At 34.7% G+C, this 71,789-nt stretch overlaps 7 protein-coding genes across 9 annotated transcripts; 4 read left to right on the top strand and 3 right to left on the bottom strand.

Moving 5' to 3' along the window:
- The first annotated feature begins 12,560 nt into the window (after positions 1–12,560).
- LOC145131246 (protein FAR1-RELATED SEQUENCE 5-like) lies at positions 12,561–13,365 on the top strand. Its single transcript, XM_079065964.1, has 3 exons — positions 12,561–12,736; positions 12,809–13,067; positions 13,285–13,365. Exons 1-3 carry the CDS (start codon positions 12,561–12,563, stop codon positions 13,363–13,365), a joined length of 516 nt encoding a protein of 171 aa, XP_078922090.1.
- Positions 13,366–17,300: 3,935 nt separating this feature from the next.
- Positions 17,301–19,231, top strand: LOC145134815 (uncharacterized). The gene is made up of 4 exons (XM_079069640.1): positions 17,301–17,613; positions 17,840–18,064; positions 18,553–18,717; positions 18,889–19,231. The coding sequence occupies exons 1-4, from the start codon at positions 17,419–17,421 to the stop codon at positions 19,177–19,179; spliced, it is 876 nt and encodes a 291-aa protein (XP_078925766.1). The 5' UTR covers positions 17,301–17,418; the 3' UTR covers positions 19,180–19,231.
- Positions 19,232–19,671: 440 nt separating this feature from the next.
- LOC145134669 (uncharacterized) lies at positions 19,672–21,610 on the top strand. The gene is made up of 4 exons (XM_079069517.1): positions 19,672–19,992; positions 20,219–20,443; positions 20,932–21,096; positions 21,268–21,610. The coding sequence occupies exons 1-4, from the start codon at positions 19,798–19,800 to the stop codon at positions 21,556–21,558; spliced, it is 876 nt and encodes a 291-aa protein (XP_078925643.1). The 5' UTR covers positions 19,672–19,797; the 3' UTR covers positions 21,559–21,610.
- Positions 21,611–23,381: 1,771 nt separating this feature from the next.
- LOC145132962 (uncharacterized) lies at positions 23,382–26,295 on the bottom strand. 3 transcript variants are annotated; one of them, XM_079067918.1, is made up of 9 exons: positions 25,955–26,295; positions 25,126–25,760; positions 24,941–25,026; positions 24,672–24,840; positions 24,505–24,593; positions 24,229–24,393; positions 24,060–24,137; positions 23,850–23,953; positions 23,382–23,684 (listed from the first exon to the last, which is right to left on the bottom strand). In XM_079067918.1, coding segments are annotated over exons 2-9 (1,290 nt in total). In that variant the 5' UTR covers positions 25,724–25,760; positions 25,955–26,295; the 3' UTR covers positions 23,382–23,683. The 3 variants fall into 3 exon arrangements, with proteins under 3 accessions (XP_078924044.1, XP_078924042.1, XP_078924043.1); XM_079067916.1 differs by having other exon boundaries at positions 23,382–23,717; positions 25,955–26,293; XM_079067917.1 differs by having other exon boundaries at positions 23,382–23,717; positions 24,941–25,017; positions 25,955–26,292.
- A 2,452-nt stretch (positions 26,296–28,747) lies between these two features.
- LOC145132876 (uncharacterized) lies at positions 28,748–32,262 on the top strand. The gene is made up of 8 exons (XM_079067826.1): positions 28,748–29,170; positions 30,337–30,484; positions 30,589–30,739; positions 30,838–30,963; positions 31,067–31,147; positions 31,229–31,421; positions 31,499–31,769; positions 31,876–32,262. The coding sequence occupies exons 1-8, from the start codon at positions 28,910–28,912 to the stop codon at positions 32,109–32,111; spliced, it is 1,467 nt and encodes a 488-aa protein (XP_078923952.1). The 5' UTR covers positions 28,748–28,909; the 3' UTR covers positions 32,112–32,262.
- A 2,487-nt stretch (positions 32,263–34,749) lies between these two features.
- Positions 34,750–37,975, bottom strand: LOC145134517 (2,3-bisphosphoglycerate-independent phosphoglycerate mutase-like). The gene is made up of 9 exons (XM_079069352.1): positions 37,747–37,975; positions 37,163–37,290; positions 36,918–37,068; positions 36,599–36,802; positions 36,067–36,491; positions 35,781–35,973; positions 35,555–35,650; positions 35,294–35,449; positions 34,750–35,165 (listed from the first exon to the last, which is right to left on the bottom strand). Exons 1-9 carry the CDS (start codon positions 37,906–37,908, stop codon positions 35,007–35,009), a joined length of 1,674 nt encoding a protein of 557 aa, XP_078925478.1. The 5' UTR covers positions 37,909–37,975; the 3' UTR covers positions 34,750–35,006.
- Positions 37,976–56,290: 18,315 nt separating this feature from the next.
- On the bottom strand, positions 56,291–57,588 carry LOC145133131 (protein LURP-one-related 5-like). The gene is made up of 2 exons (XM_079068064.1): positions 57,083–57,588; positions 56,291–56,998 (listed from the first exon to the last, which is right to left on the bottom strand). Exons 1-2 carry the CDS (start codon positions 57,443–57,445, stop codon positions 56,459–56,461), a joined length of 903 nt encoding a protein of 300 aa, XP_078924190.1. The 5' UTR covers positions 57,446–57,588; the 3' UTR covers positions 56,291–56,458.
- Positions 57,589–71,789: the final 14,201 nt, after the last annotated feature.

Here is a 71,789-nt window from a genome sequence, read left to right as displayed (position 1 = left end):
TTACTAGTCCTCAAATCATTGCTGACCAAGCAAATAGATAAGATCATTAAGGGTCATGTCATAGTCTGTTTCATAGTAGTCCCAAAGGAACTCACTAAGTGACTTAGAAAGTGATTGAACATCCAACCTTCTTAAGACTTTGACACCCAACTCTCCCGGCTTGTCAATATGTGACTTCATCTCCAAGATGCGATCACACATAGACCTTGCTTGCCAATAGGGATTGAGTGACCTTTGAACTTGTGGGTTAGGGAGAATAATTGAGGAGGTGGTGGAAGTGAAGTTCCAAGAGATTTGGGAAGGTCATAGATGTCTGAACTAGACATCTTTTGGGAGATATTCAAGATAGTTGATCTAAAGTCCTTAATACAACACCCAATATGAAATACTAAGGCTAGGACCCAACGCAATACTTTTATAACTTAGAAGAGGGATGCCGTAATCCAAGCTATAAAATATTTGAAGGTAGGCGAATGACGATTCACCAATTTCCACCATGAAAACGAAATAATTTAATTAGGTTTTTACTTGGATTTGAAACTCCTAGATCTTTTGAGATTCATTGAACTGTTCAATGGCATGTTTCAATCTCGAGTGTGCCCTTCAGGTTTTGTGACTGGGATGTCGAGGATCACAAAACAAGGTGTGAATAACCATGCAAATATACTTGGTACCCTTAATAATTTACCCCTTAATCGATGTGTCGGTTAACCACACGCGCTCCACCGATACTATGATAAACATTAAGTTACCCTTTGCCTACCTTGTTAAGTCCAGGTTAGTGTGCCGGTTAACCACACGTGCTCCACTAACAACTTAAGCAAAGTGCAAAGTGTAATTTCATGGGTTAGCACCAAATTCACATTTTCCTAAGTAACTAAGATTGGGAATTTATAAAAATTTTAGTTACTTAGTATTTATCATTAATACTTTTAATGAAGGGAGAATTATAGTCCTTGTCCTACCCGTTCGGCTAACGACCCTCCACCAGTCACGGAAGCGGTGGGTGAGAGTGGACACCCATTAAACTGCCATTTTATAGGCAGTAACCTTATACCCCCCTTATAGACCGGCTTCGTGAATTAGGCCTACTAACGGTAAGACTGACTTGCTCTTATACATATATTTATTATTAACTTATAATACTATAAAGTATAAGGGTTGAATTTTAACTTTTAAAATTCTAAAGGCTAACTTGGAATTAAAGTATTCATGGGGAAAAATTTACAAATTCCAAAACATGAGGGCAAGTTTTGAAACTATTCAAAACTCTTGGATTTTCATAACTTATGAGTTTAATTAAAGTTAAACATTTTATTTAATGAAGAGACTCTTGAACCTCCACAACTTGATGACAAGTTATGGAGTCATAAAACCATTTAATGAGGGCAAGACTCTTCATTTTGTAACCTATGACAATTTTTATGAGGTTTAAGATTCATAAATGTGACTTTTCATATAACTTGAGGACAAGTTACAAAAACACATTTTATGAACTATTTCTAGATCAATTTGGATTGAAAACAACTAACACACAATTTTTTTTCATTAATCTAAATTAACTCATAAAACAAGGTAACACAAAAAAAACTTTTCATGTTCCATAACTTAAGAACAAGTTATGGAATTCTTTAAAACATTAAGACCAAGTTTTGTAACTCCATAAAAAACTTTGAATCAATTTTTTTTAAAACCTTTTCATATCCATAACTTATGGAGGTTTCAAAAAACTCTTTAGATCAAACTTTTAAAACTAATAAAATAATCATATCGTTTAATCTTTTACTAAATTTGACCTAATTCAACTCATATAGAAAATGATTCAAATTTTACAAATAATTAGTTTTTCACAAAAACAAGTAATTATCTTAAAATTTGACAAACGTCATGTTTTTTTTCTTTTTTTTTTTCAACTTTGAAAATAAAACATTTGCATCAATATAACAGAAAACAACTCATGGCTCTGATACCACTGTTGGGCTTTTGGTATACTACAACATCCTATGGTGCACATACAACCCTAAATACCTTGGATCTATGTTTTCTCTATTATACATGCAAATATGAAGTTTCCAAGATATTACCCTATACTAGCATACAAATATCATATACTTGGGTAATAAAATAGATAAAATACATACCTTTTTTATGTAACTTGTCTTCATGAAGCTTGAGTGCCTAGTGCCCCAAGTGTGACACCTCAAATGGTTCACACAACACCATGAACACTTGGAATAACCTTGAGAATAAGGATACTTTGGTTCTCTCTAGTGAAATCGGCCTTGCCCTTTTGTGTACACACACTAGTGCCCATTTCACCAACCAAGGACATCTTTATATAGTGTGGAGATTAGGGTTAAACCCTAATACCCATGACCTTTCATTTCATATGATCCATGGGTTAAACACTCCATGGACTATCCATGAAAGCTTAGCCCAACCTAAATGAACATGGCCCATCACACACATATATCTTAGAGTCCATATTTAATTAGTTCCTTTTGATCACTTAATTAATTATAAATTAATTCTTGATCAATACTAATTAAATAATATGATTATATATTAATATATTAGAACTTATAATATATTAATATAAATCACTAGTATCCTTTTTCCTCATCTTGTCTATCCAATTGTCCCGATGCCATGCAACCCAAATGGACCATGCCGGGTCGGGTCAAGTCTTACCAATTATAGTTATGGACTTAGACATTAATCCAACAGTCGCCACCTCGGTGCGGAAAGCACTCAACCTCTCATCCATAAGCTCCAAAATGCCCTCCTTGATCGTGTCGAAGATCACATGAGTCTGCTCCATAATATTGCGCGTGATCTCAGAGGAGATGAACTCCCTCGTCTGGTCGTCTAGCTGCCTGGCTCCAGAGCCCGAGCCTGATCCCTCACCGGCGTCTGAACTGTCGAGTGGTCTAGTGCGCAATACCACCATTCTGTAAACACATCATAACAAACATCAAAATACTAATCATATCTCGAGGGATCACATATACTACAAGTTCCCTGGATTCATCTTATCCTTCCTTGATTTGAGTATAGATCCTCTGCTTTCAGTAGTACGGGCCCATACTACCTTCCATATCTATCCGTACTTTTCTCAAGAATTGCCTTGACTTCACCAAGTCCCTTCTACTACTACTGCTTCACGCGCTACTCTCATCCTAGGCTTGCCCTAGGTAAATCACCATCCCACTCTCCGCCATCATCTGCATAAGAAGTCCCTGTTATCTCTCCCTGACTAGCTCGCGAATACCATTACATATCACTAAGACTAGATTATTCTTCGAATGAGAGATCCTACCCTACAACGGTTGGACTCAAACAAGAGCTGCGAAATAGAGCTAGACCTAACCTTCTTAAATTATTTAGTCCTTGCAATATGTAACTTAGCATATTCGTTTACTAGTTAGCAAAAGATAACTAAGACTCCTAAAAGCACAAAGCAAGCAGCATTCGAGCATCGAGTAAACATAATCAAGCATATCCTAATCAGTCCATCATATCACTGACTAATATGTACTAGCATGCAGTTCATAAAGCTGATACACATATAACATGCACATAAGGCATCCTTCCTAGATCCTTAGCCCTAATCTAGCATGCAGTTCTCATAAACATATCATAACATAAACTTGTATGGGTAATATGGGAATACTTACTTGAGCTCGACTGATTGCATGAACCACACCCTTTTCTCTTTTCAAAGTTCTTTTTCTCTTTTCAAAATTCTTTTTATAGAATGATTTTCTTTTGAAAATTTTCATACCAAGTCCTCAGTTTGAGTCCAGACACACCCGAGAGTGTGCCCGAATCCCTCAAACCAAGGCTCTGATACCAACTTGAAACATCCCAAAAATACGGTCCAAAAAGGTGGCTCATAAGGTGCATGGGACTCCTATAGCCATAAAGTTGGCACCTTTATGCCATGGAGTCCCCCAAGGACCTAGATCTGCAGTAGATACACCAACTCATACTTGCACTCATGAATGGTTCCAATCATGTACTCCAAAATTCCCTAACCACCCCATAAGAAGATCTAGAAAACAAATAACCAAGGTATAAACTTGATTACCAGAAAGTGAAGGAAATGTGATGTTGCTTCTAGATCTACAACCTTCTCTTGGAATCTTGTAGCTTCTTCTCCTTCTCACAAGCTTCAAATCACACCAAATCACTCAAAAATGGTTCACACACTCACACAAAGCTGAAGCTCACTGATTAGGGATTTCTGGACAATGGGAGACGATGAGGGAGGCCACAAGGGGGTGTTATGTTCTTTAAATAGGGTGCCAAACCCTTAAAATTAGGGTTTCATTCTGGCAGTCCTACTCGTCGAGTCGGGGCTTCCCAACTCGTTGAGTACACTTCAAACCCCGCGTCCCTCTCTATCTCTACTCGACGAGTTTGGGGCTACCAACTCGTCGAGTAGCCTTGTGAAAATGATCAAATAAATATTTAAGTACGTACGAGGGATCTACGCGTTACAAGAAATCCACCTTGGAGCGATGATCAGGTCCCTTTCGCCTCTTAACTTTGGAGGCTTCGTATAACTGAACTCCCGGTACTACATCGTCTCGCTTCTCTAAGATCCTACAATGGTGACGGCTACTATGACTGCAACAGCAGCTATCTGCGTAATGGCGGCGTAGCACCGATCAAACTCATCGATCAGCGCGGTCTTGACCGAACCAAACAACTTCAAAATTGCCTCCTTGAACGCCTCGGCCACTTTGGCGACAAGGATCCCACGAATCTCCTCCTCGCCCAGACCTGCTCTCCTAATGCCACCAGCTTCTGATCCTGAACCTTCAAAAGTTGTCATACTAAAAATATACCAAGGAAACACCAGACATCAAAACACAGTGCTCAACGCACCATGCCACACTCGTATTAGCTCCTTAGTAACCTCGAGATTCCTCCCGAAACTCATACGGATCTTGTGCTTTCAGTAGTACGGGCTCATACTACCTTCCACACATATCTGTAATCGATTCAGAATTCATCCCAGGGTCCTAAGTCACTGCACCAGACCACTCCTAGGTGTGCTAACACCTACTTCTCCTATGAGCCACAACTAACTTCCTAGGTACTCTTCCTAGGATTATTCTCGTTCCCGCACCACCGGTTTCTTTTGTGTATGCTTGTTGTACACAATACGATATCAGATAGATTGTTGAATAATCGAATTTGCCCTAAGTCCACAATCAAACAAGGAACAGGAAGTAAGGCTAAGTCGACCATTCTAAGGCTATTCAATCCCGACCATATACAACTAATCAATATACACATATCAATCACAAAATCAAGTAACATATAGCAATTAATTCCCTATATCATAAGGCAATACCAAACTCAGACACTTCTATCCAACAGTTTCTAAAAGAACCTTATCCTCTAGCATTCTTTTCTAACAATCCATGTATCAGCAAAATCAAAACTCAGTAAACATAACAAGTATAGGTATTTTGGGAACCACTTTCCTGTTCGAGCGATGGCTGACTGTACACACCGCATCTTCCTATAAAAACAAAGTTAAGTCAAGGTCCACATTCCCGATCCCAAGCCAACAATCAAACAAGAACATGACAAGAGACCGAGCATATGTTCCTAACCCAACCTTTTTTTATAAAATCTTATTTTTTTAAAAACGTTTTGTGAAAACTCTCGGATCCTAGTTTGAGACAAGATTCACACAAGTGCTCGTCCAATTCGCTCAAACCAGGGCTCTGATACCAACTTGTAACGTCCCATTTTCACAACCAAAATTTTTCATTTTATTAAAGTAAAGCTTGCCAATTATAAATTCATTATGAAGAAAACCGTTTATTCCAAATACATCTATTGAAAATCAGAGAAATATTAAAGCGCAAAATATCATTGTTGCTGATGAATATGTACAGTCACGCCTTCGCCTTCCCATGATGACTGATGATACCTGAAACAATAAAAAAAACTGGGTAAGCACAAGGCTTAGTGAATTTCCCCCAAAATACCCTATACGATAAACATACAAGCATGCATAACGGCCCACAATCATCGGATTGGAATGCCAAGGCCCAATCAATCCTCGGACTGGAATGCCAACATGCAACGGGTCCAATCAGCCATCGGGCTGGAATACCCAGGGTTTTTTGGCCTACCCGTCAACCCAACCTCTCTTCTCAAGCCAAAACCAAACAAGGAACAGGCAAGAAAGCCTAGATCAAGAGTCATCAGTCTATCCTACATGATGATATATAGTCCATATGGCATCCCTCTACTAAAACCAAAACTAGTGGGACGACATTGGTACCTTTGACCCCACGGGTACAATCAGGCAAAACTCACCTGAAATGAAGAAACCCGAAAACTGAGACACATTTCCCTTTCTGCATTCCGTGCTCCCGTGAATCCACTAATCACCAAAACCAAGTAAAACCTTAATTAAGAGTCCAAAATCCTCAAGTTTAACCTAAAGCAAACTTATTCAAAAGTCAACGGTCAACGAAAGTCAACAAATTCAAAGTCCATGGCAGATGCGTACTCCCTACATACTCCTCATACGCTCATCATACACGACGTGATCTTATTTCTTAATTAAGTACTTTATCACTTAAGACATTTGGTCCAGACCTCAGATCTAAACTCAAAACATCGACTTAAGTCATAAAGTTTCCACCTTTATGACTTTCCATGGCTAGAAAAGGTCTAAAAGCTAAAACCCTAACTTATTAATCCATTAAGACATCATAACTCTTGCATGGAAGGGATAGACAGACCAAGATCAAATTTTTATTGTTCCTAATAGCTTCATAATGGATAAAGTTTCCAACTTTATCCATTAGAATTGTCCCAACAAACAAGATCTATTCTTTAAGTCTCAAAGGGACCAAAAGTGCATCTTTTTCAACTTAATTCATTAAGTCCAAGACTCCAACCTTTAGATCTGAATCAATATGATGTTTAAATGGATAAAGTTTCCAACTTTATCCATAACAAAGTCACAAACTTTCAAGATCTAAACTTTAATGTACTTAAAGTGACCAAAAGCTCATAACACCCAAAACTAGCTAGATCTAACAATTTCATCATCAAGATTCAAGCTTTATACCTCCAGAAGAAAGATCGAGGTGAACAAGATCGGGATCTACAAGCTCCAATGCAACCAACACTTCTCCAATGAACTCCTTCTTCTCTAAGATGCATCAAGAACACTCCAAAGCACTTAAAAACACCTTCGTTTTGCTCATAAGGCTCAAACTAGGGTTAGGGTTTCAAGGGAGGACGTTGAAGGGGTGGAGGCTGAGAATGGAAAGGGTTTGAAGGAGTTAAGGAGCTTAAAAAGGCTCAAAACTCCCAAATTAGGGTTTGGGGTCTGATTGCGTACGCCCAGCGTACCAGGTTGATCCCCCGCGGTCCTCCTTGTCTAGTACGCCCAGCGTACGCAACTTAACCCAAAACCGTCCTCACTTCAAACGGTCGTAACTTCTTCATTCCAACTCCGTTTTCGACATTCTTTATATCCACAGAAATGTATTGAAGAACTCCACAATATTATCTAAATATCTTGGACTAAAAACTTCTTGAATAAAAATCCATATTTCATGCAAGACCCGGCCTATGACTTTTCCTTTTCTATCCTTCGGCCCAAAACCCAATTCAAGGGTTAAATCTCTTAACTAACATTCCTTCCACAAGGACTAAACTTTGCCTCCTTAAGTCCTAAAGCCTTATACAATCGACTTTCGACCCACGGCCCAGAAATGGCAGGACACAAGATGTTACAAATGGGTTTATATTTACAAAGAGAAAAGAGTAATGAGTTTTAGTTAAAAGAGTTTCCAAGAGTTCAAATTGATTTTTAAAAATAAATGATGAAAATATTTTATTAAAAGAGTTAAGAATTGATACATTGTTTAATAAGAGAAATATAAGAGTTTTAAGTGATTTTTCAAAAGAGTAAAGAGTGATGATTTACTTAAACAAAGATTTAAATGATGTTGAAGAGTTTTCAAAAGATTTTGGGGATACATCATAGGTCAAATTAATGTGTAATTTTTTGGCTACAAACGTGATGAAATCCCGATATTACTCACCAGACAGTCACAATGTCTAACCTACTATTTGGACATGTATTTAGGTGCAAATAGTGATTGTGGCTTAGAGAACTTTTGGATGTTTTAAAGGTCGCTATTATATAGTGGTAACTTATCTTATGTGATGATTTTAAATTGATCACTTTTATCTAAAACTTCTTAAAAACTAAACTGTTTTTGAAAACTTTTAAGATATTGGGACCAAATTTTCGCAAAAGATGTTTATTACTTCTAAAAAGTATTTTAAATGATTTTTAAATATAAAATGAAAAGATAGGTGTTTCAAGTTCAACAACCATTTATTCGTTTAATACGTAGTTGTCACCGGTTTCTTTGATTTTCCATTTCCCGCACAATTGTTCAACAATCCATCAAAGTAAATTAGCCATTCTTGGGCAAACATATATTAATGTAAACAATTTAAAGCGTTTTACTTCAGCCCAAAATGGCCCGATCAGGCAAATGTGATAACCATAATGGAGGAAGAAGCGGAGTCGATGGGTGGCGTTGGAGCTGCCTATGGCAGAAGAGGGAGAGTCTATCGACGGTGGAGGAGAGGTTAGTCCTTGTGTTTTACCACGAAATAAACTTGCTTTTCATCGTAAGATGATGAGTGGACACTCTTGAAGTTGCTAGTGAGTCAGAGTGAAAGAGTCAACTGATTGCCCTTTGTGTTTTACTTTTACCCATTTGGGAGGAGGTGAGAGTTGATATCGGTTATGGAAATAGAGTATTGGCCGATGGATGGGGTCTGCAACAATTTAGCATGCTATTCTCCTTTTCATGTAAATAACATAAATGACCCATCAAGTTTTTTAGGAAAGAGCCAAATGACCCATCAAGTTCAATAACAAAATAATATAAAAGACACAAACACATACAAAAAAATTTAAAAAAAAAGTATAATTTAAATCCATAAAAACCATGTTTTAAAACTTTGGACAAAAAATGCATTGATTTTTTAAACTCGGACCAAAAGTTAGTGGCACAAAAAAAGTATATATATATATATATATATATATATATATATATATATATATATATATATATATATATATATATATATATATATATATATATATATAGGAGTAGGATCAAATGAGAACACCAAAAAGGTTGAGAACGCGAGAACAGATCTGAGCTCTTCAAATATCAAGATCTAAGGCTAATATAATTTATAAAAGTCATGAGATGTAATTGTAAATTTCTAAAAGTCATGGGATGAAATTGTAAATTTTTAATAGACTAAAGGGTAATATGGTCATTAAACGTTAACCTATTTTTGTGAAGTTGTTGGAATCTCTCTCTCTCTCTCTCTCTACCCCTCTCTAACTCTCTCACTCACGTATCCTTCTTCCTCTCACTCTCAAAATACAAATTTCAAACCTTTAAACCCTAATTGAGCCGTCACCACCATACACTTCCAAAACCATCATCACAACCTTCATCTATAATCCTTTACTGCATCTTTTATCTCAGAAAGGATCGTTCTCGATTTTTCTTAAATGTGCTACTGTGAAGGTCTCGATGAATGGAGTAGATCAAGAGGCTCAAGGTGCTGAATCGATTTTCATGGCCGGAGTGAGCACCCAAGACAATCACAGATTCGAGCCCTAATTACTGAAACGACAATCGCAGATTCTGATAGAAGATCAAGAACAATCTCAGGTCCTTACTCCTCCGCCGCCTCAGCCACCGTGACAACCCAAGACAATCATGGGTTCTACGGTCGAAATCCAAAGAGATCTCAGGTCAATAGACGATGCCATTAGATCACACGAAGGTATATTTGTCTCGGAATACTCAAAACCTAAACCGATTGCACACACAGTCCACTTGCTTGGAATGGATTCCTCCTTCACAACTTTTTCACTGATTCATGATGTTCAGCTGAGATTTTATTTTGATTTAACCTCTATAGAACGATAATTGTGTTGTAACTATTTCTGATTTTTTTGTTTTCTCCAAAAATCGAATTCTAGAAAAAAGCCCAGATGATTAGGCTTTTTGTTTCGAGTAATATTCTTGAAGAACCGAATGAAGAACTGAATGAAGAGAAGTCTACCACATATCTCATGCTTCTATGAAACAAATGGTGATGAATAGACTTTGGCTATGTCTTTGCTTTCCATATTTCACGCAGGTCCAACAAAAGAGCAAGAACATGTGTATTCAATTGTATTCATAAGATTAGGTGTATATTCATTACAGATTGAAGTGTATTCATTAGTGATTAAATGTGTATTCAAATGTATTCATAAGATTATATGTATATTCATTACTGATGAAGTGTATTCATTAGTGATTAAATATGTATTCAATGTTTTCTATTCATAAGCAATCCATATTTACATGTGTTCATTCATTTGTGTTTTATTCGTTTATGAATATAACTTAATTCATCTATTCATTCAAGATTCTTACCGAATTCATATATGATTACAAATATGTTCTATTCATGTATGATTACCAATATGCGGATAAAATGATTAATGCATCAGTATTTTTGATGTTGGTAAAAATAAACTTAAAATAAAAAAAGTTTTTTTTTTAAATTATGGTAAAAACGTATTTTAAAATCATTTTATGTATTTTGTTAATTAAAAATAGATTATACAAATTCCTAATATTTGGGTAAAAAAATCTATTAATCAGATTAACTCTCATGATTTTAGGAATTAATTAATTATCCATAAATTATCCATAATTAATTATATTGTAAAATTCCTTTTATGTCCTTATAGAATGATTGGTTCACAACTGTTCTCGCGTTCTCAACCTTTTTGGTGTTCTCAATTGATCCTTTCCCTATATATATATATATATATATATATATATATATATATATATATATATATATATATATATATATATATATATATATATATATATATATATATATATAGGGAAAAGTTCAATAGAGAACCAATATGAATCAAAGAACCAAGGAACCCATCTTAACCATCTATTTTGTTTTAATCTTGGCCATTAATCCATAATTAACCAAAAAAAACACGGAGGGGCATTTTGGTAAGTTCAGCGTCTCATTTAACATCGTGTTTGTCTCCGTTAGCGTCTTCTGATTTCAGCGTCTTCTGTTACTGTCCTTCATCTTCTAACAATACACTGATCGATCCAAAATCTCGCTTGTTGTTCGAAATCTCAACCTTTTTCATCCAATTTACTAATACTTTCTTCAGATTTCAGCTAATAATCAGGTATTATCTTTCGTTTATGATTATTAGGTCAATTATGGACTTTGATTTTACCGTGTTTTCTTCCGATGCATTGTTATTGTAATCGTCTGATTGTAAAATTCTCTTGATTTTACCGTTTAATTTTCAAATTGTTATGTTTTATTGTTAATTTGCTAATTTTATGTCGTATGTTGAGTATACTGTTTTTCATACGATCGTTTTTGTAATCATTCGTCTGTAATGCATATTCGACATTTAGATAATCAATTATATCTTGTGCATCTTCTGACATTTAAGTTTTTTCCAAACTTTTAGTGATTTTGAGAATCTTATCTTATCTTGTGCATATATTTAAAAATTTTGTGATTATCTTGTTTATTTGTTTCCTTTTTTGTATAATTATCAATTCTAAATTTCTAATCTGCATATAAACTCCAGGTCATCGACGATTCATTATGAGTCCTGTGAATTCTTGTTCAGATTTGCATTCAACTATTAATGAACAATCACGTAAGTTTTTTTTCTTAATATAAATTTCACATTTTATATATAATGTAATAAAATAGATGTTTTGTTTGGTTTTGCAGTTAATGATCAATCATCTTCAAGTATGAATATTGATCATTCAAATAACAGTAATTCTTGTTATAGTTTTGATTTTGAGCTCTACAATACTGAAACTTTTAAGCTTTTTCCTTATGATAAGTTGATACATAAGAAGCCTTTCAAAGGATTGTTGTTTGATTCGTTGGACATTGGTCTTGACTTTTACAAGACTTATGGTAAAGAATTTGGTTTTGATGTGAATATGTCAAGTCAAAAGAGATACAATGATGGCACAATTCGTATTAGATATTCGACATGTAGTAGATCTGGTTTCACGAAGTCATTCAAGAATGAAAATATTAATGTGAAATTTTCAGATGTTAAGGGAAGGAGAACTTCTTCTAAGAAGAACGGACGCCCTGCTGTTTCAAAGTTCAAGAATCTCCGATGTTCTTTAATGTTCTACATTTATGTGTTTGTTGAAGATCACAACCATGAACTTGTTGCTCAAGATCAGTTGCACTTATTAAGGATTAATAGGACAATGGATTTTCTTGATGAATCCTTTATACATAAGGTTGGTACTTGTAACATTGGTGCTTCAAAAGCTTATAACTTGGTGAGTAGTATGAAGGGTGGCTTTGATTCTAGTGGAGTTACTGCAGTTGACTTTAAAAATTTTCATAGAGATTTGAATTCTAAAATTGGTGTCAAAGATTCCTAAATGGTTGTGGATATATTGACAAACAGAAAATTGTGTTTCTCTAATTTTTCATTTGAGGTCCAAAAAGATGTTGATGATCATCTTACTGGACTTTTTTGGGCTGATGATACTTCGAAAGCTAACTATAAGGAATTTGGAGATGTAGTATCTTTTGATGCTACTTATCAGACAAACAAGTAATTCCTAATCCTTATTTGTTCTTTTTATGGTATTTGTTCTTTTTAATAATACTTATCAAAAAAATTCAGGTATTCTATGGTATTTGTTCTTTTTACTGGTGTTGACTACCACAAGCGTTGTGTTACTTTTGCTGCTGGTTTACTAGCTCGTGAGACAGCAGATGCATATGTGTGGTTGCTTGAAGTGTTTCGTAAAGCATTTGTCAAGCCACCCATGATGATTGTAACAGATCAGGATTCATCAATGAAGAAAGCTGTTAATTTTGTTTTTCCTGAATCGAACCATAGACTATGCATGTGGCACATCACTCAAAAACTTGAGGAAAAGGTATATTCTTTGTTTCTTGATTCCTATATATGTTTATAACCATATAGATCATAAAGCACATTGTGAATTCACAATGTAAATTTGCATATAATGAAAGGAAGAAATCTAAATCATAAATCACATTGTGAATTCATAATGTTAAACAAATGTTATGTTACTATGAATTACATCAAATATTCAACATATGTAATGATTCTTATGTGTTTCTTTTTTTTAGATTCCTATTGATGTTTATAACCATCCGGACTTCCAGAAGACATTTTTTGATATTATATGGAATCTTCAATGTTCTCCATAAGATTTTGAAAGTCTGTGGTCAACAATGTTAGATAAGTTTCATCTAAAAGAAAATGACTGGTTAAGGTCTGTTTTTAAAATAAGGGATTTATGGATTCCGGCTTTTATGAGAGATCTTGAACTTTCTGGTTTGATGCGAACTACTTCAAGATCAGAGAGTCTGAATTATGCTTTCTCACATTTTTTGCATCATAAATCAAATTTGGTGAAGTTCATGATGTCGTTTGATAGTGCAATGGAGAAGCAAAGGCATCATCAATCTTTATTAGATTATCAGTCCACAACTACTACCCCCAAGCTAAGGACTCCTTTGGCTATTAAAAAGCATGCATCGAAAATTTATACACATAATATTTTCTTGGACATTCAGAAAGAGTTATACAAATCTGTGTTTTATTGTGTTCAAGAATCTGTAGTTATTGAAGATGAAAGCGAAGTTTATGTTTTGAGAGATAAGAAGAAAAAAAAGTTGATTGATAAAAATGTGAATGAGGATGAAGATTCTGATGATTTTTATCGAAATAGTCTTCCTTCTCATTTTCCACCTAGAGGAATTCCAAGCAAATCATGAACAAGTTCTGGTGTTATGTCTATCTTCGCATTAGGTAGATAGATTTTCATATCTGATGAATTGAATGAATTCACAACAAAACGTGCCAATTTCCCAGAAATTCCATTGGTTGCAATTCTCAGCAAAGATCCTAATCCCATTTCTCTAACAGTTTTTTTCTGTTCTTTGTTTAAATATTTAACAATATCATAAAACTTCTTTGGGCTCATTCTTGTTCTCAAAGATACTCTGTCATTTGGATTTATAGGCACTTTTTCCTTTTTTTCTTTGACTACTTCAAAAGTCTTTGTTTTTCTTTTTCTTTTTCCTGTTAGTCAATAATTTTCATAAGCTTCTCATAATATAACATATATATTATAAAATAACTAACAATACAAGAAATTCACATGTGAATTTGTTTTGCAAAATATAATATAATACATAAAATAAACATGTGAATTTGTTTATAACTTTGTAAATTAAACATGTGAATAGTAATAAACAAACCTGTTACTTTTTCATCAGATTCTTTCTTTACAAGGCTATCATCAACTTTAATAGGAGTCACAGATTTTTTGTATTCAATCATTTTAAGTCTTGGACTCTGTCTGATTTCTGTTCATGTTTTAACAAAATTAATAAGAATTAATTTTATAATATCAAATTCAATTATAATTTTATAAATACTAACCTTGAGTTGTTTTCTTTTCAGGTGTCTTGAAAACAGATTTGTCTTGAATCATCGACTTTTTCTTTTTTGTTTTTTGTAATCTTGGACAACGTATGATTTCTGCTCATTTAAAAAAAATTAAAGATAACTTATTTTATATATTAAAGTAAATTATAATTTTATAAATACTAACCTTGTGTTGTTTTCTTTTCAAGTGTCTTCAAAACATATTCATCTTGCTTCATCAATTTTTTTGTTTGCTTTTTTTTGAATCTCATCACCTTCTAAACTTTTTTCTTTTTCAACATTTTCATCAATAGTCTTTTCATCTTCATTTTTTCTTAATTTATTAACTATTTCCACCACGGTTCTCCTTGCTGTGTTTTTGGTATATTTTTTTGAACCTTCAACTACACAATGTGAAATTTTTAATATCAATGTCAAAAATATAAGTAGTATTACGAAATACATGTTAAACAATATAAAATTGAACATGTGATGATCAAATTGCAAAAACTTTTTAGAAATTCACATTGTGAATTTATGCATTTAACAGCAAAACAGTTTGAGGTTCACCAAGTGATGTACACATACACATGGTGAATTTTTACAACTATTTTGTTCATAGTGAATACAAACAAAAGTGTTGATCAACTTGCAAAAAAAAAAAATTTTAAGAGATTCACATTGTGAATCTGTGTGAATGTGAGACATACATCCAAGATTCACATTGTGAATTTATGCATTTAACAGCAAAAGAGTTTGAGGTTCACCAAGTGATGTACACATACACATATTGAGAATTTTTACAACTATTTTGTTCATAGTGAATACAAACAAAAGTGTTGATCAACTTGCAAAAAAAAATTAAGAGATTCACATTGTGAATCTATGTGAATGTGAGACATTCATCCAAGATTCACATTGTGAATTTATGCATTTAACAACAAAAGAGTTTGAGGTTCACCAAGTGATGTACACATACACATATTGAGAATTTTTACAACTATTTTGTTAATAGTGAATACAAACAAAAGTGTTGATCAACTTGCAAAAAAAAAAAAATTTAATAAGTGTGTAGTATATGATTAGATAACTAGTTATTTTAATTTGAATGCGAATGTTCTAACCTTTATTTTTATCTTGAATATCTTCAATTTTTTCACTTGTATTTGAAGGTAGAACATCTTTTAGATTTCTTGTCAATTTCATTCTTTTCTTATTATCCTTTTTTTCATTGTTCTTTTCTTCATTTCCTGTTTTTGATTAACAAATTAGTTCAAACATCAATTTCATGGTATGAAAGTTATGATTTATTCATATTTTTCACAACGTGAATCAGGATTACAAATAAATTTAACATAATATTTATTCACATTGTGAATTCAGTTTGAATCAAAACATTATCAATGCAACTCTTTATAAATTTACAATGAGAAACACATTAAGAGATACAATATCAATTAAACATAGATGCATCATAAAATTTCACAAGATGAAAAAATCAAATGTAAATGATAAATCACCTTGTGAATTCACAATTTGAATAAATGATATGTTAAATTGATATATAATCATGATTCACTTTGTGAATTGTCAAATAATGTAATACTCAGAAACATTGAATCCTTTCAAAATAATCAAATGTAAATCACAAAGCACACGGTGAATTCAAAATGTGAAATTAGTTTTTCAGTTTAATGAATAAACTCAGAAACCACTTAGATTCACAAAGTTTTTACGAAATTACGGTTTGTAATTTAGATATTCATGATTTCTGTATCGATTTGAAGAAATTTATATCATTAGGTTTTTGGTAATTTTACAAAATTCTCAAAAATTCATGAAATTAGGGTTTCGATTTACTTAATAAACTCAGATTCGAGTTAGATTCACAAAGTTTTAGGAAATTTCAGTTTGTAATATAGATATTCATGATTTCTGTATCGATTTCAAGAAATTTAAATCATTAGGTTTTCGTTATGTATACAAATTATTAAAAGTTCATCATCCGAGGGTTTCAAATCAGTCTAAAAACGATTTTGTTAATAAAATAGTGTATTCACAGATTCATCGAATACATAATGTAACAGATAGTTTAGATTTGTCGTTTTGAAATTTATCAATCGAAAAAATATAATGTTGAAAATGCATTAAATGAGATAATCGGAAATGAATAGCAGTCAAATATACCTTTTAGATTCATTTTGACGAACTTTTCGGGAAGATTCACTGTGGATATTGGCTGAATCGTCGCCGGCGATTCGTTAGAAATCGATGTTCATCGGTGAAGTAAAAGATCGCTTTCAATGAAAGGGTAAAATCGATTTCACTGATATGTGAAACTGATGAACTAACGTCGTTAATTAACAGTGAAAGTTAATAAGTTTTAGGTTGACGAAAATGCCCCCTTAAGTTACGTGTTTGGTTATAATCAGCTGGACACTATTGTTTTTCATACTTTTACATCTCAAATCCAATGACTGTTAATTTTTTGATCCAACCATCTTAATAGGTTCCTTGGTTCCTCCACTCATAATTGGTTCTCTATTGAACCCCTCCCTATATATATATATATATATATATATATATATATATATATATATATATATATATATATATATATATCGAAACGGTTAACTTGAGATTCGGAGAGTTTGTTAAAAAGACGTACGACATTGATTCCTGAAAAGAAGCATATCCGCTAGTTGTGTAATTGTAGGCTTGCGGTGGCGTTAATGGCGCCCGGCGGTGTTCATTCCGGTTGATTGTGACTAGCTAGCCTGCTTCAAATTTGTTTTCTTGTCGGTTTTCTTGATCAGCCATATATATGCATGGCGTATCGTAGAAGGCATGGAATTTCTAGGTCTTCGACGTTCAAGGAAGAACTCTATCGTCCTCCTGAGGATAAAACCACCTCCTCAGCTCCATCCTCTCCTCTTGCCTCTCAGATACGAACATCTGATGTTCATCGTGACTCTTCTCTCTCCAGTTCAACGTTTAACACGTCTCTTCAACGCGGATCCAAGGTTTTCCATTCTATTTGTATTTTACTCTTCATATATATGCCTACAATGAAAATTATTTTCAGAATTCTTATTTCGTTTTCATTCTCATGCAATTTCAATTGTTTCCATATTATTTCAATAATTTCTTCGGCAACAATAATGTATTAATCAACATTACTCATGCTTCCTAAATTTAGAGAAGGCATAAAAAATACAAGGGATGATTGATTGTTAAATTTGTAATCAGGAGTTAAGTGATCAAAAAGTGCAAGGGGGAACACTCACCATTAATGTGGACAAAAGAAGTCATGATATTCAAGATGCTAGTAAGATGCAGAACAAGATCAAATCTGAAGCAACTGATCATAAAGAACTTGACACCGAAAAACAGTCACAGTCACAGGAGCAGTCGCAGGAGCAGGAGCCTGAAACACCGACCAATCATGAGGATCAACTGAAGGCATCTCGCGACGTAAGGTGGCAAATGTGTAATTAATTGCATGTCTACTATGGTTCAAGTATTGGAAACCATAGCAAATTCATAAGCTTGGAGTTCTCACATTATCATTGCATCATCACATGCATGTTATTCTTACAAGATTTTCTGTGTTTGTTACATGGGGCTCTACCCGACTCAATTGGATAGGACTGGACAAACTTTCTAGGGTTATTTAGGATACTGAGAATGAGAAGGGTATTCACGTCTTTTCTTTTGAACGTTACAATAAATTACAATTTTTGTTCCAATGACATCATTTTTGGTCTCACTCCAGACTTAATAACTACATGTTTTTTGTGGCGTGTTATATCCCACTTAAAGAAGAGTTTGGATCTCTTGCCGTTCAAAAGACATGATTGTCCTCGTAACAATGATTATAGAAAATACAATAGATCTAGAAAGTCCACTCGAGCCCCATGTGACAAATGAAGCCTCAAACAATAATTGGTTATATATGCCAGGTGGCGATTGCAACGGCTGCGAAAGCGAAACTTCTTTTTCGAGAGATTAAAACTGTGAAAGCGGATTTAGCTTTTGCAAAACAAAGAAGTTCTCAACTAGAAGAAGAAAATAAAATTCTTCGAGAGGCTCGTGAAAAAGGAGACCACCCTGCCGATGATGACATGGTACATATTAACTATAAATCTTTAACTTCCCTTTTTTTTTCTATAACCCCGTTTGTCACCTAAAAAAATAGGACTAGAAATCGCTTTGAATTTCTTGTTTGTACAAAAGACGTAAATGCGCTTATAATCTGCAACTTTAAGTTTGAATAACAACTTACTATATATGATCAGATACGACTCCAACTTGAAACACTTTTAGCTGAGAAGGCACGTTTGGCTAATGAGAACTCGGTATATGTTCGCGAGAATAGCTGCTTGAGGGAAGTAATTGAATATCATAAACTAAGTATGCAAGATGTGGTGTATTTGGATGAAGGAATTGAAGAGGTTGCTGAAGTTAATCCTAGAGTTTCCAGGACACTTTCCGCACCCCCGTTTCCTTCATCTCCTCAAAACAAAAATCCCTTTACAACCAAGGAAACTGAATTCCAAGATGGCAGTCGTCGTGCAAATTTGAATTAGGATTTTTTTTCTTTTATATTGATAAAATTTTGAATAGATAAATGATGTTTGTCTGGAGTAAGTTATATATACATAAAATCTATTTCTTTTTTGGAGTAAATGAAATGTTTGAATATCGACCATTTTCCCATGTGTAGATACAAATGATCTCTAAGTAAGTTTATGTATTACACAATTTACAATTAAGAATTCAAAGAAAGAAATATATTTACCAAAAAAAAACATCAAAAGAAAACAATTTGGAAGTATATTAGACAACGAAGCCCTAACACTGCTACTTTTCATGCGATCTTTCATAGCCAACTCCATGCCACGGGGTTTATGCAAAGCAAGCATCACCTTTTATGAGTAGCAGTCAAGTTTTTGTCCCTTTGACCGAATTTCACTATAATGTCCACCAATCAATATATATCGAAACGGTTAACTTGAGATTCGGAGAGTTTGTTAAAAAGACGTACGGCATTGATTCCTGAAAAGAAGCATATCCGCTAGTTGTGTAATTGTAGGCTTGCGGTGGCGTTAATGGCGCCCGGCGGTGTTCATTCCGGTTGATTGTGACTAGCTAGCCTGCTTCAAATTTGTTTTCTTGTCGGTTTTCTTGATCAACCATATATATGCATGGCGTATCGTAGAAGGCATGGAATTTCTAGGTCTTCGACGTTCAAGGAAGAACTCTATCGTCCTCCTGAGGATAAAACCACCTCCTCCGCTCCATCCTCTCCTCTTGCCTCTCAGATACGAACATCTGATGCTCATCGTGACTCTTCTCTCTCCAGTTCAACGTTTAACACGTCTCTTCAACGCGGATCCAAGGTTTTCCATTCTATTTGTGTTTTACTCTTCATATATATGCCTACAATGAAAATTATTTTCAGAATTCTTATTTCGTTTTCATTCTCATGCAATTTCAATTGTTTCCATATTATTTCAATAATTTCTTCGGCAACAATAATGTATTAATCAACATTACTCATGCTTCCTAAATTTAGAGAAGGCATAAAAAATACAAGGGATGATTGATTGTTAAATTTGTAATCAGGAGTTAAATGATCAAAAAGTGCAAGGGGGAACACTCACCATTAATGTGGACAAAAGAAGTCATGATATTCAAGATGCTAGTAAGATGCATAACAAGATCAAATCTGAAGCAACTGATCATAAAGAACTTGACACCGAAAAACAGTCACAATCACAGGAGCAGTCGCAGGAGCAGGAGCCTGAAACACCGACCAATCATGAGGATCAACTGAAGGCATCTCGCGACGTAAGGTGGCAAATGTGTAATTAATTGCATATCTACTATGGTTCAAGTATTGGAAACCATAGCAAATTCATAAGCTTGGAGTTCTCACATTATCATTGCATCATCACATGCATGTTATTCTTACAAGATTTTCTGTGTTTGTTACATGGGGCTCTACCCGACTCAATTGGATAGGACTGGACAAACTTTCTAGGGTTATTTAGGATACTGAGAATGAGAAGGGTATTCACGTCTTTTCTTTTGAACGTTACAATAAATTACAATTTTTGTTCCAATGACATCATTTTTGGTCTCACTCCAGACTTAATAACTACATGTTTTTTGTGGCGTGTTATATCCCACTTAAAGAAGAGTTTGGATCTCTTGCCGTTCAAAAGACATGATTGTCCTCGTAACAATGATTATAGAAAATACAATAGATCTAGAAAGTCCACTCGAGCCCCATGTGACAAATGAAGCCTCAAACAATAATTGGTTATATATGCCAGGTGGCGATTGCAACGGCTGCGAAAGCGAAACTTCTTTTTCGAGAGATTAAAACTGTGAAAGCGGATTTAGCTTTTGCAAAACAAAGAAGTTCTCAACTAGAAGAAGAAAATAAAATTCTTCGAGAGGCTCGTGAAAAAGGAGACCACCCTGCCGATGATGACATGGTACATATTAACTATAAATCTTTAACTTCCCTTTTTTTTTCTATAACCCCGTTTGTCACCTAAAAAAATAGGACTAGAAATCGCTTTGAATTTCTTGTTTGTACAAAAGACGTAAATGCGCTTATAATCTGCAACTTTAAGTTTGAATAACAACTTACTATATATGATCAGATACGACTCCAACTTGAAACACTTTTAGCTGAGAAGGCACGTTTGGCTAATGAGAACTCGGTATATGTTCGCGAGAATAGCTGCTTGAGGGAAGTAATTGAATATCATAAACTAAGTATGCAAGATGTGGTGTATTTGGATGAAGGAATTGAAGAGGTTGCTGAAGTTAATCCTAGAGTTTCCAGGACACTTTCCGCACCCCCGTTTCCTTCATCTCCTCAAAACAAAAATCCCTTTACAACCAAGGAAACTGAATTCCAAGATGGCAGTCGTCGTGCAAATTTGAATTAGGATTTTTTTTCTTTTATATTGATAAAATTTTGAATAGATAAATGATGTTTGTCTGGAGTAAGTTATATATACATAAAATCTATTTCTTTTTTGGAGTAAATGAAATGTTTGAATATCGACCATTTTCCCATGTGTAGATACAAATGATCTCTAAGTAAGTTTATGTATTACACAATTTACAATTAAGAATTCAAAGAAAGAAATATATTTACCAAAAAAAAACATCAAAAGAAAACAATTTGGAAGTATATTAGACAACGAAGCCCTAACACTGCTACTTTTCATGCGATCTTTCATAGCCAACTCCATGCCACGGGGTTTATGCAAAGCAAGCATCACCTTTTATGAGTAGCAGTCAAGTTTTTGTCCCTTTGACCGAATTTCACTATAATGTCCACCAATCACCTAAAAGGCTAAACTTGCAAGTTTAAATAGTTTGACCCCCCCAGGCGTCAATATGGTGTGTAAACAAAGAGTAAAAAGAAAATTATATCTATGTAAGGGTATATATTGATTTGCAAGTCAAATGGTGTATACGATGAAATGATGGACAGATGCTAAGAGTGTCTGTTTAGACAATTGTTGCAAACAAGTGAGCAGGTGATAACATTTCCATATTTATTTACTTCAATTTGAAGCAAAATGTTTCCGGATGTGTATGATTTTTACGAACAATTGAGCAAGTGAACATCTTTACAGCTTGCAAACACTTTGGACCACATAGGAGGTCAACCGCATATCACTAGCAATATTTTGGGTGTGTTAGGGTTTAAACCTCAGACCTCTGAATTTCACTCATCAACCACTAACTAGGTTCTCATCGAGTGGGGAGTTTGACTATATATATGTAAAGATCAAGAAAATTAGTAAACATGTAACATATCAAAGTTCTACAAGGCTTACAAGCTCTATAACTCATACGACTCAACTTAACTTACATTTTATTTTGTTTTGGCATTTAAAAGTAAATTAACAATGTTGCATTGATAACATCTCATTTAGTGTGAAAATTATACAAAATATTCCTAAGACAATATACTACTGGAAATTTCATATTTTAACGAATTAGTTATATGCAATAACATATATCTATCAACATTTTAACCATATAATTTTATTCAAATACATTGCGAGGATATATCCCTAGTTTATCCTAAATTAGACTACTATATTTAACAAATATATATATATATATATATATATATATATATATATATATATATATATATATATATATATATATATATATATATAGGTTACATTTCTACATACTTTCACTTAAGATCATTTCCCTAACATTATATATTAAGTCAAAAAAAGCACTTGTAAAAAGTAAATATTTGAATGAATTAAAAGCTTGTTTATATATATATTTTTTCCGGTTAAAAGACTTCATATTTGGAGAAATGGAAGAATAACATAAATGAGGAAAATTCTGTAAAATGTAAGGAGGACTTAATAGGGAAATCATTATTTCATTGATAATTTGTATTAAGTTGTTTTCTATATATCAAGTCAAAAATAAACATTCGTATATAGCTTACTCAATTAGAAGCATGTTTCTTTATTTTCTATAGACAAATGATTAAAAAATATTTTAGAAAATAAGGCCAAACTTGTGGAAATGTGTTAAGATTTGAACCTTGAACCTTCTATATAAAATTCCATTATTCAACCACCACTATTTTTCTACATGCTTTTCATTACATTCGTACACATGATATAACTGTTTTGACAAGGACCGGACATGTACTGTTGTGTTGTTGATGTTAATGGAACAAGAAGTGCAATTTTTTGTTGAACTAAAAAGACAGGTACAGAAATTTGTTGGTAATACTATACAAACTTTTATACGTGAATGAATAAAGTATGCATAATAACATTTTTGGTAATACTTGTTTTAGGCATCAAGTGAAGGACAGAAGGAGGAGGGAAAGCAATATTACTATTACTATACACTCACTAACTTCAATATAAAACTTTAGTGAAACCAACCAACCAACCTTTTACACCACTACTAAATGCAATGCATTACATACACACTCAACACTCGTCAAAACAACTGAAAATATAAACTTGTAGAACCATCACTAAACGATCTCAACTCCGCAGGTCTCACCAATGCTCTGCACAAAGGACACGTCCTTTCCCTTTCAAACCTGTTTGTTATTGTTACATTTCATACATCATATATATATATATATATATATATATATATATATATATATATAAAACCTGTTTTGTTTTGTCATGTATAAAAGCATAAAAGTTATTGAGAGAGAGGTAGTCACCATTCTGATACGCATTCTTCACAGAAGACATGTTTACAACGAAGCACAACTGGAACATGCATTTTTTCTTGGCAAATAGCACAAACCTCACCAGCTGCATTTACCTGACATATCCATATATATATATATTAGGATCTCAACTTCACTAATTATTATTGTTGGGTCCCATATGAATAAAATAAAATAAAATAAAATAAAGAGGCTGCTTGCCTGTTCAGATGTTGCATAAGGTCCATAGTGAATCTCATTACGATATAAAGCCTTTACAGACGATATTAATGATTGGACCTGTGCAACAAAATCACCATTTATAGTTCCTTCCATTTACCCAAGTATCTGTGATCCAGATAACATTCAATGGGAGATAAAAAGAATGAACCTTTTCAACAATGGAAGTTAGCTTGAATGTGAGATATAATCCAGTCATTAGTGATGAAAATAGGCTTCCATATTCTTTGTTCAAAAAGAACCGATACCACACTGGAGCAGGAAGCAAAGCACGGTATAAAAGCAACAAGTACTCAACCACAGTCAACATTTGACCCTACCACTCACAAAACCTCCAGTCAGAAACACACACACACACACACACACATTTATATAAAATATTTAAAATAAAAATTGTTTTCAGCTTTATTTATGCATTGTATCTGACCTGTTTTCGGCGATTTCTTCCTCTGCTGTTCTTGTAATACATTAACAGAAAACACTTGAGCACCATTGCTGCTTGTCTAGCCAAAGTATCTGAAAACCCAATAGAATTCTTGAGTATTTTCTTATGAAAATTTATGCAATATATAACTTTTGATGAAAAGAACTCACCATTGACAACTATTATGAAAACTGCATGCCAGAAAGGTGGTGTAGTTTCAGGAGGGAGCATTACCAATGGATACAGGACATCATCCTGGCGGCACCACCAGTAAACACCAGCCACATGAAGTGTAAACAAAAGAGAAATGGTTGCTAGAACTGCTATCTTCCTTTCTCCCTGAAAATATATTTGATGAAACTGTTATGGAGCACCTTATGTAACATATTATTGAGGGAAAACAAAAAAGAAACATCAAGAAATAAAGAATGATTTGCACCTTGAGAGCTGTCTGCTTGCGAAGAATATCATTTGATTTGAACATAAAAGCAGCAATCCAGATTGTGACAAGAAAATCTGGAATCCCTTGCAAAGAGCAATTACAGTGAGAAAAAGTAGATCTCCAAACAAAGAGGAAATGGGAGTGATAAACGCATGAAGATAAGAACATTGTGATTGCAATACCTTCAAAGTGTTGCCGAATGAAGACCACCAACAGTAATAAAGAAAATGGAAGAACTTGCTCAACCAATCTGGCAGCCTGCTGTAAATCATATCTCTGGTAAGTAGAATCTCTGCTATTGTTAACACCAATACCATCTGCAGACTCCACATCACCATTCCCACTCACAGCACCACCATGATCACTCCTTGAATCTCCCTGAGTATCCATGGTCGCTGCAGAAACAGCTCTTGAAATTGAGTGAACCAATGATTCACTCTGTGTAGCTGTTCCAACAGTTGAAGATTGATTGATATTTTGTTCTCCACTACCAGCGATCCTGATAGATACTTCACTTGAATCATCCATGGATGGAGAGGAGTCATTCCGAGTGCGTCCACTATTGATCAAACTGCCTGATGAATCGGAATGACTAATACTTTGCGTTTGTAAAATTCCCATATACTCCAAGAATGCACATACAGGTGAGCGAAAAAAATTTGAAGCGGAGAAAGGGTTGTTTCCATTTTGCCTTCGTAGATGGTGATAATGATGATCGCTAGTACTGGTGCTTGCCAAAGAACCTCTGTGCGCGTCTGAATTAACACCAGAAGCCTCCATTCTGTTCGAAAACCTACCCCTAAACCTAATCCTAACACTATTTAAAGGGAGAAAATCACAGAAAATTTCACATATAATCAGTAAAGAACGATTTATAGAGAGATAATTATAACAAACTAAATGAACAAAAATCAAAGATCATATTTGAAATAGCTAGGTAGATGAACACTGAAAGTGATCATAAAATTAAATTAAAGAGAAGGTAAATCTTAGTGTGGTGTAGATTCTTACCTTGGAGACCGAAGCTCCGTTGAAATGGCTCTGAATTATGAGATACGGAGATTCAGTAGGTGAACCCTAACGAATTGCAGTGGAGAAACCAATGAGAACGTTGGAAATTGCATAACGCTATCGGGAATACATGAGCCGTTTGGGCGTTGTACGAACAAATGTATGCCGATCTTCAAAGGACGACGGAGCATTAGAAGAAAATGGCGGAGATAGTGGTGGAGATGGCTGATTGTATCTCTCCGTCTCCAAATTCGATCTTTTAGCAGTGGAGAGAGAGAGAGAGAGAGAGAGAGAGAGATGCGTTTGGTTTAATAGCAAAGTAACGCTAAATCCTTCAACTTTACTAAGAGAATGTCAGTTAAAAAGATATTTAAATTTAAAACTAGTTATTATAGCAGTTCTTTAAATTAAATACTAAACAAAAATTAATATACTAATAAAAGTCAACCTTATCACATTAAATAAAATTTAAAAGTATGAATTGTATACGGTATAAAGATAGTTTGACTATTTACAGGAACTTTTTTTTTATGAATATGGTATCTTTGGAAGTCATGAAAATCGTAATGTATTGACCAATGATTATGATATAATGATAATGTAATCGAAAGATGACGAATATATTGTTTATAATACCAACATATTATAAACCAATGAAACATTATCGTTGGAACATGTTGTAATATATTGTTTGAAAAAAAAAATTGGATACTTATTTGAATAAATAGTGTGTTATCATTTTAAAATATTTATTGATGGCAGAATTTATTCTCTCCTATGTGGTAGTTATGTGTAATAGAAAGATTTCAACGATGGTGGACTCGATTCTTTGCAAAAAATGTCATGTTGAAATAACTAATGTCTTACACATGGAAGTATATGAGGAATAAATTGAAATGTGACCTTGATGTTGGTAGCACCTTTTGTTGCCTAAAGAGAAAGGATTAATGATGATGCATTGCATTTGTTGTCGGATGTGGATACTTATGGGGAACGACACTTTGGGTGCATCATACTGGAAATCGATATGGAAAATACATGCCCAATAATGAGCATGGCCACATAAGTTTGAGGACATGGGCATGTATATGTGAATGTATATGTGAGGGGCAATCACATAGTTGTAGCATATTCAAGACATGAGTATGAAAGTCTAGTATTGTGCATGATTATGTAGAATTGAGTTATGTAGTTGTGATCTAATAGTGGACCATGCAAGTTTTAGTGGCATAAGCAAGGCTTGTCCTAGAATTTACACATTAAATTTAATTGTTAAAGAGCTATAGTTATTACATGAGTATATTTAAGGATGACAGTAATACCCTAGCACGACTGAAAAATAAAAACAAACCCAAAAATGTTGGGTCGGGTACCCAACATTTAACCATCCCCGAACCATTTATATTTTATTAATGTTTATACTTTGTATTGTAATATTATATTTGGTATTGGAGATAGAAAGTTTTCTGTGCAATTACTATTTTATTTAGAATGTATATTGATAATTTTGCTTTTATTATTTATATTGTGATATTGGTTAGTTTATCATAAAATTAGCATATTATAATTATTGTATGGTGATGATTATATTTATGTACCATTTGTTAGATATTTAACTTGTGTATTAGAAATTGAAATTATATATAAAAAAAAAAGTTTAAGTTATTTTTTAGATGAGATTATAATCGGGTTTTAGTTAATAGAAAACTCAATGGGTAAAATGTAACATATCAACATCATAAATACGATACCCAATATCCACACAGACGTTGGGAGACATAAGTGGTTTCCAAAGAGGGGGGGAGGGGGGGGGGGGGGTGTTTGTCAAGGGCCACTACTACACTTCAACCTATTAATGTATTTTTTTTCTATTAAGGTGCAATGTCTTATTATTTTATATTTGGTCAGAATTTTTTTGGTGTCACTACTATCGAAAGTTTCTGCGTCCGCTAGATATACCCACAACCCCGATGTATATTTACTAACTGGGCGAGTTTAGGATGTGGTTTTATAGTTTGGTAGATGATTATAAGACTAGAATCATTAGTAACTGTCTTATATATGTCACACTGGCTATATAGGCATGTGATACATTCTCATCCCTAACTATAATGGGATCATCCAAATCGGTCTCATTGCCATAAAATAATGTCTTATTATTACATAAAGATGTTGGTGGCATAAACGTACCCTTCGAGACACCTATGTTGCCAGTGATTTTTTGGGTTGCAATATGGTAATAAGTAATAACACTTATAATTATAGCAGCAGGAAAAAAATACTTGGAAAATCCAAAAGGATCAACCATGAGACCATATAAGCAATAATCACTTAAATCTCGGGATGCTAAATAACTATATATATACAACTAGCAAGATAGTTAGGTCGTGAAGAAAGAGTTTGAGTTTGGGTCGGACGATATAATCTCAACAATCTTCTAACATTAAGAAACAAAATTGTTTGTCTTAAATACAATATTTTGAAGATGATGCTCTGTTATTAAAAAAAATGAATTATTTTTCTATATATTTTCCGTAGTCATATTTTTTACTATTATTATTTTAGGAACGAGAATCCCTTTCAATACAAAAAAAAAAATCTTAGATAAATGGTAAAAAAAATTGTTTTTTATTTTTTGTTTTTTATTTAAATAGGGGCCTTTATAGAAAGTATTAAGCTAAAAAGGACTAAACATGACAATATGTGAATAGTGTATGGACCTTTAATGTAATAATTGCATTAGATGCAGCCATAAAGCACCGAGGCCCTTCACAAATTTAAAGAGAGAACTTCCCAATTGAACTCCAGTTCAGTGGAGTTATTCCAAAGGATCGAAAGGATCACCCCCATCGTTATCATCAATTAGGTCGCAATCAGCAGCTGCTGCTACTGTTGCTGCTAGAATTGCAATTGAAGACTTGAATTTTTAAATTAGTGAAATTTGAATGAAGGGATATGGAGGGGTTTGGTGGTAGCGGTGGTAGTAGAAATAGGAGAATTACGATGGCTAGCAGCACGGGTAGAGGTGGGAGTAGACCACCACCGCTATGCGGTGGTCGGAGGAGAGTGGTTGCTACAAAGAAGCATGGCTGGAGCAACCCGCTGTCGGTCAACAACAGCGTCAAAAAACTTCAAAGACGCGAGATTTCTTCCAAACCCAATCGTGCCTCTGCAATCACCAAATCTCTCCACCGTTTTCGCAACTTCCGCTTGACGGTAGTCCCCTTCCCATCCTACCCTCTATTCTTCTTCAGTTCTCTTCAATTCAGCTAGTTTCCACTACTATACAGCTAAAATTAAAAAAAAAATTAAAGAGTTAGCTATATAATTTGAGATCAGACACTAATTTTAGGGCTCCCTTGTCACGCGTTTAAATAATAAAATAACTAAAAAGTAGTCAATCTCTTTTCTTCTTTCGTGTTGGATGCGGAAATCCCTAATGGCTATGATCATCTGGACAATATAACTTGTGGGTTGATGCGATGTATGATGATTGTTTGCTATGGAAAATAACACTTGATTATGCTAACGTAATCCTAATTTAGATATTAATACATTATAAACTTTGATTTCGTGTTCTTAATCTATTTGCCTTTTCAGGCGATTTAACATTTGTTTTTCCCATACTTAATGCTGTGCTCCTTCTCTAGTCTATTTATTTGTAAAGGGGATTTTTCTGATTTGGGAACCAAAACATGCGAGACTAATGAATGGTTCAAACCTAAGCATCGTAGATGAACATTTTCTTTATATGATGCTTCTATTTTGTTTCTGTTGCCAAATTGGGGATCTTGATATTTATCTTCCAATCTGAGGGGAGCATTTGAATATAGATCAAGAATTAGGGTTTAGTTTAGTGTGGATGCTTAATTGCTTACTAATTAAGGGTTTAAATGTGCTTTATTCCTTGTTTTTTTTAACCCTCTTCCCTTCTCATTTGTTAATCAATAATCTACGAATGTTTAAAGAAGTTAAATTCCTAATACTATACATTAAAATTCTCAGATATACTCAAAGTTAAAATAACTTTTTATCTTCTTTAAATTTGAACAGTCATATAGCATGATATCTAAAGCTTCATTTTTGCATTTCAACCCAACACATCTATGTGTTGTCCCATTTCTTTTTCATTATTATTTATTTGCTACAAATTATTGACAAGTTTATTAGTGCGCACACATTATATCAAAGTTAAAGAACAAAAATGATGAACATAATTAACACATGCATACATGTGCTTATGAGACAAAAATGAAGAGATTTTCATGTCCACACAAATCATAATTATCACATGCAACACATTTACATTCTTCCTGCTAAATTTCCCCTATATGTTAATAAACATTACATAAATTACTTTACTTTTTTTAATACCATATCAGGAGAGATACGATATCCATGATCCTGTGGGCCAATGTTCATTAGTATTACCATTGTTGATGAAAAGAGCAAAAGTCATTGAAATAGTTGTGGTTCATGATATTGTCTTTGCTCTTGCAAGTTCTGGTGTTTGTGCGGCTTTTAGTAGAGGTAATGCAAAACACAAATTTTTTTAACTCTCTACAGTTTCTTGTTATCTTTCTACTTATGGGTATGCTAGAATAACATTTTCTTGGTTTTTAATCCAAATACAGATACAAACAAGAGGATATGTTTCTTGAACATCTATCCAGATGAAGTCATCCGGAGTTTGTTTTATAATAAAAATAATGATTCATTGATTACAGTTTCGGTATATGCTTCCGATAACTTCAGTTCACTAAAATGCAGATCAATAAGAATAGAGTACATCTTTCTACTCATTTCTTTTATGTACATGTCATTTACTTGAAAAAAGATAGAAAATCTAATTAATTGATATTTGTGTTCCTTTTTTATGCTAGATACATACAAAGAGGGAAACCTGATGAAGGGTTTCCTCTTTTTGAAACCGAATCTTTAAAGTGGCCTGGATTTGTGGAGTTTGATGATGTAAATGAAAAGGTTCTTACCTACTCTGCACAAGATAGGTATCTTTCCTTACCTTAAAGAGGAGGGCATTCACGTCTTTTACACAGACTTGCAATTTTTGTCCCATACATGATAACATATTGTTTTGACTTTTGTCTTTAGTATATACAAGGTATTTGACCTGAAGAACTACACACTCTTATACTCGATAGCCGATAAACATGTGGAAGAAATCAAAATCAGGTAAACTTTTTTTCTTTTTTTTTACTAGTTAGTATAAATATAAAATAATAAATAAACCCTTTGATTCATTTTATGAAACAGCCCTGGAATCATGTTACTAATTTTTAGTCGGGGTCAAAGCCATGTTCCTTTGAAGATACTATCTATAGAAGATGGCACGGTTTTAAAAGACTTCAATCATTTACTTCATCGAAACAAGAAAGTTGATTTTATTGAACAATTCAATGAAAAGCTTCTTGTTAAACAAGACAATGAGAATCTTCAAATTCTTGATGTATGTTAGTTAATATGTTATTCTTCCTTCCATTTCTTCCAATTTTATCTAAAACATAATTTATCTTGGATTGTAAGGTGAGGAATGCAGAGGTGAAAGAGGTTGGAAGCACAGAGTTTATGACTCCATCTGCATTTATATTTCTATATGAGAATCAGCTGTTTCTAACCTTTAGAAATCAAACGGTTTCTGTGTGGAACTTTAGAGGGGAACTTGTTACATCATTTGAAGACCATGTCTTATCACATCCAGACTGTAATACTAACAACATCTATATAACTAGTGATCAAGATCTCATTGTTTCTTTCTGCAAGGCTGCTGATAACCAGCAATTCACTGATCGAAGAGGTGAATTTACTTTTATGCCCTTTTTATTTCCCACAACATGAACCCCTTTGCATTGCTATTTATTGCAAATGTCACAATGTAATGGTTCTTAATGGATTGGTTGCAGCTGGTTCTATTAATATAAGCAACATATGGACTGGAAAATGCATAGCAAAAATAAACTCAAGCAATGCAGTTTCATCAAAGGAAGAAGAGGGAAGCTCAAGTTCAAGGTCAAGGCAAATTGAAGTGAATATGGTTGAAGAGGCACTTGAGGACATAACTGCCCTTTACTTTGATGAAGATCGCAATGAAATCTATACTGGAAATAGTAATGGTTTGGTTCATGTTTGGTCTAACTAATATAAATAATAATAGGTTGTGTTGAGTTGTGTTGTGGAGAATAATTACATATGTTAGTAGTTATGAATATGAATGTTCTAAGTATATATATAGGTTAATTTGTGTGTTTGATATTTGAGATAATAGAGATATATGTGAAGCTTTCGGTTTGTGTTTTGTGGCTAAGAACTAAATATTGGGATTCATGTCAATGTGAGTAATTAGAAAATTATAAAAATTACTAAAAGATCGTATGGAGATTAAACCCAAAACAAAATGAAACAATGGAGATGTGAGATATATCCTAATATTCTTATTACCATTGCTTTGTCATTTGAAACAAAAGCATGAGAATGTATAAGAGCAAGCCTTAGGGTCTCTTCACAATCCCGGTTGAATTATTTGATTATTTTCAATTTTTTTAGTGATTCTGAATCTCAAATTAGAAGTTATAACTCATTCATCTCAATTTGGTAAGGTTTCATAATAAATTAGGGACATTTATAAAAATCAATGTATCTTGATTTTATACTTATAGTTGATGTTAAATATGTTGGATAGCATATATTTTGAGAGAACTCATGAGATCTTACTCTAAAGTTTGAAAATTAATGTCATAAAATGACAATCAATAGTATCCAATTTGATGTTTAAGTCATTTATCTTTTAAATGTATTCAACAGAACAATATAATTTTTAACTCTATAATTCTCTTTCGTATTGGATGTTACAGTGGATATGACACTTCATGTCAGCACCAAGTAGATATTACTATAAGTGAATATGTCATGTTATATTGGATATAACAATGGATGCTATGTGAAATTCATTACCGGTGGTCACAGAGTGGTGTAATGAACATTATTTTTTTTTTTTTAAAAATGTTTATTGGTCTACTAAGTATAATTAAAAGATCAACAACCAAAAGAGCATATTAAGTACTATTGATCAAGATTCTAAATTGTATAGGTCAAACTTCAAGTTTTACAAGCAATGACGATGTCATATCATTTTCAGGACGTGACTTAAGACAAAATTTGTATATAATTTATAGTTTTATTATTACAAATATATGTTTCCTATTATTATTTAGTTATATAGACAAGTTGAATACATATAAAAAAAATCACGTATTTTAGATCAATATAATATATCAAGTTTTCACAAAATTTTATATCAACTAGTGATAAAAGTTAACAATGAAACAATAGTTTCATGTCTAGTTTGGAAAAGAAACCATGCATTAAAAAAACTTCCGCCATAATAAGACGTGTCAAACCTTGACACAATTTGGCATGTGCCAGACCTTAGATTACCGCCATGAAGACTTTTTGGAAGTTATAATCGTAGCTTGCAGCTAAGCCATGTTTGTCTAAAAGCCTACTATGCTATTAATTGTAATTTATTTTTATGGCATTAACCTTATCAATGAATTTGATGAATGGACTTATTCATAAAAGTTTTAAGTTTTAAACAGTGTAATTGTAAAAAAAACCTAACATTTTTTTGTAGTATTATAACCATAACTTTCTCATAGAATTATCACTCTAGCCCACTTAACAAGTTTTATGGGTAACTATGTTATCTTTTTTGCAAAATCAGTCATAAAAATGAGTTTAAAGTCCAAATTTGGCTCCTGTAGTTTACAAAAAATTATACCGTATGGTTTTTTAACTTTATTTTTCGTTTTTTATTTACACCACATGGAATTTGTAAATTCAACATACAATAATAAAGCTTCTCACACTTCTCTTGTGTGAATCGTTCAAAAAATACCAACAAATTACTTATGAGACATACCAAAAAAATCAAGATTCTCAAACACATTTCTCATACCATCATAATAGCAAAACGGTTTGTTGATGAACACACATTGAAAATAAACTTTGATTGCGATGAATATTGCAATCAAGATGATCTTTGGTGGGAGCAAGGGTTTTTTAGGTTCACTATGACGAAAGTGAAAAAGAAAGCGGGACACTCTAATTTAAAGGCAATAGATCTTAATAGAGTAAATGTGGCATTTTCAATTAATGACGTGGCACAATCATTTCTTACATGGCACAACAAAGGAAAGATATCACACACTACATAAGACAATCATGTGCAAGCTGCTTGAGGTACCGCAACCTGGTACCTTGTTAAATAAGGATGTTTTAAACATTACCATTCAGACTTCATTCCCTTTTTGTACAAAAAAACAAGTTTCTTAGGCTGATATGACATTAACCCAAGCTGTAATTTACTCTAAATTAAATGAACCTTGTGAAGATTTACCCATCCTAATTCTCCTAATTTGTCATCTTCAAAGACATCGTCATCTCCTGACGCTCTACGGGATTTACAAGATATTTACAAAATAAGCAGAAAGACGGCGGATTTCATGAAAAATCAAATGTGGAAACTTGTAGAGATTCCAAATGGGCACCGACCAATTGAGGTAAAATAAGTTCATAAAACAAAAATGAAAAGAGAGATGTCAAGAAACACAATGCTCGATTAGTCGGACAAGGAGTAGATAGATGCTTGCTTTATGAAGGATGATTTCAAAAGATGTCCATATGAGCATACTCCACTTCAAAGAAAGTAAAAGTAAATTTCTTTATGTATGTCTTTACGTCGATGATCTTATATTTTACCGAGAATTACATCAGCATGATTGAAAATTCTGTAGAATTTGCGGACTGTTTCACTATTTTCTTGATAACCATTTCCATGAATATAATTTTATCCAACATGATCCAACTCTTGTAACCAAATTAAGTTGGTAGCTTTTTTACTTAAACCCAACTCATTCAATTCTAAAAAAGACAGACATTATTTGAGCATCAAGAGTCGACCTCAACTCACACTAAACTGGCAAAAATGAAGCCAAAACTCATGATAATCTCAAGTGTTGATTAATTAATTAATAAATTAAGCAACTTCAATAAGTGTGGTCTCATAGTCATCAGGAGCCACAAACCCATGCAAATTCATAATCGTTGCCGCCACATTCGCTAGCCCACCATTTGGGACATCCTTACGGAACTTCACACCACTCGCTAACCCTGGTCCTCCTATCGCAACTGGCACCTGCACACAACATAACATGAACAGTCTTGTACTATGTTTGAACTGTAATTATAACTAATGTGAATAGGACAAAACTGCACTTTTTCTTGTCCAACCCAAAAAAGTAAAGATGGGTATTTATTGCTTACTGGTTGAAGAGTGTGTGAGGTTAGGATTTGGACTTTGCCATCCTTGCCAACTATTGGCTCCCCTTTCTTGTCCCGTTTCACCATGTCCTCTGCGTTCCCATGATCTGCAGTCACGACATATATGCCACCCACTTTCTCTACCGCATCAAGTATCGTCTGTCACAATATAAAACCTATATTTATTTATTTCCGTATATCATAATTTAAATTATAAATAAAAATTATAAATGTATTTAAAAATTTACGTGACACTTAACATACCTTAACAGCCTCATCAGCAGCCTTGCAAGCGACAATTGTGGCGTCCACATCACCCGTATGCCCAACCATATCACCATTTGGTATATTCACTCGTACCTAAATTTAACCAAATTATAAATTTTGTCTCATTAACATCAGTTCCAGTACAACCTGTTTTCTTCTGTTCTGTCTTGTCCTGTCATCTGTCATGTGGGGCCGGCCTAAAGGGAGAAAACGATTTATTTACCTGGTCAAACTTTCCACTAAGGATAGCATCACGCGCTTTTTCACCAATCTCAAAAGCCTTCATCTTTGGTTTCTCATTAAATGTAATTCCAGAATCACTTGGAATCTCCACATATTCTTCCTTCTCAGAATTAAAACATCCCGAACGATTTCCATTCCAGAAGAAAGTAACATGGCCAAACTTCACAGTTTCACTATTGTAAGAAAAAAAAAAAAACAAGGATACGTATCAATTCTATTATGCATATTTTTTTTTTAAAAAAAAAGAAAAAAAGAAAAGGAATCACCTGCAGGCGAAAGTGCGGATACCATTGTTGACCAAATATTCACCGGAAGTCCTCTCAATCAATGGAGGTGATACAAGATAATGATTTGGAAGTTTCAACTCTCCATCATACTGAAGCATACCTGCATACCTAATTTTGGGGAAGCGGACTCTATCAAACTTATCAAACTTTTCATATTCAAGAGCTTGAGCAAGCATTGTCATACGATCAGCTCGAAAGTTAACTGTCACAACCGCATCACCATCCACAATGGGGCCCACCGCCTTCCCGCCATCATCAACAATCACAAATGGTGGTAAATACTGGTCATTAGCATTTGGAGCTTCCCTTAGTTTTTTTATCGCCTCAACTGCATTCTTGAACTTGTGTGGAGCTTCACCAAGAACTTGAGCATCCCAACCACGTTTCACAACTTGCCAATCATTCTTCAAAAAGAATGCAAGAAATGTAATGATTTTGATATCAGTATCAGTCTCAGTCCAATACATGTCAAACACAGTATAAAGATTTCAATTCAATGAATCGTTGTTACCTCATAACGATCCATAGTGACATACATGCGTCCACCACCAGAAGCAATTTGTGCATCAATGCCTTTCCCACGCAACTCTGAGAGATCCTTTTCTAGGGTTTCAGCATGGGTGACACTTGTTCCATCTAAAACATCCCTACCATCTGTAAGTACATGGACTCTTATCTTCTTGGCCCCACGCTCACTGGCACCTTTTAGCAACAACTGCAATCCAATAACATACATGAATACATGATAATCTTTGAAAAAAGATCAATCTTATGTGAGACGAAGGTAAATCATGGAATCATGTTACATTGTTTTTCAACCCTATGTATACCTGTAACTGATCAAGGCGAGAGTGGACACCTCCATCACTCATTAATCCAATGAGGTGCAAGGTGTTATTTGCAAAAGATTCCTTAATGTATTTGAAACCTTCATCATCGTATATTTTTCCTGATGCAAGGGCAAGATCAACAAGTTTTGCACTGCAAAACAGATATGAGATGTTATTTGTTATGTTGTATTTACAATTATGTGATTAAACAATACGAGTATTAAAGAAGATGAAAAAATCATCACCCTTGAGCATAGATTCTCCCAGCACCAAGAGCATTATGTCCTACTTCACTGTTTCCCATGTCATCCTCTGTGGGAAGCCCAACAGCAGTACCATGAGCCCTCACCAGTCTCCATTTATCAGGGGCAGTCTATAAAGAAAACACACTTGAGAGTTTAATAAAGGTCTTCAATATAGTAATTATTTATGAAATTTAATAGATTGAGGTTAAATAAGGTTTAACCTTTTGAATCCCAATAGGTTACAGATCAATCGAAGAAGAATTACGACAGATACTTAGATTGAAATTTACAAAAAAAATGTTATAAAACAGCATCAAGAATTCCTAAATTAATGATAGTTGTGTTACACTTTCGAGGTTATACTCGTTAATTCGACTTGATTTGGAACCATTATTTGATTAGGTTGCGATTCCGAAACTAAATCTGAAAATCAATCAATTTTAAATTGGATTGATCGACAATAATTCTAACACGCAGCTAACAAAAGGTTTTCCGGAATCGACTAACGAATACAAAAATCGATATAGATAGATCGTAGATATAGATGTTAGAATGTATGAGAATAATCGAAGGAAAAAAGGTACGTTTTTCAGAGAATCCATGGTAGGTGTTTCGGCGACATGGATGCAGTTGTATTTGCCGGGAGAAGCATCACCCCAACCATCCAAAACCACCACCGCCACCAACTTTCCCTTCGGCAGCTTCGGGTGATCGGCTAACTTCCATGAAACCTCTTTGCTTCCCATCTCCTTTTCACGATCTCTGTCTCTGGTTTCTATGAGAGCTTAAATTCTGGTACTCCCCATCAGATGATCAAACTGGTCTATATATAGTTTCTCCAGAACCTTCGAGTGTGATCTCTAAAGTATCAGAAAGTCCCTAAATTATACCTGGTAGTTAAAAGCAGCCCTTCAGTTCATTTATTTCTCCTGTCATATGTATCCGACCCAAATAAAGTTTGCATGTAGAAGGGGGGTTTTAGTAAACTTGAAAATCGAGGGATAGGAATGAGAAAAGGAAATTAAGAATGGGTGAAAAAAAGGAAATCAAGATGAAGAAACTGTCTCCGCCCGCATCTCGAGGGAAAATAGGAAAGGAAGCCGCATCAACCTCCATGAATGACTAAATTTTAAAAACATAATAATAATAGGTAATAACCACATTTTCAGGTTATATCACAAAATTGTGTGAATCTATAATTCTATATATATATATATATATATATATATATATATATATATATATATATAATTTAAGATAATTTTTGGCCAAGTAGTCGTAAGAAAAAGTCTAGCTCATATCACAAAATTGTGTGAATCTATATATATTATATAATATTATATAATTGTATGGCTTTATTTTTCGATGTGACATTCATCTGTGGGTGTCTTTTCGGTTGATTATGATTACGGTTTAGCTTTGGGTGTTTATAAACACTGGCGAGTCTAGAACGTAAAACCGGCTCATAGTCAACTGTGGGTGTCTTTTCGGTTGACTATGATTGTTATTGTTTGTATTTGTTTATTTTTTATAATTCGTTTGTTTGTATGGTAATGTAAGGAAAATCGTACTTTTGCTAAAAAAGAAACTAATTAGGACATTTGATGGACTCTTGAAGAAAGGGGATGTGTATGTTTTTTGAATTTCTTTGTTGATGATAATATTGCCTGTTTGAATAGGCAAACCACAAACTTAAAATAAATTTCCATAGAACATATCGATGAAGTCCTTGGGAATTGGCTTCCTGCGTACTTTGAGTTCGTTTGTTTTTTTGCAAAGTTTGGATACATTATTTCCAATGATGTTGGGGATGAGTGTGAAATTGGTAAGTTGCTATTGTTATCGAGGACACACGTCCTCTTCTTGTTTGTGTTATATTCCCTGATTCTATTTATACATGGTGTATTGTTTTGTAGATGTTATCGGTGTCGTGATATGGTATATCGATTTGATGCTGACTACGAAGGATGGTCGGTCTACTAAGATGGTGTAGTTTGAATTGAAGGAATTTGGATAATACACAATTAGCTAAACAATTATGTGTACTTATGCTGAGATAAATCATAAGACATAGACTAATTTTAATGGTTGTTTATTGTCCAGACTATAACGTATTCGTTGTACTCTATGGGTCGTACAAGAAAGGAATTTTCATCTAAGTTAACTTTCGAACCCAAGTGGTCTCACTGTAAAACATTAAGAATTCTATTTTTGACGATTTTTACAAAACAGTTGCGCAAACGGAACTTTTTATGTGATCACTAGTATTTCATTACATGATCAAAGGCCTTAAACCCCACAATAAATCTGCAGAAAATTATTTTAGGAACTTGACATATTTATCTCAGAAGACCTAAAATTTCATGAACAAAAACGTTATAGAAGTTTCTACAAAAATTGTTGAACTTCCGGCTACATTTGGAACTCATGCACTAGTTAGTGCTACATTTCTAAACTTGTTGGGGTTGAATACCCCCAATTAGCTCCAAAATATTTTTTAGCCAAATTGTTTTATGTAAGCTCATGGTTTCAAGGGATATTCTTTAAAACCCCAAGTGCTAGAACAAATTCTTTATTTTTCTACAAAAATAAGGATTTAATGGCCAAAAATTCAAAATAAATACTTACAGATGAGATAAAAATCTGAAAAATTATAGAACTGATGTATGTACGAAATAAGGATGCCACCTAAATTTTCATACAATTTGGTCACTGTTTGCTATTTTATTTAAAATTTTCATTGAATTAGAGCATGAATTTACAAAACTAGGTCTTTGTACTCAAACTCACAAACCAGTATTTTTCCCAGCTTTGGGAACATTATTAGAACCTGTACAAATTATATTGGGAATTTTTACAACAGTTTGCTATTTATTTATAATTTTTCATATTATGTAGGCTTAAATTACAAATAAATATCAAATGATCTTCAAAAATTACTATAAAAATTATGAACAACCATACCCTCTGTTAGAACCAGAAAATATATGTTTGTAATTTTTGGAGTTCATCTTCATGCGTTTATGGATTTTTTAACACAAGGCACAGTGAATTCAATATTACCAATAATGAACCAGACAAGCTTTGGCCACTTTACGACACCACTAATATGATAAGTAGTTCTTAGATAATGGATTAGTAAATTGTATCTCACTAGAAACTATTTGTTTCGTAGGGCACTAGTAGAAATCGATCTCTACAATACTGAACCGCAAACTCTCCCTTGTGAGTATTCACAACCCCCTTTTTACTGTTTTCATGTTTTGGGGTGGAAAGCATGCTACTGTTTTATTAGCTATCCATACTATTTTATGAACTTATGGAACTTCGTTTTATGAACTTGCTGAACTTTATTTTGTGAACTTGTTGAGCCTTGTTTTATGAACTTAATGAACTTAGAATGATATTGTTTTATGAACTTGATGAACTTGGAACAATACTTTTTATGAACTTTCTGTTATGAGCTTGTGCTATGAACTTTGGATATGAACTTTGTGATATGAACTTGTTATGAACTTTGTATGTTAAGTCCCCGAGAACCGAACTACAACCTATTAACTCGTATTTCGAGCTGACGGTCTTATGGATAACGCTATTTAGGGTAGACAGCCTCCACTCAGCCAGGATCGTGAGTGCATATTTCCATGAACTGAAATCATGGTAACCATGGACATGATGGCATGGGGCAAGAATGGTCGTTAGGCTTGGTTGTGAACGAAGTGCTTTGGCATTCAACACTCATTTTGAGTTGGAACTTTTGTTGAACAAATCTATATTTTCTTACTGAAATGATGTTGTCACACCCCCAAACCAAGGATGTCGGAAACGTCCGGGGATGGAGGACTTCATGTATAATATCACAACAACGAGTATAATAGTGCTCAAAGTAAATACAATCATCATAAATATAATTGAAAAGGTTACACCATAATATATGTTTACATGTTTCAAAATCAATTACATTATGATGACAAAATGTACTGTTTGACGATTTAACGTCTCATCCTCAAAATGTTGTTGATTTCCTGTTTCACTGATTTCCTGAGAATACAAGTAGTTTTGAAAAAGTGTCAACAATTAAGTTGGTGAGTTCATAAGAGTTTTATTTGAGAAAGAAGCCGTTTTCCTTGTAAAAGCGATAGAGTATGATTCCAGAAATTTCAATATTTTCTTTATGAACGCTCCTATGTTATGCGATAATGTACCCTAGAAAGACCCGTAGATTCCTTCTATAATCACCCAGCGTATATAAGTTATATAAAATTTAAGTTAAATAAACCGTCGAATATAATGGGTCTGCCCTAGGTCCACAACCAAACAAGGAACATGAAGTAAGGCGGGCCCACCAATTCTAAGTCGATTGCGACTAAACTCATATATAACTCTAACATGTACACTTAGCAATTATAGCTAAAGTCTAACAATTCTAGATGAAACGTAGATTTAATAGAAATATGTTTCCAAAGAAAATCCAATATTTTCCTTATAAAAGTCATGTAGTCCTAAATCCCAAGACCAAGAGTATGAGTGTGTTTTATACTTATAACGGGTTTGTAGTTTTAAATAGATAAAACCCCTTTTCAAAGTAGAATTTTCCCTGTAAACTTGAACGATTGTTAACTCCCTATGTGAGTCGCTATAACCATACTATAACGAGAAATAACCTGCAACATCGTTTTTCAGACGTCAAGATCCTATGACTCTTGTCACCCGTAGACCTGCCGGTCCGGCTGTAGCTAGCAGCGAGGTGTGGGGTGTCAATCCCAATATAGATCTATACACAATTATCACGTTCTCCCTACAAGAGACTCTGGTTATAACTTACAGGAATTTTAACCCGTACTCTATGAGTACGATGGAAGAATTGTCTCACAACTTACGTTAACTAGTTTACATATGGTTTGAGTATAAAACCTCTTCCGTGGTGGAAGTGAAATCACCCTTTTATGAAAATAAATTAGTGATATGAAATCCATAAACTATTACTATTATAGTTTATCATGTAGTATATGGAAAACCCATTTGTGTTGAGAGTAAAATCTTTTTCATGTAGTATGCTTTTATCGTAAAATTCATAAACTATACTTATTTTAGTTTATTGTATGTGTTCGAAATGAATGAAAAATCCTTATCAGAAATGACTATTTCTGTTTATGATGATAAACTAACAAGAAATACATTCAACATTTAGAAACTTATTGTTATGCACTTTGCTCAACATACTACAAAGTGTTGTTAATATTGTAAGCTATGTAACTAGTTTTTAACCCTTCTACACTGTTTTAAAAACATCATAGAAAAATCATACGAAGTCGAAAACTAAATCCGTAAACTCTGAGAGTTTAGAAAATGTGTCTAGTTTATTCATAATTTTTTTATTATGATTTTTAGAAGTCTCTAACTTGTGTGGAAATGTTCATATTCACAGACTGGTCCGAATTCGTTTATGAAATGATAGGCAGTTTTGTAAAAATCACCATAAATTGTAGAAAAATCGTATGGAGATGTGCAAGTAGTCATTTTAAAGGTAAGAACCTGAAATATTTGCATATTAACCAGTTTTGAAAGATATTAAGTTTAATATGGTCAAAACAGTCCGTGAATGGAACTAAACTTTCTTGTTGAAAGCTGATGTTTGAGTTTAGTTAAGTTTTTAGTATTTTAACTTGTATTTTCCCCACTAAAACTTGAAGAAAACATGAAAATGTGGGGGTATGAACTCACCTTGAGTGATCTCTTAAGATGGATGATGAAAAGAAGAAATTTCCAAGTCAAGAACACTTGGGAGATACTTGAAGATTCGAAGATCCTAAGCACAAATATGATGATATTTGTATAAGAGATTCATGATTTGAGTGAAAAGAGTGTAGAGTATTCAAATGTAGGATGAATTTACTTACCAAGACTGAAGTGAAAAGCTCAAGAGCAAACTTGAAATCTCGAGTTCTAGAGAGGGAAAGAGAGAGAGAGAGAGAGAGAGAGAGAGAGAGAGAGAGAGAGAGTGTGTGTGTGTGTGTGTATGTGTGTGTGTGTGTGTTTGCTTTTTGGTGAGAGTGAATGAGTAAAGTGGGGAGTGATTTGAGTGTTTCCAGCTTTTGATGAAGCTATGCAGCTGGAGGAGGGGTTAAAGGACAAATAGTAGACTAGGTAGGGAGGAATAGTGACTGAGGGTTGTCCTATGAGGGTATGGGTGTTAACTTGTGTCATACTCTAGATAAAGTCAACACTCTATCACAAAATCTAACTTAATAAATTTTATTCTTGGACAAGGATTTCCCCCCAAAATATGATTAAAATGAATATTTAGAGTCTTATATGTCAAAATATGAGTTTGGGTGAAAATCACACGTAAAAATCATGAAAAACGGGCTTAAAATGAAGTCGGGATCGAAAACCGAGAAGAAAATGGAATGCTGCGAAACTTCTCGGATTTGGGCCGAAGGTTCGGTCGTTGGGGCTTAGAACCGAAGGCTGGTTCGGTTGATGGATTAGAACCGAGAGGAGGGTTCGGTCCGAGCATCGCAGGCGAGAGTGTGCGAGAAGCGAAGGCGAAGGTTTCGGTCTCAACAGTTCAGTCCGAAAAGGGACCTTCGGTTCCATAAGGGAGGTTCGGTCTTTTAAGCCAGTTCTGTCCTTAAGGAGTAGTTTCGGTTCCTAAGAGGTTTCGGCTCCTAAAGAGGGTTTGACTCCTTAAGAGGGTTCGGCTCCTTAAGAGGGTTCGGCTCCTTAAAGCTGTTTTTCGCATAAACTTCCGTTTTCGAGTTGTTTTCGACTAAATTAAGGGTCGGGATGCCCCGGGTGATTATAAAAAGTTGAGAGAGATTTTGACTAAATTAAGGGTCGGGATGCCCTGGGTGATTATAAAAAGTTGAGAGAAATTTGGGAGAGATTTCACATACTTAGAGAGATTTGGGAGAGATTTCACATACTTGGAGAGATTTGGGAGAGATTTCACATACTTGGAGAGATTTGGGAGAGATTTCACATACTTGGAGAGATTTCTCATACTTAGAGAGATTTGGGAGATATTTCACATACTTGGAGAGATTTGGGAGAGATTTCACATACTTGGAGAGATTTTGAAGAGATTTCACATACTTAGAGAGATTTGGGACAGATTTCACATACTTGGAGAGATTTGGGAGAGATTTCACATACTTGGAGAGATTTGGGAGAGATTTCACATACTTGGAGGGATTTGGGAGAGATTTGAGGTAGAGAGAGATAGAGCGAGAGAGATTTGAGAGAGACTTCGTTTGAGACCTTTTTGGATGTTTAGTTTCGCTACGCAAGGTGTGTAAACCCCGTTAAGCCTTGTTACGAATGTTATACGCCCCCGAGGGGTACGGAATAATGTTTTACCAAGTAGTTTGATCACTTATCCTGATTAGGGTTTGAGAATTCTGAACATATGGATTTTTCAAGTGATAAATTCATATTAAAATAACGAGTTGTACAGTAGAAACATAATGTAAACCCTAATATACAAGGTTAATTGAGTTGAACGGTTTGACTTGTTGACTTTATTTAACTTTGACTTGACCAGAAATTGGCGGTTATCACATCATCCCCCCGTTAGAAGAAATTTCGTCCCGAAATTAGCGTTTTGACTGAGACTACGAGAGTTTGGGGAAAAGATGTGGGTACTTTTCGTAGCACATGGAATTGATATGGTAAGGACCAAGCCATCTTACGTTAATTGACGACGTTTGGACATCTTATTGTAACTGGTGTTAGGTTGATTAAAAACTACAAGTGATTGTTTCGGGGTGATGGTGTATTCTACGAATATGCCTTTATGCTCTCCTTCTTATTCTTGCTATTACTACTACGAATAATTTATAATGTAGTTAGCGAGTACTAGTATTACGAGTGCTTCAACAATTTGTGATGAAAGTTGCAATATAAGTCCTACCAGATCTTTTATAATCGCTTGGTGTAAACTAGTCGTATATCATTAAGATTGTAAGGGCAGTCGAATAAGTGACTCCGCCTTAAGCTCACAACCAAACAAGGAACAGGAAGTAAGGTGGAATTATACATTCTAAGTCCATAGAATCTTAATGGTATATGGCCATAATGTTTACACTAGCCATCATAGATTCACTAGTAAAAACCCTGCGTTTTTATATAGATGATAAGACTTATTCGGGTTTTGTCGTGTTCTCTAGATCCATGGTTGATAAACCTTAAATTGACACTAGTTTTAGTAAAAAAAATTAAAATTTAAACGTTGTTGTTAGAAGCATGTACCGATATTTACAGGCGGTTCCGGGGTGGTCTTTCCTGCGGTGATCATAAGCACCCTTCCACCATCACCAACATTCTTTGCTCTTGGGCAGTCTCTTTTAAAGTGTCCCATTTCGCCGCACTCGTAACAGGCTGGGCTTACTCCAGTGCCAGGGACCTGGGTGATGGGTTGTGCCGGTGCCTTATAGAAACGGACAGTGTGCCCCTTCTTGTTGCAATTTTTGCAATGCATCTCCCGGCAAACCCCAGTGTGATGGAAGTTACACTTGTTGCATTTCGGAAGCTTTCCAGCGTATCGATTTATGGGTGCTGGTGTGGCATGGGTTGTGGCAGCATGAACAACAACGATCTGTTGCTTCTTAGGGTAGTCCAGGGCCGGTTGGCCCTTCTTGTTATTCCAAAACTTCCTTTTGTTGTTTTCCCCTCTTGCCTGTTCAAGGGTGGTTGTCACGGTGTCATAGCTGGCACTATGGTCGATGAGTTGTTGTGCCAACTCCTTGGCACTATCAAAGGTAGTTGGTCTTGAGGCCAATACGCTATCTTGAATTTGGGGGGACAATCCCCAGAGGTATCGCTCCAACTTTTTGTCTTCCGGGGTGACCATAGCGGGACAAAGGAGTGCTAGATCACAGAATCGGACGGTATAGGTTGCAAGGTCAGAGCCTATCATCTTGAGGTTCCACAGTTCTTGCTCTAGCTTTTGCACTTCGCCCCTTGGGCAATACTCTTTCAGCATCATTGCCTTCAAGTCCTCCCAGCTTATCGAGTTAGCCACTGTAAGCGTCAATGACTTAACGTGGCCGTTCCACCAAGTAAGGGCCCGGCCGGAGAAAGTGTGAGCTGCGAATTTGACTTTGTTCGCTTCGGGGCACGCACAGATCTCGAAGACAGATTCGGTCTTCTCGAACCATTACATCAATTCGATGACTCCCCCGCTACCATTGAACGAATCGGGTTTACCATTGGTGAAGTCCTTAAAGGATCACTCTCTTGAACGCCCTTGGCTATCTCCTTGAGTGGAGTTATTAGTACCACTCCCTGTCCTACTGGCACCATCAGTGCTGATTTGGGACATAGCAGCTGTCACCGCGGTCGTGACCGCAGCTTGGAACATAACAGGATCATATTGGGGAGGCGGCGGTGGTGGATTCGTTTGCGTTCCGCCAGTGCGTCTAGTAGACCTATGAGGCAGCATCTTTCTATTATAGAATTTCAAAGACAAAATGAGTATAAGTCTTTTAGTAATGGTTATTAGTCGGGCGTCGTAAAACTAGGTTATTAGTTTTTAAGTATAGTATTTCTCGATTTTTCGAATGTGGCAATCAATTCACAGTAGAGGTCTATATAAATAAACTTATGAATTCAGTAGTAATGACTCGAATGTAATCTTGTAATCTTTGTTCCACGCCTGATCCACTCCTAAGATCACTTGGCATATATCAGTTGTGTATAATTAAGGTCCAATAGGCCGTTGAACTTAATGAGTCTGCCCTAGGTCCACAACCAAACAAGGAACAGGACCTGAGGCGGACTCATCATTTCTAAGTTGATCGTCTCTTAATTACACATAATCTTGAGGTATACATTAAGCAATCTTAGAGTCACCATAAGCAAATCGTTTGTAATACCAGGTTATGAAATATGTGGTAAACTCCTAGTGAAACAAAATGCATGCCAATTTCATTGATATAATCTAGTACATTGAGTTCAGAAAAGTTTGACCTTATATTAGGTCTATATTTCGTTAATGTAAGGAAAAACTTTGACGGCGGCACAACCCCTTGAATAGTGTAGTCTCTAAATTTGAAAGGTCGAATTTATGTATATGACGGGGCAGTGTTCAAACGCACGCCAGGAGTTTGAGTCTGTAATGGTAAGTCAGTAGTGTACACACTACTCGTGGCGGGTGATGTTTCGTGGGCCATAGAATGAAGACATGAAAGTCTGCATTGCCCTATCCTCTGTCCTGGCTTCTGTTATTCGATGTCCTGCTTTTACCACGCGTTTTCTCTAACGTTGTTTGACGTTCCCGATACTCCCTAATCTCAGCTCGAGTTGCGGTCACTTCCCTCTGAAGGTTTTGATGTGTTCTTTGACCTGTTCGTGGCCTCCATCCAGGCGAATTGCGGTGATCTTGGTGGTAGCGCCAACCTCCATGATTTCGGCTGACCGTTGCTCGTGTTTGTACGCTCAAGTGAGTGATGCGGCGTATTATGACAAGGAGAGCCCTGTCTACTAATCCTCCTCTATTGAGGTTGTAGAAGCCTCATCCATGTCATAGGGAGGGTGTTAACCTTGTTCCTAACTCCGTATCTATAAATCTACGGCTTGTCGAGGTGTCGGACCATGGAAGCCTCGTCGGGGTCTTTCCCCATTTCTTCTTTTCCTTTGTTTTCCTTCGGTTTCTCTTCCTCTCGCTCCTCTTCTGAATTGTCTTTGGGGTCTTCCTCTATTATTTCTTCAAGATCCTCTTCGAAATTCTCTCTGATCCAACCACCATTTTCCTGGTTAGGAAGAATAGGGTCTCTTGGTAGTTGAGCTCCCGTCACGTTGCTTGTGCGAGAATAGGGGTAGAAAAGATAATTAACAGACGTCTAATCCTATAATTACTTATAGGAGGGAGATCCTCATTAGTCACTTCTATAATCACATTGTGCATACCAGTTATACATAATCTGAGATAGAATAGACCTTCGAATAAATGACTCTACTCTAAGTCCACAACCAAACAAGGAACAGGAAGTAGAGCAATAGTCATAGATTCTGAGTCTATAATATCTTTAATTATGTATAACCTTAGCGTATGCACTCAGTCATTATAGACCTACTAATATGGGTCTTTAGTTTTCACATAAGTTGGTTATAGTATCACCAAATACTCCTATAGTATTTTAATGTTTGTCTTATGTTTTCAATATTTCTTTGTAGATAGAGTTGGTAAGTTTTTAGACTTGTTGCAACACCACAACCACTCCCGCGGATATGCTAATCACTTCTGGGATAGACATAGTTGATCAGGCTATGTCATTCCCAGACCTGACTATACATCCCCAAGATTACTTGTGACGTTCAACAATCGCCACTTTTGTTTTGTTCTACTATGATGCTAACCTTAGTATGTATGCATGCATGTATACTTTTAACAAGAAACTATTTATTTCTAAAAGTATAGTCATTTGAAAATGTTTAATCAGAGACTTTAGTCCCAATGCATTTATAGTTTGTATATCTTATGTGGTTCGATATACTTAGTTCACTATAAACAATGCTCTGATACCAATCTGTCACACCCCCAAACCAAGGATGGCGGAAACGTCCGGGGGTGGAGGACTTCATGTATAGTATCACAACAACGAGTATAATAGTGCTCAAAGTAAATACAACCATCATAAATATAATTGAAAAGGTTACACCATAGTATATGTTTACATGTTTCAAAATCAATTACATTATGATGACAAAATGTACTGTTTGACGATTTAACGTCCCATCCTCAAAATGTTGTTGATTTCCTGTTTCACTGATTTCCTGAGAATACAAGTAGTTTTGAAAAAGTGTCAACAATTAAGTTGGTGAGTTCATAAGAGTTTTATTTGAGAAAGAAGCCGTTTTCCTTGTAAAAGCGATAGAGTATGATTCCAGAAATTTCAATATTTTCTTTATGAACGCTCCTATGTTATGCGATAATGTACCCTAGAAAGACCCGTAGATTCCTTCTATACACCCACTGTATATAAGTTATATAAAATTTAAGTTAAATAAACCGTCGAATATAATGGGTCTGCCCTAGGTCCACAACCAAACAAGGAACATGAAGTAAGGCGGGCCCACCAATTCTAAGTCGATTGCGACTAAACTCATATATAACTCTAACATGTACACTTAGCAATTATAGCTGAAGTCTAACAATTCTAGATGAAACGTAGATTTAATAGAAATATGTTTCCAAAGAAAATCCAATATTTTCCTTATAAAAGTCATGTAGTCCTAAATCCCAAGACCAAGAGTATGAGTGTGTTTTATACTTATAACGGGTTTGTAGTTTTAAATAGATAAAACCCCTTTTCAAAGTAGAATTTTCCCTGTAAACTTGAACGATTGTTAACTCCCTATGTGAGTCGCTATAACCATACTATAACGAGAAATAACCTGCAACATCGTTTTTCAGACGTCAAGATCCTATGACTCTTGTCACCCGTAGACCTGCCGGTCCGGCTGTAGCTAGCAGCGAGGTGTGGGGTGTCAATCCCAATATAGATCTATACACAATTATCATGCTCTCCCTACAAGAGACTCTGGTTATAACTTACAGGAATTTTAACCCGTACTCTATGAGTACGATGGAAGAATTATCTCACAACTTACGTTAACTAGTTTACATATGGTTTGAGTATAAAACCTCTTCCGTGGTGGAAGTGAAATCACCCTTTTATGAAAATAAATTAGTGATATGAAATCCATAAACTATTACTATTATAGTTTATCATGTAGTATATGGAAAACCCATTTGTGTTGAGAGTAAAATCTTTTTCATGTAGTATGCTTTTATCGTAAACTTCATAAACTATACTTATTTTAGTTTATTGTATGTGTTCGAAATGAATGAAAAATCCTTATCAGAAATGACTAAATTTCTGTTTATGATGATAAACTAACAAGAAATACATTCAACATTTAGAAACTTATTGTTATGCACTTTGCTCAACATACTACAAAGTGTTAATATTGTAAGCTATGTAACTAGTTTTTAACCCTTCTACACTGTTTTAAAAACATCATAGAAAAATCATACGAAGTCGAAAACTAAATCCGTAAACTCTGAGAGTTTAGAAAATGTGTCTAATTTATTCATAATTTTTTTATTATGATTTTTAGAAGTCTCTAACTTGTGTGGAAATGTTCATATTCACAGACTGGTCCGAATTCGTTTATGAAATGATAGGCAGTTTTGTAAAAATCACCATAAATTGTAGAAAAATCGTATGGAGATGTGCAAGTAGTCATTTTAAAGGTAAGAACCTGAACTATTTTCATATTAAACAGTTTTGAAAGATATTAAGTTTAAGATGGTCAAAACAGTCCGTGAATGGAACTAAACTTTCTTGTTGAAAGCTGATGTTTGAGTTTAGTTAAGTTTTTAGTATTTTAACTTGTATTCTCCCCCCTAAAACTTAAAGAAAACATGAAAATGTGGGGGTATGAACTCACCTTGAGTGATCTCTTAAGATGGATGATGAAAAGAAGAAATTTCCAAGTCAAGAACACTTGGGAGATACTTGAAGATTCGAAGATCCTAAGCACAAATATGATGATATTTGTATAAGAGATTCATGATTTGAGTGAAAAGAGTGTAGAGTATTCAAATGTAGGATGAATTTACTTACCAAGACTGAAGTGAAAAGCTCAAGAGCAAACTTGAAATCTCGAGTTCTAGAGAGGGAAAGAGAGAGAGAGAGAGAGAGAGAGTGTGTGTGTGTGTGTGTTTGCTTTTTGGTGAGAGTGAATGAGTAAAGTGGGGAGTGATTTGAGTGTTTCCAGCTTTTGATGAAGCTATGCAGCTGGAGGAGGGGTCAAAGGACAAATAGTAGACTAGGTAGGGAGGAATAGTGACTGAGGGTTGTCCTATGAGGGTATGGGTGTTAACTTGTGTCATACTCTAGATAAAGTCAACACTCTATCACAAAATCTAACTTAATAGATTTTATTCTTGGACAAGGATTTCCCCCCAAAATATGATTAAAATGAATATTTAGGGTCTTATATGTCAAAATATGAGTTTGGGTGAAAATCCCACGTAAAAATCATGAAAAACGGGCTTAAAATGAAGTCGGGATCGAAAACCGGGAAGAAAATGGAATTCTGCGAAACTTCTCGGATTTGGGCCGAAGGTTCGGTCGTTGGGGCTTAGAACCGAAGGCTGGTTCGGTTGATGGATTAGAACCGAGAGGAGGGTTCGGTCCGAGCATCGCAGGCGAGAGTGTGCTAGAAGCGAAGGCGAAGGTTTCGGTCTCAACAGTTCAGTCCGAAAAGGGACCTTCGGTTCCATAAGGGAGGTTCGGTCCTTTAAGCCAGTTCTGTCCTGAAGGAGTAGTTTCGGTTCCTAAGAGGTTTCGGCTCCTTAAGAGGGTTCGGCTCCTTAAGAGGGTTCGGCTCCTTAAAGCTGTTTTTCGCATAAACTTCCGTTTTCGAGTTGTTTTTGACTAAATTAAGGGTCGGGATGCCCCGGGTGATTATAAAAAGTTGAGAGAGATTTTTGACTAAATTAAAGGTCGGGATGCCCTGGGTGATTATAAAAAGTTGAGAGAGATTTTGAGAGAGATTTGGGAGAGATTTCACATACTTAGAGAGATTTGGGAGAGATTTCACATACTTGGAGAGATTTGGGAGAGATTTCACATACTTGGAGAGATTTGGGAGAGATTTCACATACTTGGAGAGATTTCTTATACTTAGAGAGATTTGGGAGATATTTCACATACTTGGAGAGATTTGGGAGAGATTTCACATACTTGGAGAGATTTGGAAGAGATTTCACATACTTAGAGAGATTTGGGAGAGATTTCACATACTTGGAGAGATTTGGGAGAGATTTCACATACTTGGAGAGATTTGGGAGAGATTTTACATACTTGGAGAGGTTTGGGAGAGATTTCACATACTTGGAGGGATTTGGGAGAGATTTGAGGTAGAGAGAGATAGAGCGAGAGAGATTTGAGAGAGACTTCGTTTGAGACCTTTTTGGATGTTTAGCTTCGCTACGCAAGGTGTGTAAACCCCGTTAAGCCTTGTTATGAATGTTATACGCCCCCGAGGGGTACGAAATAATGTTTTACCAAGTAGTTTGATCAATTATCCTGATTAGGGTTTGAGAATTCTAAACATATGGATTTTCAAGTGATAACTTCTTATTAAAATAGCGAGTTGTACAGCAGTAACATAATGTAAACCCTAATATACAAGGTTAATTGAGTTGACCGGTTTGACTTGTTGACTTTATATGACTTTGACTTGACCAGAAATTGACGGTTGTCACAGATGTACCTTTACAAACCTGTGAACTCACCAACTATTTTATAGTTGACCCTTGTTGTTGCATGCTTTTCAGGAAACATCAGTGATCTAAATTAGACGTCAACATGAATTTTCACTTGATGTTTCTTTTGTTATGTATTAGACTTTGTATTAGGGAACTAAAATGTAATTTTGTTTCGAATATGATGTAAACTTAAAATGCTCAGTGATTATGGTTGGTAATCCTAGGTACCTTGTGTTATGAGACGTTAGTCTGTCACCCTTCGTGTTCCACTTTAACGGGGTGTGACAGAGCTCCACCTAGCAAGCAACTAGGCAAAGAAGAAGAGAGACAAAACCAAACAAATCACGAGTCATAACCACGACAGAAAGAGAAAGCAATCCAATTACATGAATGGACTAATATACCAATCTTTCCAATTATAAGCGCCTCCATTGCTCGTACGTTTGAACCATATGAACACCGTTGAGTTGATAATGTCTGCGACCTTTGTACGAGTAATCCGAGTTTGACTGAAAGTTCTTTCAGTTCTCGCTTTCCACAAACTCCAAATCATTTCATAACAAATACCCACCAAAACCTTTTTCTGTTTTGGGTAGTTTCCCCAGGCTACAACAAACTCCAACACCTCACTTTTTTTATCGAAAGGAGGCACCGATATACCGCACCTTCTAAAAATCGACTCCCAAGTAACTCTAGTGAAGGAACACTCACACAACATGTGATCAGCATATTCCTCTTCCATGTTACGTTCCCCGCAAATCACCGAAGAAATATTAATTTCACAATGTTTGAGAGCCGAGGCAGAGGGGATGTGATTTTCAACAGCGCGCCAAACAAAGCATGAAACCTTTATAGGGATTTCTTTTAGCCAAATGTTTTGAGCTGCTTCAGACTTAACAAATGTTTTAGACTCCATAAATTCAAATCACAACACTTTGAAGTAGACTTATTCAGCTTATTTGGAATCATATTAATTCAAATTCATTATTATCCATTTCATACTCAAATTTGCATCAAATATCTTTGTACTCGAAGTGTATGATTTTGATGATTGTATAGAAAGAGATCAATATTGCATTTATGGTCCGTATGTTTTCGGAATACATATAGTTTTATCACAAAATCACAAAATGTTACATTTTTGGGTTGATATTTGGGATGATCAAATCTAATACTTTTGCAAGAATATTTCAAGTGAACAATATATTTCTTGTTCAGATGTAAGTCAAAGGCGTTCCGAAAAGTCAAAAATCGTTAAATGTCACATTTCGACTTTTTCAGTTTTGGTGTTTCACGTTTATTCTCATATTAAGGGGGAGTTTCATATTGACATATCCAATTCAAACACATTCTCATAACCATTTGAAAGTTTTATAACCATATTTCGATTATAAAAGGGGGAGATTTTGGTATGGTCACTCGAAAAAAGATTGTTATTTCTCAAATATTGATTTTTATGAAGCTTGAGAAAGGTTTATTGAAGTTGGGTATTTTTGGTGTCTCGATGAGCATATGTCAGAGTTTATTTCTTGTGACGATTATGCACTTTGATTGACCCAAGTTTAGTTCTTATTGATTGAGTTTAGTTGAGAATCAGGTTTTTGATTTGTCACATGATGCTTTTGGGTGATTATGGAATTATTGGATGTTTTTCATGATTGATTTTGAAAAACCGATGTAATGTTGAGAGGAGTTCTTAATTGTTTGAGGAACATAGAAGCGATTCGGAGTGCTTGATTCCAAAGTAAGTATTTTTTTTAGGTTTTCACTAAAAGTCATATTTTTTAGAGTATTTTCGATAGTTGAGGTTGATTATTCCCATTAGAGCTTTTTCTACCTTGTTACATACCCTAGAGCACATCAACACTTATCAACCACCAAAGATTTGAGTTTGCAGATTTCATCGTCGTTGCTTCTCACTACGATGTCTCGTTTGGTTTTCTTATTCACTAGTAGCTTATTCGGATTTTAGAGTCTCGTCATCAATTCTAAACTTTGAGGGGAAGAATGTTGGGATGTGAAGTTCTTCATGTAGGATCACAAGAGAAAACTTAGAAGACATAATTAGGCATATAGGTTTTAGCTTGACTTGAGAGAGAGAGAGAGAGAGAGAGAGAGAGAGAGAGAGAGAGAGAGAGAGAGAGAGAGAGAGAGAGAGAGAGAGAGAGAGAGAGAGAGTCTTGTGTACACTCCTATATATAGTGACGGTCATATCATTTGTAAGGTGTGCTTCAGAGCAGTGTTACAGAAGTCGTTATGCCTTCCCAGGTCAAGTAGCCAGTAGCGAGTACTCGGTCCAGACGAGGAGTACTTGGATTGAGTAAATTATAAAGAAATAATTTTTGTAAAATTATATATATAACAAATATCATAAGTTTATTAAAATTTATAACAAAATAGATGAATACCAATAACAATTACAATTTTTTATTAAAAAAATATCAAAATTCCTGAGTTTGACCGAGTTTTTCCGATTTTTCCGAGTTTTCTGAGTTGGTCAGTTGAATCGATTTTCTCTGAGTTGGACCTGAGTTTGACCGATTCCGATTTTTTGCCCGATTCTTAGAAAACCGCCTCGGCATATACGCGATTCCAAGTAATTGTCTGAGTAGACCGAGTTTTACAACACTGCTTAAGAGATGTAATATTTGAAAGTTGTCACTTCAGTTAATTATTTATACTATATCAAGTTCCTTTTTGTAACTCCTCAGTATGATACATAATGTCTTTTAACACTCAAATCACCGTATCTATTGTATTCTTATTATTCCGCATGTAAAAGCAAGCTTTCATGTCCTAACGTATTCTATAGTCTTAATTAAATTTTAAAAAGTTTGTTTAAGAAAAACAAATAAGTTAACTACATTTTGTCGCTAAACGCCTAAACCGTGCAACCATTGCTAATCTTTCACTAATTTTTTGCTAAATTCTTTTTGTTGCTAAATATTTATTGACAATCTATGAAACGCCTGTTGCTATTTGGTTGGTATCGTAGTTGGTGGGAAACAAAATGTACAGGATTATGGAATTATCGACGATGTCTTCCATCGCTGAACTTAAAAGCTCCATCGCGACAGCCAACAATCCGTTTCACTTTAATTATCACGGTTTTGCGATAGAATTATTAGTGTGTGATACCCTGCTTTGCTTTGTAGTTTGTAGTAGTGGGAACACGTCATAGGGGTAGAGTATTTTTGATTATTTTGAAAGTGCATGCAAGAGTCATTTCAACCAATTTTAATGACTCTTTTTTTTCACTCAAAAGGTTTCCAAAATAGATCACGAGAGCTTAATTGTTAAAGTTTTCAATATAAGGATTAGTAGCCGACAGAAAAAAATATCATGTTTGCATTATTAAAAAAACTCATTTTTCAACGATAGTTTCCGTCGCAAAATCCGTCACTAAAAGATAACACTGACATATTTACACTCAATTTATACTTATCAGAACTTTATGATGGATTTCCAACGGATCCGTGACAGATTTCCGACGGTTTGTGATGGATTTTGAAAAATATATACAAAATTTTGCACTTGACGGTAAAATTTGAAGGGTTGCTCGTGCCCACCTGGGGACACCAAATAGATCCGTCTTTGTAACACAAAAAAAAATGTGATAACATATTGCTAGAATAATCATTTTTTTTCAAATAGCATGTCATCTTGGTAAAAGGTATATGTCATCATGTTCGAACATTTTTAACAGTATTCCATATACTTTTACATAAGTCGTTAATTGATGTGAGAATATAATCTTTAAAGGATCTTTGTGAATTCCTCAAGCATTGTCATTTCAGAATCCATGTTTAATTTGGATCATCCATAACAAGATTGTCGATTGATTCCTTCAACCGTGCATCACAGACAATAATTAATGAATAGATTTGCAACAAGCTACCATCCACCTTACATTTAAATTGCTATTAAATTGTTGATGAATGGAATCCCTGTTTCAAACAAAGGGCTGAATAACAAGTTGTACATCTTGAAGCAAACACATGACAAATTAATTAACACATGAGATGAGTGAAAAAGGGCTTGAAACATATCCGATCAAGAACAACAACAAAAGCCATGATGAGTTGAGGGTCGAAACCTGGCTTCACCACCAGGGTAAATACTTCTTCACTCAACATTATCGTACTACCAGTGCTGTTACTGCCACCACTCATCATCGCCGCTCCCGGAGCTGTTCTCTTCCTCATAATTTTGGCCGCCACTTCTCCGCTACGGGTGCTCTTGATCTTGCAATTACGATTCCAAAACGAACCCTCTATTCTGAAATCAGGTTTGCGTAATAGTTTTCTTGAATCACAACCACCGCCACCACCTGCTTCCGATTCTGCATGATGATGGTTTTGGTGCTCAGTTGTCGTGCCTGTGAAGAAGACTTCAGCCTCGCATTCATCTTGCTCGTTTTTTGTTCTTCCTAAAACCATCATAGAGGAAGATGGTCTCCTCATCATGAAGATTCTTCTGTTGCTCTTTGATGATACGTTATCATCTTCTCTATATATACATCCATTCCACTGGTTTTGAATACTGAAAATCTGAATTTACATAAATATAAATTTGATAATATATAATCAATATATCCGTATAGTTTGCATCTGCATGATTAAGAAGATACGTACCTGTGGTTTGAGGGTAATTAACGGATTGCCGGATCCGTCCATGAGGACAAGAGCACCACCACCGCTACCACCTCCACCACATCCGGCGCCACCGTTAGTGTTAACAGAAGAGCAAGACCAGCGGCTTCGAACATGGCTGTTCCTGGAGTAGTTGTCAACGCGGAAAGCCAGCTTTCCATTGCGGTCATACACAGTGAACCCATCAGTGCCATGGAAGCTCATGCTCGATCGTTTCCATACAGTAAGAGTCGTGTGTTTTGGACTTGAAACTGGAACTGGGACCGGGTCCAGATGATCATGATCATCGCTTGTTAGGCGATTTAATCCGCTTTTGTTTTCCAAAGATGGATGAATTCTAGACATTCCTCTCTTTCTTGAATTCACAACTGGCAATCTAGTGATTATAGTTTAAATATTTCTGGGAGATGAATTCGATGCGAGTCTAAGCGGCCAATTTGGAGCTTATAGATCCTATTTTTCGTATATCAACAATGTTAATTTACAAAAGTACTATATATAGACAAAAGATGAATATATAATATACAAAAGTACTATATAACTAAAACAAAAAGGAACTAAGAAACCAATGTTATCTTTATATTTATCCTTTTAAATTTTTACATAGATGTGTATATACCAATTATATACATAAAAACTCACCTTTTTTCAGTTTCTTTTTACTGGAAAAAAAAATAAAAAATTAAAATTCATAATTTTTTTAACCTTTATTAATAGACATTTTTGTATCAATATATATAAAAAAAACTATTTTTTCTTCAAATTATAAGTTCAAGTCACATTGTGAAATGTGGAATATGAAGTGTAGCATTTTTTTTTTATAAAAGTTAATCCGTATGTGAATGATTGTACTCATTTTTTTCAATAGTTATTAATCATTCACTAATTAGTTGTTAACATATATTTTTTCAATAGTTAATATTCAATGTGAATTATCATTATGTACAAGTCATAAACATATTTTTTTTCGATCATTAACATTCAATGTAAATTATCATCATGTACAAGCATCGTATATTATCTATCAATTTCTTGTTCTACATGACTGCTATTCACATGTCAATAATGAATATGAATGAAAATTGTCTATGTAAACGATCTTTGATTTAGATATGTCGAATTTACATATGAAGTCGAAAAGATATTGACATTCACATGTAATCTGACTAAATTCATATGTGAATCTAAGTAATTAATATTATTTTCTTTTACTATTTCAATATTTTGATCATACAATTACAAATGAATTTAACGAGACTCGCAAATCAAAAACGGATAAAACAATAGCCATTTTCATGTAAATTAATAAGTATTATGAGAATGTAAGAGCGTATTTGGAGCATCAGGTTAACACTACAAGAATAGAGTCCTATGCAGACGACACCTATCCAGACGACACATGTCGTCGGCAAAAGTCGACCTATATCGACGACATGTCGTCGGTACAACGTTTTAAAACATTGACCATCTGCCTTTGACCAGAAGAGCTATGCCGACGACAAGTCGTCGGTATAGACTCGGCAGGAAACGTTAAAATATTGGCGGTGTATCGAAAATCTTTCCCGACGACATGTCGTCTGCAAAAGGAACTAAAAAAATATTTTCGATTTATTTTAATTCCTTGTAGCAGAAAGCCAAGACGCCGTCGTTTTTGTCATCCTATGCTGACGACATGTCGTCGGTATAGGGTGATTAAAAATTAATTTCGTTTTATTTTTTATCCGTGTTGCAGAAACTGAAAACGATGTCGTTTTGTCAGGCTATACCGACGACATGTCGTCTGAAAAAGGTGGGACCGATCCGCGTGAAATCCCTTTTTTTATTTTATTTTATTTTTTAATGATGTGAAGTAAAACGACGGCATTTTCGTTTACCTATACTGACGACATGTCGTCTGTATAGGGTTTCCCTGTAACAAAACACCTTTTCAGCTTTCTTTTTGCAGTCGGGCCAACACCATTTCTCTCTGAAGTTCGTCGGCATCACAAGGCTTTTCCAGCAATCGAGTTCATCGGCAACCATAAAGGTAAGAGTTTTGGTCCTTGATTGCTTCTTAATTTGTAATAGCTTGGTCCTTGATTTGTAATAATTTGGAGCCCTAAATCACAGCCCCATTTCTCTATTGGCTGGCAAGAAGGTTCACCACCGCCATAGAAAAGGATTTTCGGTGATTGACCTATCTTCAATACCGATTTTGAGGTTAGTTTATTGAGTTTTTTTTCCTGCTTAAGCTACCACAGTGACAATCCTTTTTTTTGTTCCTTTCAATACACCATGATATGTATATGCATTTGTTTATGCACTATAATGCTGGATAAATCTTAAATGTCTAAATGTTAAATATGTGAAAACAGGGTATAAGGCCACATTTTGCTTTCTAAGTGCATACAGTGTTATATATTCTACTTATCTACAAGTAAAAGTGATGATAGAAGGCTATAAGATCTTGATAATCAGATAAGAACCCAATCACACTCATTAATTTACTTTCCCAACTCCTGGCAGAGATAGTGAAAAAAATTCTTAAACTACATAGACATACAGTCTTGCATGACCAATTTTAAGAAGTTTATGGGATGCTATTTTGCCCTCATGAAGATTGAAGAGGCAGGTTATAATTTGTGAAAGCACTAACAAAGAGCATGCAACAATGTCAACTATATATAAATATAAAAATGAATAAGAAAAAGAAAGGAAAAAGCTACAATGATATAAATGATACAGCTAGAAACTCTAAAAAAACTTAAGGGTAAGCTATATATGGACATTATATTTTGACTTAATACATAAAGAAGAATACTTAACTATAGAAATTCAGGGAATCATCTTCACAATTTGAGTTTATGTGCAACCTTATAGAACTAGCAAACAAACTTCATGTATACAACATATGCTTTTGTTCATAAACATTAAACTCTCTGCTATACAGTTTTAATTACAACCAGGCAACGGTTTTCTTAAGCATAAAAGGCGTAAAACAAGTGCTCTCCAATTAAGTAACTGTCGAATCAAAGGAGAATGCAAGAACTACAGAACAAGTGTATAACTTTCTGATTCACAAAAAACGAGGTTAAATCTAAATTTCCAGAAAAGCTAGCACTAACTATCAGATCAAGTGTTCTACAAAATTTATAATCAGGATTGAACATGTAGGAAGAATGTAAACTTTACCAAATAAGCTACCAAACTGTTGAAAAACGCATATAAGTTGTCGATTGCTTCCATAAATCATAACCAAATCCTACTAACCAGGTAAATTGACTTGATATAGAAACCAACTGTAACCATTATGTTAAGTTACTGAAAAATTACCTTAAAAAGTATTATCTTGAGTTACTTGATGTATTTTGTTATTGTTTGTATTGTAAAGTGCTTAATATGGTTTCAAAATGCTTAATTTTGTTAGTGACTTAATGTTGGTCATTACGACTTTAGCTTAATTAGGTTATTAATAGCAACATACTTTTAGTAATTTTAAAATAATTATAAAGTAAAGTAAAGGTGAATTAATTTTAAAAAAAAAATCAATAAAAATAAAATATTAAATTAATTGTAAAATCAAATTAAATTAGTTTTAAAATCAAATTAATATTAATTTTAAAACAAAATCAAATTAATTATAAAATCAAATTAAATTAGTTTTAAAATCAAATTAATATTAATATTAAAATAAAATAAAATTAATTATAAAATCAAATTAATATGATTTTCTTATTAAAACACGTTGAATCGTTGATTTTTAGTTTAAGTTTCTTCTTCATAACCATTGTGAATACTCTATCCAATCCGTCTGATTTTTACTTCTCGAGTATATATATTTTTATATACTTGTGAATACTCTATCCATTCTCGGGTATATATTTATTTGTATAGCCCAAATACAATCTAACTTTCGATAACTATATATATAATATAATTTTTAATAATGAAACAACAATGACGATCGATAAGAGTTGGATTAGAGAGAACCGAATGTCTTCAAAATACTTGGAAGGTCTTAAAAACTTTATGAAGATTGCTGAGAAACATGTCAACTCTAAAGGCAAAGTGCGTTGCCCGTGCAAAACGTGTGTGAATTCGTATCGACATGTTTTGCCTACGGTTTATGCCCACTTATATGACATTGGGTTTCTAGAAACATATACTACGTGGATTCATCACGGTGAGAAACATGTCGGTTCTTCGGATTTAAGCTACAATTCGACTCTTCAGATAATGATGACGATTTCATAAACGATGGCGAATTTATTAATGATGATGTTGTACATGTATATTGTTCTAGTGATGATTCTGATTGATGGTATGTTACGGTTGTTATACATTTTGATTGCTTAAAATTGTTTATTAGTTTTTTTTTAAAGTATGTTTAGTATATTTTCTAATATTTGTTAAACAAATGGCTACACATGTTGCGAGGGGCATGGAGGAGACGGCGGGGAACGACCTCCACATAAGCGTGCAGGCAAGATACCGGCGGGTTGTCAATCTTGTAAGTTACATGACGACATGTCGTCGGTATTGCTCATAACTGTAAAAACGGTTTTCCCTTTCCAAACGACATGTCGTCGGTATTGCTCATACTTTTCACGACGACAAGTCGTCGGTATAAGGCCTCACTTTTCCCGACGACAAGTCGTCGGTATAGGGTCCGAATAAAACTTTTTCTTATTTCCTCGAAAATCAATCCCGACGATCCTTTGCCGACGACTTGTCGTCTGAATTGGTTATTCTATACCGACGACACCTGTCCCGACGACATTTTCAACCTTTACCGACGGGGTTATGCCGACGACTTTTTATACACGACATGTCGTCGGTATAAGCTTTACCGACGACAAGTCGTCGGTACATAGTCCCTAATTGTCGTCTGCATAGGACTCTATTCTTGTAGTGTAAAATAATCAATGGTTTTAGAGAGAGAGAGAGAATGTAATGGTTGGGAAGTGGTGTGGAAGATATGAACAGAATTAGAAAGTAGTTACGCCTTCAACTTGAATTATTTATTATTAATTAGTGGTGTATAAATTGGTTCGTTCTCAACCAATAAGTTTCGTAGATGTTTCTTTATTTGAGGATGTGTGTGTGTTGTAATTGGGAAAATGAGCCTAATATAGTTCCTTATTATATAGCTGATTTAAATAACAGTTAAATAATTCAGCAATATAAGTCTTATTTAAAAATGCTAACGAAATCCAATACTGAAACGATTAAGTTATAATTTATCTGTAACGAGTGTAAAGTATTTTATGAAGTATATTATCAAAAATATTCTATATGAGAGTTAAAATTTTGGGATATCACTCGCTTGATTATGAAGTATTTTTTTAAATGATAACATTTTTGTTATATTCTGACCACCACTTCCTAAACGACCACTTGTCGATTTATTTATACTTTAGTAAAAATAAATCTCTCTTGCCACCCACCGGATTATTTAAATGAATATTATCATTTTATTATTGTGGAATAATGTTCCTTGATTCACCAACGAAATATTACAATGAATATATACAAATACACATACACGAAATGAGCCTAGACTAATGGGTGTGACATGGGCTTAGCAATGCAAATGCATACATACGAATACACTACAAATAAATATATACTAACATTCCCCCCCCCCCCCCCTGCAGTTTGAATGGGAGAGGGGAGACAGACGTTTAAACTGGATCGAAAATCGTTGAAAAGTGAAGTGGGCAGCCCTTTTGTGAAGATGTCGGTGTATTGAGCAGAGGAGTAAACATGAAGGACTCGAATTTGTCCTCTGGCAACCTGAACTCGAACGAAGTGAATGTTAATCTCTATGTGTTTGGTTCGCTGATGTTGAACAGGGTTTGCTGACATATATACAACACTTATATTATCACAGTAGACAATGGTTGCCGTGTTTGTAGGGCAACACAATTCACAAAGAAGATTGCGGATCCAGCTAGTTTCGGCGACAACATTTGCAACTCCTTTATACTCGGCTTCTGCGCTGGATCATGAGACAACCCTTTTTTGTTTGGAAGACCATGAGATGAGGTGTCTCCTAGAAAGACACAATATCTGGATGTAGATCTGCGTGATGCTGGACAACCTCCCCAATCCGTATCTGAGTAGGCAACGAGATTGGCAGTGGGGGATACATCAATCTGAAGACTGTGGTCAATGGTGCCGCGGATATACCGCAAGATGCGTTTTAGAGAATAAAAGTGCTGCTCTTTGGGGTCATGCATGTATAGAGAGATTTGTTGAACAACAAAAGTAATATCAGGTCTAGTGAAAGTCAAGTACTAAAGAGCACCAACCAGACTGCGATAGAGCGTGGGGTCCACGACAGGAAGTCCGGATGAGTCCAGTTTGTGCACCGATACCATATTATGGAATAATGTTCCTTGATTCACCAACGAGATATTACAATGAATATATACAATCACACATACATGAAATGGGCGTAGACTAATAGGTGTGGCATGGGCTTATTTAACGCCCGCAGATTCGGGATAGTCAATTTAGAGACAATAAGCGTAAAAAATGACTTATTGATAGAAGATTATTTATAATAACCTTAACCAAGTTATAGTATATGTCACAAGAGATTTGTACATATAAAGAAAATGCTGAAATCTGAGTTATAATGAAGAAGTTATGACCTGTCGAAGTTTTACGGCTAAACCGGCACGACACTACGTAACGTAAAAAGTGAATTTTTGATAAATTACTATTTAGCCTTAGAAATCTAAACGAAAGTCTTAATATACGTTAAACCGAGAGCGTGCATATAAAGAACGCCCAAATCTAACTTCGTATGAGGAAGTTATTATTTTTCTAAGATTTGGCATAGCAGTGCACAACCCGGAATTCGAATTTTAGATCGATCTATTTTTGGCCGACGCAACCTAAATGAGAAATAAAGATCTCATTATTAGGAGCTCAACGATAAAAAGACAGACGGAAACGGAGTCTGTATATAGAAGTTATGAATTTTACACGGTCATTTAACAGTGTAATCTTCTCATACTGTTAAATTTAAAATCGGTCGAGAATTAGCCAATGGAGTCGAAAGAAGAGTTGTATATCTTGTCAATACCTACGCGTGGATATAAAGAACGTCACAAACGGAGCTCGTATGCGAAAGTTACGGGGTTTAGAAGTCGGCAGTGTGCTGCTGCGAAGAGGGTGGCGTGGCTGAATCTGGGCCATTGCTTTTTCCCCAAGCCTTGCCACCAGAGGGTGACATGTGGCACCAACTCGACGAGTTGGAGGCCATAACTCGACGAGTTGAGCTGTATTTCATCCTATAAATAGCATGCGAAGGTCTCCATAATTCTCACACCAAAACCCACCTCTCTCTCATTCTAACTTCTCTCTAAACCTCCCAAAACCCCTCTAAAGCCCTAGTAACCTCAAGGTGCTAGAGGAAAGCCCCACAACGCCTGAAGGCTCCGAGAAAAAGACTTTTTCGGCTCAGAAGTTCTGCCCGCGCAGAGCCCGGTTCTTCGCTAAACCCCCTGTAAGATGAGTTATGCTTACCGTACTTTAAGTATAACTTATGTTTAAGTTCATTATCGTTATTATGAACCTATAAACAAGATTTATCAGTGATTCCAAGTCGTTATACTGATTGATCTACTTACGGGGATGATGTCTAGGCTGTGATTTAGTGAGGTGTTTAAAGTGGGATTTCGAAACAGTATACTTCGTATACCAAACGGACCCTACCTCCGATATGATCCTACGTGGTTGTTCCTTACTTGATAGATCATGAAAGTAAACTTTGAGTTAATGATGAATCTACACTAATAATTAGTCGCAATAAAGATTAGACTAAAACTTAGCCATAATAATGCTAGGTTTCGTCGAAGGAAAATAGAATCGTTGGAAGTGAAGCGCTGCCCGAATTTGGAATCATCACTTTAACAAGTGAGTGTGTAGTTACTTTCATCTTACACATAGATATGAAGTATTTAATATAAATTACGTGCTATGTGTGCATATTATCTGTGTACTTAATATTTATGCTGGATGAACAAAAATATACATGTTTTAATTGTTTTAAACTGTATATGTATTTTATACCTATAATTATGATGGGCAAAAGATGGGTAAATTAAAGATGAGATGAATGATGAGCGATGAAAAATGAGATGAATGATGAGAGATGATATATGAGTGGTAAAAGATAGTGAGAAGCGATGAGCCAAGCGATGACCCAAGCGATGGCCCCGTCATCTAGCAGAGTATAGATGACAACCATAGACTATTCTAGACAATCCAGTGGAACACTAGCAGGCTCGCAACCTGTAGGTGTTGTGAAAGATGTGTTCACCCGGTGTACTCTAAAAACCCATTGACATGTATTGCGGGTGGAATCCCTAAAATAATACTGTCAATAAATGAGATAAACCCTGGCAGCTATGGACTTAGCGCCTGTTAGATGAACCCTGGAAACTATGGACTTAGTGACTGTTATATAAACCCTGGCAACGATGGACTTCGTGCCTATTCCTTAGGAATAAATAATGAGGAATAGATGATTCTTATGGAAGATACTTAAGAATAAAGAAGATAATGGGGATGAGTATTTGGGTTTATTGTTTGATGATTAAACATAATAACTTTATTATTGTGGGTTGAAAACCCTATGTACTCACCAGGTTTCCCAACCTGACCCACTCAGTTTATTTGTATCACAGGTGTCGATACAAAGCTACATTACACTGAGAGATTAAAGGAGATATAAATCACTAGTGTAAAAGATTGTAAGGTCTGTTTATGCTTATATTTATGTATTGACGATGACATCTCAATGTTTTAATATAAACAAATACATTTCTTTGGAAATGCTTTGATAAAACCTTTATCATGTTTTCTGGGAACAAAATTTCGCAACATTGTTCTTTAAAAAGGATACTCTGATTTTAAAATAAGCATAAATAAAATTTTTAAACTGACCGTGAATTTGGGGATGTCACAGCTTACCAATGCAAATGCATACATACGAATACACTACAAATACATATATACTAACATTTATGCCTTGTATCAAAATCTACTTCGGATTAGATAAGCATGGCTAATTCCTTTTCTGTAGGATTCCCTTCGACATGTAGCATTTGCGAGTTCAAAGTACTGTATTTTTTACACTTTTATCCAAAAACATGTTACATATATTTGTATATTTGTTATACTTTATGAGGCTGGCCCATTATACTGATTTGAAGCAAATTTATAAGTCTAAAATATGTATTCCTGGAATTGTTCTACTAGTTTTGAAATTTAGGCACGCTCTTCATATTTTAGACTTAATTAAATTCCTTGGGGAGATATCATCATTTGATGTTAATGTAGATCTAGAAGCTTTGTACCAATATGCCGTGTATCCAGGGTGTTTTAGCATAATTTGATAGCATTTTCGGATATGTTCATAAGAAGTTTCAGAATTGATTGTAATATTTTAGTCCTCAAAGCGTAAGAAATATTTGGTTTGTATTTTTTTTGTTAATTCGTTTTTGATACATAGCAGCAACAGTTGAAGCTTACTTGATCTAAAAAGTCACCACCTACTGAAAGTGATCTTCTGAAACTTATTTAACTTTACGAATGACTAACATTCACCTTAGACTTCAACTTATTCCAACTTGATCATCCCAATTTGATGAATCTGGTAGCAACGAAGATGGACACCAAAGACGTGTGTGCCCTTCTTTTAGGTAGTGCACATGTTTTTGATTATCCGACCCTCACATTGGAACGTAGCATAGGTGTTGTAACGTCTGCAAATTCAGGCTAGACATTTAAGAGATATTAATAAATAATTAAAATCCTAAAATAGGATAATCGTTCGCCGTGCGCGTTGCATAATGTATGATTATTTATTATGTACACATCATGAGGGAAAAATATTATGTAATATATAATGTTTAATAAATTATCGATGAACGATAAAATAACATTTGTATAGAAGATTGTGTAGGACAAGTTATCTTGATGAAAGTCGTAGAAGATGTGATGAGGATTCCATGAGTATAAAGAACGTCTAAATCTAACTTCGTATGATGAAGTTTTGATTTTTTGAAGTTTCAGTATAGCAGTGTGCGACACATAAATTGAAATTAAAATTGGTTGACTGTTAGCCAAAACAATGTAAACGAGAGTTGAAGATCTCGTAAATATCAATCTGTCGATATAAAGAACATCAAGAACGGCGTCCGTATGAAGAAGCTATAAATTTTACACGACCTTTTTCAGTGTAATCTTCATAATTGTGTCAGACTATTTTTGGACTTCTGAGCATTTTAGCGAGGCTCTGAAGTATGTAAGAGCCCGAAAAAAGGAGCTTTCGGGTCGGATTTCTGCACGCGATGTTCCGACTTTTTCGCTAGAAATTTCTGGAAGTTAAGTTGCACTTACTATGCCTCAAATGTAACTTATATTTATATTCATGGTTGTTATTATGAATCTATAAATAAGATTTATTAGTGATTCCAGTCATAACACTAATTGATCTACTTACAGGAATGATGTCTAGGCTAGATTTAGTGAGGTGTTTAAAGTGAGATTTCCAAACAGTATACTCTGTATACCAAACGGACCCAACCTCTGATATGATCTTATCATATTGTGCATTATCATCTATAGATCAATATTCATTGAGATTGTTGAGGAATCTAAGGAACAGTTGTAAAACCCGTCTATATACGGACGAATACTAAAGCATAATAATATTCATATTCAAGATGTTGGAAAGGATAAGCTGAAGAATTAGTAGAAGAGCTAGCTTTCCCAAGGATCTTCCACCTCAGCCAGGTGAGTACATAGTTACTTTCATGAACATGATTTAATACAAGGATTAATAAAAGTATTAATTATCTGTTGAAATTTTATATATGAATTATATGCTTACTGATTGGAATATGTGTTAGAGGTATAGTTGATGTTCGAACCAAATATGGTTCTATATGTTTTAAGAAGTATATATATGATATTATCACATGATAATAATAATAAAAGTATAATTACTAAGAAGATAAAATACCTAATACTCTGTGTTAAGTATATACATTAAATTAGGATAGTTTTACCTAATCAGAGTTGGTATTGGAAATTGATTTTAAGCATTGTAGTCTTGCCTGGGGATGAGATAAGACTTATAAAGGATGCTTAGTTGAGTGAAGAGATTTACCATGTATTGTAAAGATATTATATACCCTTGTTTAGTTATACCCTAAGGCTTAAAAGGGATGCTTATGTCACACCCCCAAACCAGAACGACGGAAACGTCTGGGGGCGGATGGAGTGACTTCATGTGCAGTATCATAACAATTGAATATAAATGAAACATAGCAACACAAACATTCATACATTGAGATTTCAAGTATTACATTGTTTACAAAGCTCTGTTTGTTCAAAATTTGAATACAAATAACTAAAAAGTAGAAAACATGAAACAGCGACGCCGACCCTCAAAATGGTTTGAATACATGTTTACTGATTTCCTGAGAATACAAGTGATTTTGAAAAGTGTCAACAATTAAGTTGGTGAGTTCATAAGCATTTTGTATGAGAAGGATTTGCAACGTTTTCGTGTAAAATGATTTTGTATACTTCTAGAAAATCCGATATTTTCCTTAATATGAACTGTAAATGTATGTATTTCCTTTGTATCTTTTCCTTGTGAAATGATAATGTATGTTTCCAGAAAATCCAATATTTTCTTAAATATGAACTGTAAATGTATGTATTTCCTTTGTATCTTTTCCTTGTAAAATGATAATGTATGTTTCCAGAAAATCTAATATTTTCTTAAATATGAACTGTAAATGTATGTATTTCCTTTGTATCTTTTCCTTGTAAAATGATAATGTATGTTTCCAGAAAATGCAATATTTTCTTAAATATGAACTGTAAATGTATGTATTTCCTTTGTATCTTTTCCTTGTAAAATGATAATGTATGTTTCTAGAAAATGCAATATTTTCTTAAATATGAACTGTAAATGTATGTATTTCCTTTGTATCTTTTCCTTGTAAAATGATAATGTATGTTTCCAGAAAATCCAATATTTTCTTAAATATGAACTATAGTCTTAAACTCTAAGACCAAAATGTAAGTAATGCTGTACTGAAAATAGTATGTAGTTTCATTTCTTTTTATAAAACTAATGAAGTGTAAGTTACTCCGTAAACCAAGTCGTTTTGTTAATCCCTATGTGAGTTATTATAACCATGCTAATATGACTGATATGCCTGAACGACATTCTTCAGGCGTCGAATCTGGTAGACATTTGTTACCCTAGACTTTCCGGTCTAACTGTAGCTAACAAATGAGGTGCGGGGTTGTCAATCCCGTATAGATCTATACACAACTATCTCGCTCTCCCTCAAGGAGACTCTGGTTATAATGCAGGACTTAAGGTGTACACTAGGTAGGTACGGTGAAGAGAATGTCTCACAAGAGCATCAACAGATTCACGGGAACTATGACTCCTTTTTCTTGTAAAATGAAATAATTATACCTTTGAATAATTATATGGTTCTTCTGAAATGAAAATGTGGTTTTGTGACTCCTAACTATACCAATTATAGTTTATCTTGTACGTTTGTTGAGACTATTTATATAACCTTTTGTATGAATGTAAAGTTGTAATCTTGTCTAGTGACAAAATATGAAATCAAAACATGATGTCTTTGGGTTGTAACCTACCAAAATAGTAGATGACTATAATGTAACCATTTTTGCTAGATAAGCTATCTTTTAGTAAAAGTTTCCAAACCTTGTAGTTTTCCCAAATCATACTGTTCATTATGATATTTGTAGCATATAATGAGTTATGTTTTGTTAACTTTGCATATCAAAACTAATATATCACAAATATTGTATAAAAGTAGTGATAATCATATCTATGCAAAAATATATCTTATTTTTAACATAAAGATGAAAAAATGTAAGTATTTGCGTGATAAACAAAGTTTTACTTGTATCCCCCCCTAAAAACATGAAAAAGCTTGAAAATGTGGGGGTACGAACTCACCTTGAGTGGATATTTGGGTTGTTTGGAGTGATGGAGTGAGGATTTCAAGACTAAACTCTTGAATGGAGTTGATGAACTTCCTTGGAGGTGATATTATCCTAAGGGTTTAACACATAATATTATGTGTAAATAGGATGAAACTTACATAAAAATGTATAAATACATTAGATTAATAAGAAAACCTTACCAAATTACTAAGAACAAGCTTTGAGAAATAAATCCTTGGAGGCTTTGTGCTTAATCTTGACAGAGTTTAGAGTAGAATGAAGGAATGAAAAATAGTGGGGAATTTGTGGATGATAATCTCGTATATATAACAGGAGGGAAGTGTGATAGGATGTTTGCCTAGTTACCTGATGGTTAAAGCATGGATATTTGTTGGTTATTACATTGATATATGATGGATAATGTTTGCATGGGAAAGGAGGATAAGCATCTAATCAATAAGTCAACACTTCTTATCTACTCCTCTAAACCGAAATCACCTTGTTTCCCCATGTGATTTCGGTCCTAAGTCCCCCCATAATTGTTGTTTTCGGCCTTAGTGGGCTTATGCTTGGAGTTTTCGGCCTAGGTATCACCCATTAAAGGGTTTTCAGTCCTAGTGGTTTGGAGTTAAGGTGATTTCGGTCTTGATGCTTCATGGGAGGGTAATTTCGGCCTTAGGTGGACCGAAATCCCATTCTTTGTAGGGTACTAGGCTTAAACTATAAAATAATGTTTTAGTTTCATGATTTGTGTTCCCACCATTTGACTTGTCTTGTTATGCTATCACTTGTTGAATCTTAAAGGTTTATTACGAATATGATCTTCAAAGTATATATTCCTATATATACACTTATCCAAACCATGCCCTCTTGGTTTTCAAAGTTTTATTGCAACAAACTTCGTTGTGAATTCACTTGCACATGGTTACAATTTAGACCTTGCTTGATCCAAGTTTTTCGGGTTGTCACATCATCCCCCTGTTAGAGGGAATTTCGTCTTGAAATTTGTATCTTGAACGGGTTCTTGGTAGCCTTAAGGAAAATTTGTGGGTATTTCCGTTTCATCTGATTCTCGTGTTCCCAAGTGATTTTGGGTCCTCGCTTGGCGTTCCAGCGGACCTTTGCTATTGGTATTTGAATTTGTTTCGTTCTTTTGATTTTCCCTGTCCATGATCTCAACAGCTTCCTCTACGAAATGGAGATTCTCGTTTACTTCAATCTCATCAAGAGGGATGACGATAGTTTGTTCGGATAGGCATTTCTTCGGATTGGTCACGTGGAAGGTGGGGTGTATGTTGCAGAGTTCTTGTAACATCCCAAGTTCGGAAGCAAGAAGTTGAAGGGTGCAAAGTGTAAATTCGAAGAAGGGACTCGACGAGTAGGTACGCTTACCCGTCGAGTCGGAGCGGGTTTGGGTCGCGGATTAAGTGGCCAACTCGCCGAGTCGGCGGCTTGGACTCGACGAGTTGGTGCTGGAATGAGAAAACCCTAATCTCGGGGGTTGCACCCTATTTAAAGGACTTTATATCCTTCTCTCAGCCTCCTTACCACTCTTGAGAGCCTGTAAACCCTAGAAATCGAGTGAGCCTCCATTATTAGAGAGAATAGAGCTTTGGAGGAGGAAATCTTGAAAAGAGGCTTGAAGATCAAGAGGCTTGCAGCAAAGGAGTGGTGTAGATCCGGG

Source organism: Lactuca virosa, chromosome 8, assembly GCF_052849685.1.
Source record: "Lactuca virosa cultivar CGN04683 chromosome 8, Lactuca_virosa_CGN04683_v6, whole genome shotgun sequence".
Lineage (NCBI taxonomy): Eukaryota > Viridiplantae > Streptophyta > Magnoliopsida > Asterales > Asteraceae > Lactuca > Lactuca virosa.
This window is presented reverse-complemented; position numbering and strand designations above follow the sequence as displayed.

Coding starts and splice junctions, on each gene's coding strand:
- LOC145132876 (XM_079067826.1), top strand. CDS start 28,910: ATGGAGGGGTTTGGTGGTAGCGGTGGTAGTAGAAATAGGAGAATTACG. Junction 30,964..31,066: donor ACCTACTCTGCACAAGATAG/GTATCTTTCCTT, acceptor TTTTGTCTTTAG/TATATACAAGGTATTTGACC. Junction 31,422..31,498: donor AGAATCTTCAAATTCTTGAT/GTATGTTAGTTA, acceptor TTGGATTGTAAG/GTGAGGAATGCAGAGGTGAA.
- LOC145134669 (XM_079069517.1), top strand. CDS start 19,798: ATGGCGTATCGTAGAAGGCATGGAATTTCTAGGTCTTCGACGTTCAAG. Junction 19,993..20,218: donor CTCTTCAACGCGGATCCAAG/GTTTTCCATTCT, acceptor ATTTGTAATCAG/GAGTTAAATGATCAAAAAGT. Junction 20,444..20,931: donor AACTGAAGGCATCTCGCGAC/GTAAGGTGGCAA, acceptor TATATATGCCAG/GTGGCGATTGCAACGGCTGC.
- LOC145134517 (XM_079069352.1), bottom strand. CDS start 37,908: ATGGGAAGCAAAGAGGTTTCATGGAAGTTAGCCGATCACCCGAAGCTG. Junction 35,974..36,066: donor ATCCGCACTTTCGCCTGCAG/GTGATTCCTTTT, acceptor TTCTTACAATAG/TGAAACTGTGAAGTTTGGCC. Junction 35,450..35,554: donor CTGCTGATGAGGCTGTTAAG/GTATGTTAAGTG, acceptor ATATTGTGACAG/ACGATACTTGATGCGGTAGA.
- LOC145134815 (XM_079069640.1), top strand. CDS start 17,419: ATGGCGTATCGTAGAAGGCATGGAATTTCTAGGTCTTCGACGTTCAAG. Junction 18,065..18,552: donor AACTGAAGGCATCTCGCGAC/GTAAGGTGGCAA, acceptor TATATATGCCAG/GTGGCGATTGCAACGGCTGC. Junction 18,718..18,888: donor ACCCTGCCGATGATGACATG/GTACATATTAAC, acceptor ATATATGATCAG/ATACGACTCCAACTTGAAAC.
- LOC145133131 (XM_079068064.1), bottom strand. CDS start 57,445: ATGTCTAGAATTCATCCATCTTTGGAAAACAAAAGCGGATTAAATCGC. Junction 56,999..57,082: donor TAATTACCCTCAAACCACAG/GTACGTATCTTC, acceptor ATGTAAATTCAG/ATTTTCAGTATTCAAAACCA.
- LOC145131246 (XM_079065964.1), top strand. CDS start 12,561: ATGGTTGTGGATATATTGACAAACAGAAAATTGTGTTTCTCTAATTTT. Junction 12,737..12,808: donor GCTACTTATCAGACAAACAA/GTAATTCCTAAT, acceptor AAAAAAATTCAG/GTATTCTATGGTATTTGTTC. Junction 13,068..13,284: donor CTCAAAAACTTGAGGAAAAG/GTATATTCTTTG, acceptor TCTTTTTTTTAG/ATTCCTATTGATGTTTATAA.
- LOC145132962 (XM_079067916.1), bottom strand. CDS start 25,723: ATGGAGGCTTCTGGTGTTAATTCAGACGCGCACAGAGGTTCTTTGGCA. Junction 24,594..24,671: donor TTTCATAATAGTTGTCAATG/GTGAGTTCTTTT, acceptor TTGGGTTTTCAG/ATACTTTGGCTAGACAAGCA. Junction 24,394..24,504: donor GAAGAAATCGCCGAAAACAG/GTCAGATACAAT, acceptor TGTGAGTGGTAG/GGTCAAATGTTGACTGTGGT.